We start from the raw sequence: 72,089 nt of genomic DNA on the forward strand, positions 1-72,089 counted from the left end.
TAAATGTCTATGTAGGGCCCTTTATCTGGCAGGACTATTATGAACGAATGAAAGTGACGAAAGACATTTTCAGGTCAAGACTTCAACCACCTCTAAAATACGTGCTTTGGCAAGAAGAGGTGGGACGGGAGAATTAAAACAGATGATATGCTGGTGAATCTACATAAGCATTAACTTTCAAAAACACTGATTTTGGAGAGTTTTAAAAATTAAGTGGATTATCCTGCAGACACATACATGAAAATATGTGACAAGGTTATTCACTGCTGCACTGTTTGAAACAGCACAAATTAGAAACAAGTTCAGTATTCATCAATAGGGGAAATGATTAAATAGATTGCATTATATCCCCACATTAAAATATTATTTGGTTAAAAAGAAGGAAATACACTTTTGAGTATAATCTAGAATAATATATTTGTGTATGAGTCAGATTTTTCTGCATTAACAACTACAACATCTCAGTGGGTTATAACGATGAACATGGATTTCTCAGACGCACCGTCTACAGGGAAGGAGGAGTGAGTAATTACAAACATTAAAACGCTTTCGCAATTGCTCAGTGAAAAAAGCAGAGTGCAGAACACTGTGTACAGTGTCCTACCATTTGGGTAAAATAAATTAAGACAAAAGAATCCATCACATAATTGTTTTATATACAAGACCTCTGGGAGGATACTCTTGAAACTGGCAAAGGGGTTGCCTTCATGCATCGAAACCGGGTGGCTTTGAATAAGGGTAGACGAGAGACAGTTCACTCTCTATATATCCTTTCGTACCTTTTGAATTTTCTACCATTGGAATATTTTATCTAAGCAAAAATTAAATTTCATGTATTGTTTGCGTGGAGACTAGACATATTAACTTTAAACCTGACTGAGGAAACTTACATGTTAAGATTTTAAGAGTAACCACAAAAAGAATAGGAAATAGCACAGGAAACAAAGAGGGGTAAAAAAAATGATCTTAAGCACTTAACAAAATATGTCTAAAAGCCATTTGTGTTTCCTTTTCTGTGAACTGTCTTTCTGTAGCATTTGCCCCTTTTTTTCTTGGGCCGTTGATCTTTTTTGTTACTGATATTGAGGGGCTCTTTGCACATTAGGGGGTAAGCCCTTTGAGATACAAATTGCTAATATTTTTCCCCAGTTTGTCACAGATTTTATTTCATGTGGGTCAATTTATCAGTCCTTCTTTATAACTTGAGTGGTAGTTAGAAAGTTAGAACTCTTTCCCACTCTAAGATTACAAAAGAATTAATCCCAAATTTTCTTCTAATACTGCTAGGTCTTGTGTCAGTCTTGTTTCTCCACGCAAACTTTTATCTCCTTTGGCAGGAACAATAATGAGTACATCTGCCTGTCATCCATGGGGCCTAATGTCCTATGAGGCTTTTCCCTAATAGTTAGTAAGTTTCTACTGATGGTCTAAAATTTCTCCCTAACCGCCGTTTAGCGTCCTCCATGATCCAAGGCAATTGACAAATGTCTTCACAAACGATTTTGAAAAAATGATTTGATTTCATCCCCATTACAGATAAGGAAATTGAGGTTTAGAGATGTTAAAAAACTTGTCCAAAATCACACAGTTGGAATTGAAACTCAGATAGTCTGGTTACAGAGCCCACACAGCCTTAACCCTGACAGGTTATAATGGTCACAACCTAAAAATATTGATTTCTTTTTCTTTTTAAGAATTACTGTGAACATCTGGGAAATAAGGGCAGTAAAAAATACTGGTGTTCTAAAACAGAGATGCAAACACTAAATGGGTGGATTATGAGACATAATTTATGTCTAATTTGTTCATTTATCTGACAATAGTAATACTTCGTGTCATTCTTTCAACAAGAAGATATTTTAGCTGTTAAAATAGCATTTGTCCTATATACTGGAATGGGAGGGATAATGATGTATATGCAATATTATTTGCTGCTATGTTATATCTGAAAAGCGGATGCAGAACAGTGTGCTACCATTTGTGAGCAAATGCGTAATATTTCAACTTATCCAGCCTTTTGAGTTTTCTAAATTCTGAAAATTGCCTATTCAATAGCTCTTTCAAAATTGTGATTGTCAAGATTCTCCCGAAGTGTGCATATCTTGCCACAAGCTCAGGATCCGTTTCATCTGCAAGGTCAATCCATTCAACTGGAACTAACTTCATTCTTTTAGGTTTCCGCTCATCAGCCAGCCTCTGGCTTGTGCTGCTAACTGGTGATTCTTGAACTCTCAGATCTTTTTCTTATCATGATAGAAATGATATTCATGATAGAAAATACCACTGACCAAACTTTGTGTGACTTCTTTCAAAATCTTTTCCTATGTCTTACTTTGTGAAATTGATCCAGCCTGTTGCTTGCCACAGAAATGCATACTCCAGGGCAAATTTCATGGCCACGACACAATGTCACAGCTTTCTGTCAGCATCCTTTCCACAGAAGGTGCTAAATGCGTACTCTCTGATGAGACGTAGGATGTAGATCTCAAGTGAGACTATCCTTCTTGAGAAACAGCACAAACTCATCCTCATTTAAGTCTGGTATCTTATCAACAAAGATTGTGGTTCCAGTTCTGGTTTGCACCCTGTATGAAGGAAGATCGTCATATTTCCTCTGACTTGTGGTTACAGCCACCGCGTTGCTGGGCCACTCAAGCAAAGACTTTGTCAGATCTCTCTGTGGATTCTTGCACCTGCTTCACATTGCTCCCTTTGTTTATTGGTCTTTATAACTCAACACAAAAATGTAATTTTGGTCTAGAACAGGCGAGGAATCCCTAAGAGCCTGCAGGTGTGACAAATCACTTTCTTTTAACTGTTGGAGCCCAAGAGAGTTCTCTGAGGGCATCAAGCACGCTTTCATCAAGGTTGACATAAACTAATAATCCTGTCTGAAATTGTCCATCAACTCCTCCCACCCTCTTCTTGCAGTATTCTGAGTGAGAGACCCTGGATACATCGATTCATTCCTCTTTTTGAGTGAACCCCACTGCCATTTGCCTGATCACCCTCTTATTCTGCAGGGCAGAGCAGGAGTGGGCAACTGGCTGGTGGTAACTAACCCATAGCACCTGGAAAGCAACTAGGGATGTGAGCGCCACCCCTCCCCAACTCATATCACATATTCTTGCCAAAAAAACAAACTTGAATCAGATCATGCTTCTCGATCTTCTATATATCACTTTACAAGAAATGTAAGCACAGAGAAACACACGTCCATGAGGAAGCAATTAGCAAAATCCAAAATCTGAGAAATCGTACAGGACAAATGATTCGGTAGTGTGGAATAAATTACAAAAAATGAAAAAAAAGAAAAAATAGATGAATTTATAGATTAAAAGAGATTTAAGAGACCTATCAACCAAATGCAACAAGTGGATGCCATTTGAAAACTGATTCAAGCAAAGTGTAAATAACATGTATGAGACAAATGGGGAAATTGGCCCACTGACTGGATAATTGGTGATGTTAAGGAATTGTCAACATTTCTAGGTGGTAAAATGGTAGTATGGTTGTGAGTGTGTGTAAATCCTATCTTTTACAGACACATACTGAAATTTTTTTTTTAAAGATTGGCACCTGAGCTAGCAACTGTTGCCAATCTTTTTTTTTCCCTGCTTTTTCTCTCCAAATCCCCCCAGCACATAGTTGTATATTTTATTTTATTTTATTTATTTATTTTTTAAAGATTTTATTTTTTTCCTTTTTCTCCCCAAAGCCCCCCGGTACATAGTTGTATATTCTTCGTTGTGGGTCCTTCTAGTTATGGCATGGGGGACGCTGCCTCAGCGTGGTCTGATGAGCAGTGCCATGTCCGTGCCCAGGATTCGAACCAATGAAACACTGGGCCGCCTGCAGCGGAGCACGAGAACTTAACCACTCGGCCACAGGGCCAGACCCCATAGTTGTATATTTTAGTTGTGGGTCCTTCTAGTTGTGACATGTGGGATGCCACCTCAGCATGGCCTGATGAGTGGTGCCATGTCCGCGCCCAGGATCCAAACCAGCGAAACGGTGGGCCACCAAAGCAGAGCATGTGAACTTAACCACTTGGCCACTGGGCCGGCCCCCATTCTGAAATATTGACAGATGCAGTGACAGGTCTGGGACTTGCTTCCGAATTGTCGCGTAGCAAGATGGGGAGTGAGTGGGATTTAAATTAAGGAGATTGGCCATGAATGGAGGATTTGCTACAGCTGGGTGAAGGGTACGTGGAGGTCCATTGTACTATTCTTTGTATATGTTTGAAATTTTCCATATAAGTTTTACAAGAAAAAGACAGGTGAAAGACCACTGAAGTCACTGAAGGTTCTGGGCAGCTGTTTTGAAGGGGCGGTGTGCAGTCAGTTGGAGGGAGGGCAGCTGGGGAATTGAGTGGGAAAACTGATTTGGGGCTGGGCTGCACTGAATGCCATTTGAGGACATCTGAGTAAGAAAGTCCAAGTGGATGGGTGGTAATACAGGATGGGAACGTGGGAGAGAAGTCAGCTGTCCTGCACTTAGGACAGTGACAGCCATGAGCATAAAGCTTTCGGGGGCAGAGAATCATTGATTATACCTCATGGAATAAACGACTTAGTAGGGTTCACAGAGAAAAAAAGGAACCCTGCTGAATCAGCAAAGCACATAATGGGCCCGAGCCTCCACCTCCAGTTTGCTTTTGTTTCATTGAATGATGGAACTCTCAGCGAGATGGAGCTACATTTCACTCCTGCCACCTGGAGATTTTTTAAAAGCTTTTTTCCAGTTAAGGTGAAATAGTTCAGAACAATGTATTTTAAGGACACAATCAGGCTCGTCATCTCTGTCAACTGCAACCCTAACTTCCGTTTGGAAGTTGCACAAGGCTATTTTGAAATGGTTTCAAAAGCTATTTAGACCTGGAGCTGGCTCTTAGGTCTGTGTGCTCAACTCCATTTTGCACCAGGTTTGGGCCAAACACCAAAGTGGCTTTAACTGGACCTGAGTGGAAGGTGTGACAGCTGTTTCTCAAGTTTATTTTCAAGGACCTACGCAAGGGAGGCAGGTCAATAGAGGCCAGATTCTCCAACGCTGCTCTTCATCCTGGTGATCACGCGCTCTTGTCAGAGGGCCTCCCCTCTCCAGACAGTTGTCTTTCTCCTGCAGTTAATCTGAGTCGTCATTGCACTCTGCTTACATGGAGAAGTCTCAGGAAGAAGTGATGTTATTTTAAACTTTGATTCTCATCTGCCTAGGAGTGTGACATCTTGCTTTCAACAGTTGAGTTAATCTACACAAATGCTTGTGGCCAAGAATGGAACCAAACGATGGTGCAGGAAAATGATATGCAAATAGCCCCCCAGAGCCAAACTGTTTTGAACAGAAATGTACGGAATTTCAACTTGATAATCTTGAAAAAGGTGGTCCAAAAGGGGGCGTTACTGAACTGCTTGCCCACAGCTCAAATACTTTCATCTTGCAATGCAGCACACTACATTGCAATTATCTGCGTACGTGCGTGTTTTCCAAGCTGGGCTAACTTTGAGATTAGGATGCATGTTTATTACCAGTATGCAGAAAAGTCCCTGGCTCACAGCAGGATTCAACCATGACTCAATCAGTGAACATACGAATGAAGCCACAAATAGCTCTGAGGATTTGGTCTTTTAGGATGTAGAAATTACAAATATGACTTAGATGCCATCCTTTCAAAATCCCTTCAAAGTAGGACATACACATTTGTTCCATCACTTAAAGCATTTATTGAAACCATGGGTTTCCAAAGTCATGAAATAACAATACTTTCTCTCGATAGCATGAGCATTAAGGTAAATTGATGAGATAAATGAGAGGCACTCCCAACGTTTCTTACAGGAAAGAGGAACAGCTGTTATTTCACTGAGAGACCCACAAAGAGAAAAAAAAAAACAGTTGGCCTGCATTTTCTCCTGCAAGTCAGTCTCTCAGACTTCACTTGGGATTTGTTCTTTCCAGGAACCGAAAGAAAATGGGCTGTCACCTCTACACTCAAATTGGACAGCATTCCCCCAGCAGGTTTAGCTGTTAGCACGCAGAGGGACTGCCGTGCCTGCGCTCACTCCTCATCACGCCTTACTCCCCTGCAAAACATCTTCCTGGCATCTGCAGGCCACGTGGTTCTGCCCTGCTTGCCCCTAGTTTCAGCACACACCCCTTTCAGGCTGCAAGACAAGGCGCGCTATGAACACAAGGCTGCCCCTCTTTGGTACAAAGTGTTTTTCTTCCTATCTCAGATCTTAGGTCTTCTAAGAGGGCTGGTTGAGCATTCTGCCCAAGAGAATCGCCAATGATTTATTGTTGCGGATAGTGCCCTTTATGGATTTCCACATAATTTAAAGACCTGCAGCATGAAATGAACTCTGAGACCATTTAGTGACATTTCTTCATTTTAAAAATAACAAAATTATCACCCAAAGTCCACAGTTTACATTAGGGTTCACTCTTGGTGTTGTATGTTCTATAAATTTGGACAAATGTTTAAAAACACGTATTCACTATTACAGTATCATACGCAGTATTTTCACTGCCCTGAAAATCCTCTGTTCCGCCTATTTAGCCCTCCTTACCCCCTTAACCCTGACAAACAATGACCTTTTACTGTCTCCACAGTTTGGGTGATAATAATGTATCAATGCAGGTTCATCACTTTTAACAAATGTACCACTCAAGGGGGATGTTGGCAATGGGGGAGGCTGTGCGTGTGTGGGGCCAGGGGACATATGGGAAATCTCTGCACCTTCCTCTCAATTGTACTGTGAACCTACAACTGAGGTAAAAAACTCTTTGTAGAGAGGACACAGTGCTAACATTTTTTTCAGAGTACAGTTTGAGACTAGAAAACAGTATAAAGCAAAAATAAACATAGCTTCTACAATGAAGCAGCTGCTAGAATCTATCGAATATTGCAGGTTTAAGAGTTCTGGTAGGGCACAAACTATGTATCACTAAGATATAAAAACCTTTTTTCCTTTACTTTAGAAAACATTATCAATCGTATTGTCATTTTTCATTGTTCTGAAACTGTTAATAACCATTTAGGTTAAGAAGAAGAAGAAGAATAATCGGTAATCATTTGCTTTAAAAATAGAAAATCATATAAAATATATAAAGTATATAAAGAACAGCTTGGTCCTAGCTCAGGGGTACTCAATGGCAGTCATTCTGGAAGGTTATAAGGCCATCGGTTATGAGGAGGGCAGAAGGCACAGATTAAATAATAAACCTGGAAAAGGATATCTATTATAATAAAGTCCGGTTTTAGATTTTAATCACGTAGAAGCAAGGCAAAAACATTACAGTCAGGTAAATAGTTATTGCCTCTAGTCCCTGCTGCCTCACGACCAAGAATTACATTAAATTGCGCTACAGCAAAGACTGGACAAAAAGTACTTTGCAAGTTTCCAACAGCCAATTGTTTGATTCAGGATTTAAAGAGATAAAATGAATGTTAACACATTGAACAAAGATGGTTAAGCTGTTTTTTCCTAGCATATATACAATGTATAACAGTGTATTATTAGAACCAGAAAGTTTTAGGTCAAAAAACGCTTATTTTTTTAAAGTATCTTTTGCTCCACTTTACAGGTTCCTGTGAATTGTATTTCCCCTAAACATGAACACAACATCTGATCTGTTCATTTATTTTACTTTATAAGCAATTGATAGAAAGGTAAACAAATGTAAATATATATATACCCAAGAAGTGGCTATCCTACACATGACAGCCCAGAATTTGGTAACTGTATACGTTTTCTGGCTATTTCAATAATTCATAAAAACAATTATGGAGAAGCCATATTTGTTATTTATTCTAATTAAAGCGTATTAATTATAATATATTTTTGAAAGTTAGTTATCTTTAAAATCTTCATTTTTTAATTCAGATAATACCCAGGCTCAACCTTTTAATAGGAATCTTGGTTTTTTAGGTCTTGGCCATCTTTTCTTTATTCACTTTAAAGATCAAACACAGAACAATGAGGAATGTAGGTCTATTAAAAAACATATAAATACTTGTAGTGATAGCTTCAATCATTTGGCCCTCAAAAACATTGCTTAACAAATCAAGTTCAGCTCAATTGTATGTAACTGGAATTACGCCCAAGGCTGGAATATTTCACTCTGCCTTTGGCTGCAGGTTATACTTCTGTGGCTGGAAAAAACATTCTTCAATAGCACTGACTAGTTCATTTAGTTCTTTCTTCAGCTGCTCAGGATCACTGGAAAATAAGGGGAAGAAAATTCCAGATGAGTGGATTATTCCAAAGCATATTTTAACTCCCCACATTGATCAAGTAACACTAAAATTTAACCTTAAGAGGAGGGCTAAATCAGACAAAACAGAACTCCAGCGACTTCAGCAGGGGAACGCATCTGTTAACTGGGACAAAAACTCCCGTGAGACAATATCCATTATTTTCCCCAAAAGTTTTCCCCAAGTTTCTACTATAAACTAAATTATCCCTTTGCACTTTTCATAAGAGTTTTAAAGAAACGCAACGTTTGGCCTAGCACCCATACAAGAGCTACAACGTTGGTACTTAGTGCAGAGAAAACTTTCAGGACTCCCGCTGTTACTACATCTTGCTGAACTTTTACAAACGACGTCTCTAAGTCTCCGGTCTCCCAGGATACGAATGTTCCTGATCTTGTTTGCCCTCAACTACTGGAAGCCAAGCTGCAGCCTCATCTGAAAGGCTTCCTAGAATGGACGGAGACCGGGAGCCGCCTACTGGGCCCGCTAGTCACACCCCTGAAACTCACAGGCCTCGGGTTTATCTTTTTTATTCTACCTCCGGAACAAAAGGGTCACAACTAAAGTATAAACAAGAACCTGGGGAACCAGATCCCTTTAAGGAAATCAAGTTTTCAAGCACGTGGAAAATACTAATTTATATGCAAACAATTAGAAGGTTGATAATAGATAAAACATAATTGTAATTAGACAGGTTTCCAGCAGCTTCTATGTTGGGCTACTAACAGAATGTGAATTACTCTAAGTACTTAAAGACAAAAAAGCTGAATTAAAAAAACTAAATCCTTCAATTCCAACTTTCATTACTTCATACTTGACCATCTTTAATATATGCAAACTTTATTTTAATGAAAATTGCAATCCTTGCAATTTAGTTAAGATCATTTTTACATTGTAATAGCTAGCCAGTACAACTAAAACAATCCATTTTATTACAGACATTAATTCTGGCTCTTCTACTTACTAGCTGTGTGCCCTTGGGCAAATAGCCTCTTGAAGGCCCAGATTCCTCATTTATAAAATTGGGATAAAGACTTCATCTTCTCAAGAGAGTTGTACAGATTGAGATAAATTATATAAAGCAATTAGCACAGAACCTGGCCCAAAAACCTCAATAAATGTAGCTACCATTATAATTATTTTTATCCCCACTGGTAACATATAAGGTAATTATGCTTCATAAGCACATATGAATCACACAGTTCTTTTTTTCCTTCCCCATAAATGTGCTTTGATGAAAATAACAGTTCTCAGGAAGGCACATAACTATTGTTTTGTTTTGTTTTTACAATATACCTAAAACTAAAACTCATCAGTGAATTTTCTATACATCTACGTATGTGTGTACATATATCTCCTACCAGTTTGTTTCTCTGTTAGAACTCTGTCTAATTATTATCTAAACCTTGAGATCGTAAAAGAATGTCCTTGTTCTTAGGAGATGCATACTGAGGTCCATGGCTTTCTTTCAAATGGCTCAGAAGAAAAAAAAAAAACCCAAATAAAATATATATGGAGAGAGAGAGCAAAAATCACAAGATACTGCTGAGTCTAGGCTGGGGTAGGCAAACTACAGATTGTGGCCTGTTTTTGCAAATAAAGTTTTATTAGAACATAGCCACACCCACTCCTTTATATATACGGCTGTTTTCCCTGCTATAACAACAGAGCTGAGGAGTTGTAACACAGATCATACGATCTGTAAACCCTAAAATATCTACTATGTGGCTCTTTACTGAAAGTTTGCCAATCCCTGGTCCAAGTAAAGGGTATGTGGGTATTTGCTTCGCTATTATTTCAACATTTCTGTAGGTTTGAAATTTTTCAAAATAAAAAGTTGGAGAAAACTAAAGACATTTACCCCAACAAAAATATTTTTTAAAAGCAAGACTTATACTTGAAAGGATTTTCCATTCTAAAGGATTAGTAAGTTGTGGAATTCTATGAATCAATGATGTTCATGATATAAAATATATTAATAATATTTAAGGTTATCCGAAAATAAGGAAAGCTCAGCCAGGGCTTTATTGCCGCTGTGCGTTAGCTGTGCTGACTTGCCTGAGCACAGACAGCAGATCCACTGACTGGCCTGCTACCCAAGGTCCCATTTAATAAATGCAAGCAGCATTTCAGTGAATATAATAAAAGGACAATTTTTCAAACTATTTTCAGCAATTTATGAATTAATATTTGAATTCAAGTCCACTCAATAAGCCACATGAAAAATGTAAATACTGTAAGTCCTTAAACATTAAATAGTATTGTTATTATAAAGGAAAGTTTTCTGAAATATTAGATACATTTTCACAAGATAATGAAAAAGAAAAGACAAATATGTAGAGAAAACATCTTTAAATTGGACTAATGTCCACTCGTTTTCAAAAGAATGAGATGTAGAAATATGAAAGTACTAAGGAGAATTACCGAAAACATCAATGAAAAACCATACTCAATATAGTAACAAATAGCTTATTATGTAACACAGATGGAAAGATTGATACATGCACAATATTACAATAAAATGTTCGTAATACAGAACATGTAGAAAAATGAGCTATTTTATGTGTTTGTTGAAGTTGCTTAATAGTTGAGTTTTTGCCTTTGAGCACAAAAAGGTTTTAAATGGGAATCCATAGCAAAATTTCTTCCACAGTGCCATGATTTCTTCAATATGTTTGAAGATCGTGAGGTCTGAGGGCCACCGTCATGACTTTGACAGTTGGCCTGGTGCTCTTATTCAGAAGAACCAGGGCCCATTTGGGTGTGGAACGCCATGGCCCCATGATAAACTGGCGGAAGGGTGAACATAAGGAGTCCTTGTATCCATGTTTTATAGTTTTGTTTTGCTCTAACATTTCTTCCTTTGCTACCAGGACTCCCTTCTGTCTGCCTAAGAAAAGCCTACCTGTAACAATTCTTTCCTTACTGCTCTAATTTGCTACATTTAATCTGCCTGTTGGCTTGCCGATTTAAGAAGCTCAAAAATTTTCCTCTGCTTTTATTTCCACATGGTGCAAATTTGATTCACAAGGTCAGAAAAACTCCTCTGTGAGCAGAGCTTTGGTTTATGTATGTTCTAACAACTACCTAGACCCGTGCTGTCTTCTGCAGTAGCCATTAGCCACCTGCAGCTATGGAGCGCTTGAAATGTGGAGTGCAACTGAGGAACTGAATTTTTAATTTAATAAAAGTTTACTTAGTTAAAATTCAAATTTAAAACTAACGTTTGATTCAGTTATTGGAAAACAGGTACTTTTGGAGCAACCTAGGTATTAAAATCTGCTTTTTCAAGTGTAAATTTAATGAACTCTAAATACAGATCAAGTATTTCTGAAAAAATTTAGCATTTGAATTGAGATATGTGGTAAGTATAAAATAAAGACACTGTGGAAAAAAGTGAAAGATCTCATTAATAATTTTTATGTGGATTATATGTTGTAATGATAATATTTTAATATTCTAAGTTATAAAACATATTATTAAAATTAATTTTATGGGGCCACCCAGTGGCATAGTGGTTAAATTTACACACTCTGCTTCTGTGGCCTGGGGTTCACTGGTTCGAATCCTGGGCACAGACCCACACATCATTCATCAAGCCATGCTGTGTGGCAGCATCTCATATACAAAATAGAGGAAGATTGGTACAGATGTTAGCTCAGGGCCAGTCTTCCTCACCAAACGAAAATAATAATAATAATAATAATTTTACCTATTTCTTTTCATTACAGTCACGTGTCACTTCACGACAGGGATATGTTCTGAGAAATGAGTCATCAGGCAATTCGGTCATCGTGTGCACATCATAGAGTGTACTTACACAAACCTAGATCGCACAGCCTACTACACACCTAGGCTGTATGGTTCTAATCTTATGGGACCACTGTCACATATGTGGTCTGTCATTGACCAAAACATTGTTATGCAGCACATGACTCTATTTAAAAATGTGTCTAGCAGAAAATTTCCAATTGCCTACGTGGCTTACATTTTATTTCTACTGAACTGTCTTGACTTAATTCACCTTTAAAAAAAATACTACCTCATTCTTAACTGCCTTCTGAATAGGGAGTGCTAGTTAACTGAGTGTTAAATAGGTATGCAAAACCATATTTACACGTGCTAACTACACGTGTTACGGTTGTTGGAAAATGACCAACTCCAACCCAAGATCACAAAAACATGATTCTGAAGCTACCAGACCATCAGTTCTTTGGTGGCAAGGACTCTTTTTGATAGGGCTCTTTATCCCCACCAGGACCCAGCACAGACTTATGCACAATAGGTGCTCAGAGATATTTGCTGAATGCGTGTGCAATGGATTTTAATTTATTGTGTCAGAGATATGGAGAAAAAGAGAAAAACGCATTGGTCCTAGCTTCAAATAAAAAGTACTAGAAAAAGGAAATTTTGTTACTATGACTGAAATTAGAAATCAAATTTTTCCATACAAAGGAAGTTAGAAAAGAAATAAGTAATTAAGTAGGAAGCAAGCACTCTTGTCCCCGAACACTCCAACCAGCTCTTACGATCACGATATTGCTGCAGGTCCTGCAACAAGCTTCCTAATTGAACTACGTATCGGAAAGATGAAATGTTTTACTTAGCATTTGAATTGAACCAATTAGGACGTTGGAGACTAAAAATGACAGCAGCTGCCACACACATCATACCTATTTCCAGGGGGGGCACACAGCTCTGAATAGTACTTGATTTTGGGCTCTGTCCCACTGGTCCGCATGGTGGCCACGCCTCCATTAGCAAAGGTAAAGGTGATCATTTGGCTGCTTTTACTAGTAGGGAGGACCTAGGAATTAATTTACAAACGTTATAAAGTTAAATAGGAACATAAACTGTTCTAGTCTAACTATTTTCCCCTGGATAAGCATGAAAAGAAATGCCAAACACATTGGTTAGAAAAGAACATTTTTGAGGAAATCAAAAAATGTACTCCATATGAATGAAATACTAAATAATTATAATAAGGCGATTTGTAAAAAATTAAGTAACTTTATATATTAGTTTTTTACTTCCCTGGTTCTACTAATTAAAGCTACTAAAGTTTTACTAGAATTCATAAGAAAATGATTTGAATGATTAATAATACATTACAAAAAAAACCCCCCACAACACTAGACCTTATTTCACTTTGCAAAAAAAAAAGTCTATGGAGAGAATCTCTCCATAGACTTTTTTTTGTGTAAGATAAAGCTTCTGGAGGATGTATTCATAGCTAATTGCTCCCCCAACTCCACTAAAATGATAGAAGTAAAAAAAAAAACACAAGGGCAAAGAAGAAAATAGGAAACAGCAGTTGATGGGGTTGCCAACTAATGCTAGAAGCCAGAAAACAGATGGAGGAGCAGAACTGATCTGATGGAATGAGGACAATGACAGCTGAGCATCTGCAGGAGACAGACAAGAACCGGTCAAGGTGCTCGGCAGAACTCTGGCAAAGCTCACTACCTGGAGGCAGCAGGGACTGCAAAGGGCAGGGGCGAGACAAAGGTAGGATTTGAATGGAGGTATGAGGCCTGCCTAGATCCTCACCCTCTGCCCACGCAGTCACCAAACCACCTCATCAGGGGATGGTTTAAATCTCTAGTATAACTGAACCAGAAAGGCTCAGGAGCTGGGGACAGGAGGCATCGTGGAGGGCAGAGTATGGTGAAGACAGAGAGTAAGCCAGAGTCCACACTGAAGGCTAGCACTCCTCCGCCATGCCCCCGCACCTCTCCACTGCTTCTGGGGCCTCAGCAGCCCAACTTACAGCCCTCAGGTGGGAGATGAGGGTGAGAGTCAGGCCTCCCCAGATGGAAGCCCCCATATAAACGTTAATTTGATACCCAGTCTCCATAGAGTGAAGTATGCAGTTGACAAGGATTGTGCTTGTACACAGAGCTTCCAACCAGCTTTTTAGTGCCCAAAGAACAATTAAGGATCACTAGACGCTGGGGAAAAGACATGAGATACACGACAAATTCCAAAACAAACAAACAAAAAACTTGGAGGAAATAAAGACAATACAGAGGAAAAAAGATCTACATTTTTAAAAAGCTATAATTAATATCCTCAAAAGAACTGAGATATTATCTACATGAAATAAGAATAGGATGTTTTATTTTTAATAAACTAGAGAATAAGAACTGAAATAAATACTCAACAGAAGCACTGAAAGTTAATGTTGAGAAAATCTCCCCAAAAGTAGGACAAGAAGATACAGACGGACAATAGGAAAGAAAGAAACATGGAAAGCAGAGTATTGGTCCTGGAGAGCCAGCATCTAACTAAGAAGTTGTCAGGAAAGGCAGAGCAGGAAATGCAGACGATGGAGAAGAGGGAATGGAGAAGAGAAAATGCAGGTGAAAACTGCCCAGCCTCCTTCTTTGACACAAAATCAAGAAAATTTCTCAGAACTGAAAGAACTGATTCTACAGATCAACAAAGACCCACCAACCGTCTAGAAAAATGAACGAAAAGAGACCCATACTAAAGTACATCACTAAAATTACAGAACCCAAAGTTTAGTGGAAAGTTCCTAAAACCTTCCCATAGAGAAATAAACAAGTTGCAAGGAAAGGACTGAGTAAGTACGACATCAACATCCTTGGATGCTGCACACTGTAGGCTCACTAGGTCCTGAATGAATGAATGACTGCTCAACAGCCACCCTGGAAACTAAACAATAATGAGTGATGCTTTTAAACCTGGGAGTCAATAAAGTGTGAGGGTAGAATACGACATCTTTAGACCTAAAGGCCTCCAAAAATTTACCTCCCATTCACTTTTTCTTAGGATGCTACTAGAGGGTGTGATTTAGGAAAATAAATATAAAAAAGAGGAAGTCATGGGGTCCAGGAGCAAAGGCCTCAACCCCAGTGAGTGGAGAAGAGCATTTCCAGAATGACACTGTGCACCCAACCCAGAGAGGAGCTGGCCTTGCTGGATGGAGGGACCGGGGGGAGGTCACTGAAACAAAATGGAACCGATAGAATAGCTGAATTATTGGACCATGTGGAAAACCCTACTGAAAGGTATTTGAAGGACGTGGGAAGAACTGGCGACAGTTAGAGAAATCGAGCCAAAAGAAAGAGCAAAGCAGGGCCAGCCCCGTGGCCGAGTGGTTAAGTTCGCTCGCTCTGCTTCGGTGGCCCAGGGTTTCACCTGTTTGGATCCTGGGTGTGGACATGGCACCGCTCATCAAGCCATGCTGAGGTGGCATCCCACATAGCACAACCAGAAGGACCTACGACTAGAATATACAACTACGTACTGGGGGGCTTTGGGGAGAGTAAAGAAAAAAAGAAGATTGGCAACAGATGTTAGCTCAGGTGCCAATCTTTAAAAAAAAAAGAACAAAGCAACTATTAATGCTAGGAAAAATAATTTTTTATACAAATCAGGGGAACCCAATCAAAGTACACTACTTAACTAAGCAGGAAACAATAGCTACTAATTATAATCATACAAGCACGGGATCTGATGTCACCAAAAGTTGTGGTATAAATGCATTTTGAGGTTAGGGGAGAAGGGGGAATAGTGGATGTGGGTCGTGTAAGAACTAAATCCTTAACTTTATAATAGAAAATTAATAAAGCCCAACACTGATAAGTCCACACGTTACCATATGAGCACATTATTTAGAAATTTGGTGGTAAATACCAGGAGAGACAACTGAGGGGCACAGTGGCTGCCTCGGCACATGGCAATGAGATGGTAGGGATTACAACTGCCATGGTTTCATCACAGCCCTTTTAATACTATTTGTCTTTTCAACTATATTGTGAGCAGTTGAAAATAAAAACATATAAGAAGGTAAATATCAAAGAAAATGTCTAACATTGAGATTCTTACTCTCCTTCCCTTCCCCCTGCCATGGTTAATGATACTCTTCTGCCATATTTGAGCCTTCTTGTGACTCCAGTGGGGAATCCACATGTTGTGAAGAACACAAACTCATGCTTTACAGCTAACAGCTGCCATACATTCAGACAGTCGCATAAAACTAGCGGGAAAGCAAACTGTGGTTTTCCAAGTGTGGACCAGTAGCCTCAGCACCAGCTGGAACTTGTCAGAAAGGCAAATTCTTGCCCCCCCCCCCCCCCCCGATCTACTCAATCAGAAACGCCAGGGGTGGGCTGCGGCACTTGGTCTTTTAACCAGGCAGCCAGGTGATTCTGATGCTTGCTGAAGTTCAATAACTGCTGAGAGAGAGGAAAAGCTGGATCCGGAGTCAGAAGACCCAGTTTCTACCCAGACCATCACCAACTAGCTGTGTGACTGCAGGCAGATCCTGCACTTCTGAGTGTTTATTTCCTAGTGTGTTAAATGACAGTGTTGCCTTAGATGACTAGTGACAATGCTTTTAGTTCTAACGCAAGATTTTTAACTTTCTATGTATTTTTTTTTTTTAAAGATTTTATTATTTCCTTTTTCTCCCCAACACCCCCCGGCACATAGTTGTATATTCTTCGTTGTGGATTCCTCTAGTTGTGGTATGTGGGACGCTGCCTCAGCGTGGTTTGATGAGCAGTGCCATGTCCGCGCCCAGGATTCGAACCAACGAAACACTGGGCCGCCTGCAGCGGAGCGCACGAACCCAACCACTCGGCCACGGGGCCAGCCCCAACTTTTTATGTATTTTTATAGCTAATTTAAAGTAATGCCTACATGCCTAAAATCAGCTTCAATTAATTATATGATTAAATAAGTTAGCTATTCAGAGTATAATAGAAGGTAAAGAGAAGAGTTTGACAAAAGTAGACATTACTTACAGCTTTTTTATCAGGCTGGCTATCATCATAGCCAGTTGTAAGGTCCCTAACGCCAGAAATTTCAAATCTGCCACAAGTTTTTGGATAATTATTCTTCCCATCGTAGTTTCTAAGGTTTTCAAACAATTTTTTAATGGTGTCTTGATCATAGCAGATAAAATATGAAGCTTTGGTAATATGGTAGCCATACCTTTCGAAACAAAATAATAAAATGGGTCATGAGGATATAATACACAGCACGGTGACTAGAATTAATAATACTGTATTGTATATTTGAAGGTTGCTAAGAGAATAGACCTTAAAAGTTCTCATCACAAGAAAAAAATTTATAACTATGTGTGGTGATGGATGTTAACTAGTCTTATGGTGGTGATCAATCTGCAATATATACAATTATCAAATAATTACACTGTACACCTGAAGCTAATATAATGTTCTATGTTAATTATATCTCAACAAAAGAAGAAATGCAAAATGGGAAAAAATAATTCCACATGGTGTACATACACTATGTATTAACCATTATATTCTAAACTAAATGAAATAACCATGACTAACTTCAAAGGGATAATTTAACATTAAAAAAAGGTACAATAATCTCCCCCAGGGATTGCCAAACTGCTGCCTGGCCTTCGGCCTGTATTTTTAAGTAAAAGATCTACTGGAACACAGCCACCCCACACCCATTACATTATGTATTGTCCCTGGCTGTTTCTGCACTACAAAGGCAGAGCTGAGCAATGAAGTTAAAGACTAAATAGATGTTTCATGAACACATTTAATCTTTTTTGACCTCAGACACTGAAAATTACATTCTTCACTTCACCATTTCCGTGACTAATGTTCTCATTTGTTAAGGATTAATGCAATCACAAAGGGTAATACTACTAAGTGGTTAAGTATCGAAAGGAAAAAGTGATCTCTTACTTAGTTTTCATAAGGAACAATTCATAGCTAAAGTAAGAGCATTCAAAAGAATATTACTGTTTCATGCAAAAGAACATAAAACATTTAAAAAGAGCCCTATGTCGGTGATACAGGTTAGCCAGACTTATTGTGGCGATCATTTCAAAATATATACATACATTGAATCATTATGTTGTACATTTGAAACTAATAAAAAAAATTACCTCAGTTAAAGAGAGTTAATAGAAACTTACTCAACATAGATGGCCTTTAGCTGCTGAGACAAAGACAAATTCTTGGTTGCTAGAAAGCTAGCCAACTCTGCGCTTATGACAGCGGCACTGACTCCATCTTTGTCCAGAACAAAAGGGCAGCACATATATCCTGCAGAAACACGTGTCGCACATACACCCTTAGAACGGGGCTCCTTTACAACACTGTGCGTGCACATATCTAAATGCATCCTGCCTATCGCATAGGAGGTTGTACAGTACGAGAGTGTGGCTGCTTCTCATTGCCCACCATTACGTTTAAGACTCTAGCCCAGTGCCTAGCGCATAGCAGGCCTTCAAGAAGTACTTGTTGAATAACCTGTAAGGAGATTCTCCCTCTTCGACAAATCATGCTCATTCTCTAGGTCCAGCGCAAAGCCCTCCAGCTCACATTAAACTGTTTCCAATTGTTCTAGTCAATGTTTATTCTGTCTTCTCTGAATCCCCTTAGTTCTTGTGAGTTCATTTTTCATCTTGACACCTGGCCTATAATCTTTTGTGTGGTTCCTTAACTAGATCTATACAAACTGCTGTAGGCTAAGGTCAGTCTCATCCATCTCTTTCAGAGTCTAAGTAATTGCTATGCAATAAATATTTGGTAAACAGACATTAGAAAAAATTATTTTAAATAAAAAGCTATAGAAAGACAAGACTGCCAATTTTGACAACAAAAGCTGAGCTATTTACTTCAATGAATTAGTTAAATGATGTGCATGTGTCTGTGCTGCAGGGCATATACGGGTGAACCAGAAGAATGTATATATATAATAAGCATAATGTATCATAGCTCCTATTGAACTAATAACTAAAATATTCCTAGCACAAGCATCTGAACTTCATAGAACTATGAATCTAGTTTTCATAGCTAGCTCTCCTTCTTTCTGCTAATTTCTATTGATAATTTAAGACAAGCGTTTTTAGTCATTCTGGCTGGACGTGAGGTCGTCCTTGCAGGTGACAATCACTTTGACGAAAGCACCACAACTGTGCCTTCTCCTATCCCCTGGATGGACCTACACACAGCACTTTTGATGGGAGTATGTATATCATATTAGGCCTGTATATCAACACCACAGTTGAGAAAATATCAAAATATGTGGATTCCTAAGCTACTAGCAGCCATGTGTGGAACACCACTGTTTTCAGTCATCTGGGGAGAGGATCCAGTTGCTTAAATTAATGGCTTGGTTATTTGTGAGAAATTCTTTTTAGCTGAAAAACATCTGAGATGCCAATTTTGGGGTAGGACGGTTCAGTGCTCTTTAAGCATCCCAGAAGCAAAGCAAACTGTGTGCCCCTGTTGCACTGTTCATCTTTTGGACTCAAATCCAATTCCAAATCTTTTCCCATTTATTTGCATTCTATGTACTAACTGATTCCATGATCATCATTATCCCTTCTTACCGATGGCTTCTTCAAATGCAAATAAGACATTTTTCCCTTGGTCTATTAGCTGTTTGGCTCGGTTTCCCATCCACTTAAAGCCAGTTAATGTTTCCTAAAGAGATAATCCATAAGAGAAAGAAATGCCTTAGACTTTCTACAGAGCGAAAGAAAGGGAAAAGAGCACGTGCCGCCAACACCTTACCTCGAAGTGAAAACCCTCCTTTAAGGCAATGGCCCTCAAGATTTTGGAGGAGACTGTGCTGGACAACATGTATGTGTCTTTGAGGGCACTGGGATCTTGGTTCTTTTCTTTCCAAGAAGTAAAGAGCCACCAGCCCAAGAGGGCCCCCAACTCATTGCCTGAAAACACTCTCCATTCACCACTGAAAGAAAAAAACAACCTATGCATTGCTGCGATCTTAAGAAAGACACTGGAAGACACTGGGACAGGACGATTAAGCCAAAGAAGCCTCACAGTAGTTTCTGCAAGACTGTTCTTATTCTTGCTTAAATAATGGGCCAGAAAGCTGACCGCCACTTCACAAACATCTAAGCAGCTACCATGTCTCAGCCAGTTTGTCCAGACAAACATCCTATCTTTGAAGAGCATATAAAATAAGTATGTCAGTGAGGACACATAATGCTTTTATCTTAGTCTGAAACATAACAGAAATATGCTGGCAAGAGCCCCCTAGTATAATAGTTTGTGTAGCTTGATTTTTGGTCTGGTCAGTATTGCTGATCCTGAGAGGGCAGTACGTGGCTTTCTTTAAGATCGAGCTTGGTGCTAAAACAGTGAGGACACCAGAGAACAGGTGTGTGATTAGGTTCCTCTCTGTAACCCAGGTGGCTAGAAGTACATCTCCCATTTCAGCGAGTATCACCCTAGCTTACTTTTCTAAAAACGCATATAGAATCGAACCTGTTTTATCATAATCTAAAACCCTAACCCTTTGGCAGCACCTCACTGCCCCAAAACATCACATATACCATTTGACACCCCAAAACTGCCTGGACCCTGCTCACCTTTCAACTCCCTCCGCCCCTCCTAACTTACCACTACTCTTCTGTAAAAACTCCGCGGTCAAACTTGTCTTAAACACTGTGTCAGCACCCCGCAGGTATTTCTCTCTGGCCTGCTCAACCTAAATCCGACATTTCCTTGAAGGTCCAGCTCCTTACCAAACCCTTCAGCAAATACTGAACTGCAAAGTCAGCACCAAGCAAAGTACTTTGCCCTCACAGGCATTGAGTCATTAATTATAATGAAATCAGTGATAAAATAAGAGAAGATAACAAATAGGAATTTCAGTTCCAAACACATACTAGGCTGCTTGACTCTGTGATATGCCTGCCCATCATGCGGCCCCCACGGCAGCCCCGTTGCGTTATGTTAGCGGTTCAGTGAGAGGATCATTTTCAAAACAAATGGGAAATATCTCCAACTAGGTCCAGTCTCCCCAGGAACATTTTACTGCCCAAGATGTCACCCTTTATATTTTCTATTAGATAGATAACCACAATTAATTGTACCTGTCTTGTTTCTCTGCCACAGCAAGTCTATCAGCATCTGGGTCGTTGGCTAAAATGATTTTGGCCTTCGTTTTGTCAGCCAAAGCAAAAGATAAAGTCTGAAAAAGAGTAGGAAAAGAAAAGACTACTTCAATCAAGAATTGACGGGGTTGGCCCGGTGGTGCAGCAGTTAAGTGCGCACATTCTGCTTCAGCAGCCCGGAGTGCGCTGATTCGGATCCCAGGTGCGGACATGGCACCGCTTGGCAAGCCATGTTGTGGTAGGTGTCCTACATATAAAGTAGAGGAAGATGGGCATGGATGTTAACTAAGGGCCAGTCTCTTCCTCAGCAAAAAAAACTAACATCTTCCTCAGCAGATGTTAGTTCATGGCTAAGCTTCCTCAAAAAACAACAACAAAAAAAAGAATTGAGCACATTGCAATCTTTAAAAATGGCAATATTCAGTTATTTAAGACCTAAAGGAGGACTTTCCTTAAACTAAGGCTGAGTTTTGTTCCTGGAGCTGGTCTTGGCTAATCACGTATTACCTCCTAAGCCAGAGGTCAGATAATGGGAGCATCAACATGTGACCCACACAGGCCCAGGGGATTTGCCCCTCATCTGACAGCGTGTGTGTGGCTGCACTGGTATTTCTAGGCTTTGCCTTGTGATCAACCCACAAACAAACCAAAATAAACCAACTCTCTGAATATCATGGTTACCCTAACCTTTAAAAAGGTTAAAGGGACCATAATTTAAAGAGCACATCTTCATATCAAAAAAATGACAACTGAGGAATGAAAATCATGTGGTAAACCTCCATTCTGTTACTGTTTCTTTTTGGCATTAAGGAAGCACAGTAAATTGAAACCGAAATTAAATTAAATTGATTAAATTTAAAACGTCATTTAGATTTCAGCTCTCACATCCTGAGGCTGAGACATCTAAGTTGAAAGTTCCGTCAAAAAATGGATGACTAATAAATATTTCCAATGATGAAATTATTTTTTGGTTCAGCACAATGAAAACACATAAAAACTTATTTTACTTCATAGTAGTTTTTGAATTAATTTTTGAATGAGATTCAGTTTTGAATATAAAAAGTAAATTTTATAATAAAAACAATTAGGTTACCAAGACTCCTTCACCCTCTTCGGGATTCGGGTATTTCACGGTTGGGAACTCGGGGTCGGGATCCTTCTGTTCGGGGACAGCCGCGGGGGGAACGAAGTCAAAGGCTCTAAACGCAGACTGCACGAAGTTGTGACCCACACCGTGGACAGCCGTGTGCACAAACTTCAGCTTGGTCTCCCTGTTCACACTCCTAGAATGAGACCCATCACGGAAAATGACAAAATAGACAAATGCGGCTCTTGAAACTGGAAGATTTCAAAAATATCAAGGGAGCAGATTCCTAAGAATGTAAGAAATCAATGGAATAAGAATGTTTGAGACGACTGAGTATTTTTCTAATTACATTTAAAAAAATGAAACAAAACTTACCTATACTCTCAACATACACCCCTTCCCCACCCTATTCAAGTTTAAAAGTTTACTCTGTAGTTATTTTCAGCAAAGCTGATTACTTTTAGATTTTGTTTTATGCTACAGCTTTCTCACCTAGAGAGGGATAAAAGAAAGAACCTCGGGCTCAGATTCTAGAAGAGACTCACAGCCAGCCCAGGGGATACCCGCCCATGGCAGTGCCAGCTCCAGGGCTCCAAATCCTCTTTACTAGCCTCAGAAATGATTTTCAAAATGTCCATTTTAACAAAATGTGATGGAACATCGCATACATTGATGTGTGTATATATATATATATATATATATATATATAAATTTTCTTTATCAAGTAACAATCCTGTTCAGCCAAGTGCCCTGATCTAGGAACTTAACACAGAATAACAACAGACATCAAAATTAACAATAGCAGTTACAGAAAGGTAAACGTAGGCTTTAAAAAATTCCAGTGCTCTGACTGCTAGAATCTTAGGTTATTGGCCATTTTCTTTTGGAAATGAATAAGTGAACAGGGTCTTCTCTAAGAGAACAGTGGTTTAAAACAAGCATATCCTTCAAATAAAATGCATCTGGAAAAATAAATGTGCAAGCTTAGTGAGAACAAAGCTGGAGACAAAGCTCTCAGATAGTAAAATGAATTATAAAGCTATGGCAATTAGAATAGTTTGGTACGAGATATAAAAAGATAGAGAAAAGGAACAGAATGGAGAGTCCAGAAGCTGATCTGATTTGAAATGGGAAATATCTATGAAAAGCATAAGTCTTCATGGTTAACATGATTTGGAGACAGACTCTGAATTTAAACCCTAGAGCTCTGCCACTTACAAGCTGTGTGACTGCTGGTTATTTCCGTAACCTCTCTGTGTCGCAGTATTCTCATCTATAAAATGCCAATATACCAGAATTTACCCTGAGTGTTACTGTGAGGATTAAAATGAGATTAAATTAACTAGTACAAGTGAAGGGCCAACAGCAGTTATCTGATCTATGATAAGCACTCAATTAGTGTTAGAAATTGTGTGATAAAGGTGACATTACCAATTAGTTAAAGAAAGACAGATTCTTCATTTTAATGTGTTGGTACAACTGCAAACCATTTAGAAAAAAAACCTAATCTGCTTACAAAATTAAAAATCACCACTGACTCAAAAGATTTAAATACTACAAAATGCAAACATGCCAGTCCTGGGAAAAAACAAGAGGGATTAAAAAAAAATCTTGGTGTAAAGAAAGTCTCCTTAAGTATGACCCAAAACCCAGAAGTTCTAAATTAAAAAACTCATAAACATTATCAAATTTTTACAAAAGTTCAGCAAAAAGATTCAATGAAAAAGTCCAAAGGTAACAATAGAAGGGAAAATAATATTTGAAATAAATGAAGACTGGTCTTCTATATAAGCAAAGAGGTTTTACAAGTGCACAAGATGAACAAATACATAAAAAATGGGATAAATATGCAATATAGGCTATTTATAATTAAAGAATGCAAATGAAGTGAGACACTACTTCATCTAGCAAATTGGGAAAAATGAGAAATTTGATAATCCTCAGTGTAGCTAAGAATATGTGGATCATAAACTGTTGGTGGGAGCATCAACTAGGGTACCATTTTTAGAGGGCCATTTGTTAACCATTATCAACTTTGTAAATGCTTATACAATTCTTTTTTTTTTTTTAATTTTATTTTTCCCTTTTCTCCCCAGAGCCCCCAGGTACATAGTTGCATATTTTTTAGTTGTGGGTCCTTCCAGTTGTGACATGTGGGATGCCGCCTCAGCATGGCTTGATGAGCAGTGCCATGTTCACGCCCAGGATCCGAACCGGTGAAACCCTGGGCAGCCTAAGCGAAGCGCCCGAACCCAACCACTTGGCCACAGGGTCGGCCTGCTTATACAATTCTGATGCTGATGCTGGAGATGTACCTGAGGATGCACATGAGCACGTGTATACACACACAAGGACTCGAGGACCTGTGCTCAAGGATGTTGATACCAGTGCTCCTTGGAGTAGTAAACTGGAACCTCCCCCCGTCTTTGTGAAGTTCAATCAGAGGGAAAGAGGGAAGGTTCCAAGATATGCTTTGTTTGGATTATACACCATTTAAAAAATGGTCCCCCACGTTTAAAACTTAAGAGATATCACATAGACTATTTAGGTTTCTAGTGTCTCTCAGGGAGAAAAAAATCAGATGATTTGGCAACTCTGTCCCTACATTTGCACATGGTAACTAACACCCAGCTGGCATGGCCGCTCCCTTCAGATGGGCCTGGGTTTCCACATTCTACACAGGAGCCTCCACTCCCAGGTGGTCCAACAAATACAATATTAGCGACAACCTAGAAATTCCGCTCCTTTAAAATCACTGGTTTCTTGATGGGGACAATCGAGCACGGTGGGACCTGGAGCACACTAGGGAAGGATAACACTGTCACTGAGCTAATCTGCCTCTAACCTGACTGCATCGAGTCTGCGTCACTGGGTTAAATAAATGGGTACAGCAGCCATTAAATGATCAGGACGAATAGGGGCTAACACAGAAGGGACCCATGATGGACTAAGTCGGGGAGAAGGGCATAGAACAAGGTACACACACACTATAGTCCTATGTACGGTTTTCGAATATATTATGCATGTGTGTTTGCATATGCACAGAAAATTTCTGGAAAGACAAAAAATGTCAGTGCTACCTATTCACCACCTCTCAGCAAGGTTTTTTACACATCTATAGACACACACACACATAAACAAATACACATACAGAAATATATGAACCTACCACAGAGGTCAGCAATCTATGGCCTGTGGGCCAACCATTTGCTTTTATAAATAAAACTTTTTTCCTTTTTTAAGAAAACCTTTTTTGAACACAGCTACGTTTGCACTCAGTCATTTCCCTATCATCTATGGCTGCTTTCCTACTGCAGCGGCAGAGTTGAGCAGCTGAGAAGTAGTTTGTACAGTTCTCAAAGCCAAAAATATTTATTACCTGCCTTTTTAAGAAAAGTTGCCAACCCCTGATCCACAGCCTCTAAAATCAGATGCAGCTACAGTATGTACCAATTGAAGAGGAAAATTTAATGGAAACTGATAGAATTCGGCTGAAGCACATTAATTTAACTCACTTGGAGTGAGTTTACAATCCACTTACCTGTGAAAGCAGTATTTTTTAAGGTCTTCAAAGTAGTCCTTATTGATGGAGGCACTTGGGTCGTGAAGGAGTGGGCTGCCATTAATTACAGAGTCATCCCAGGCTTGAGGCCACGGCTCTAGATTGTCCTCAATAGCCTGAGAAATCTCTTGATCATGGGGAGAGATGATCTGAGCTCCATTCTCCCAATAGACCTGGAGAACGTGGGAACATATCGAGAGGGTTTAGGGCTAACAGAAAGCATCCGTTCCCTAGGCTCCCAACCCGTAAAGGGGCAGGATTCTTACAGAAGGACATATATGTGGACAGAAAAACACAAGTACCTTATAACCATTGTCCTCCTTCGGATTGTGAGAGGCGGTTATCATGATTCCAGCACAAAGTTTCAAATGTGACACTGTGTAGGGCTGTAACATAGCAGGAAACAAGAACAGTTCCAAACAAAAAATTAGATATACTAAAATGTCTGTTGTATATTGTTTGTACCAACTTGTTCTCTTTTAAGGAACATAATATAGAAATAGCATAAAGTGTCATTTGATATTTTTGTGCCACACCCAAGCAGTATACTCTGATGACCATTAGAACGAACTCACTGCTCAAATCTCTGGGATGTGTTCCCTAATAAGAAAGGTGAGTATTTTCCGAGGTGCCTTCTTTGTATTCTCCCTTCTACTGGGAAAGCTAGAAAACTCTCCAAACCAAGAGACGGTCTAATCCTCCATTTCACATTCTTTGAAGCCTCTGCTTGGCACGAGAGTTTATGGATTCAGTTTACTCCCTCCCACTGCTTCCTTTTCTCCTTATTTGCTTTTAAAGAGAAGGTTGAAGGAAACGTTGAAGAAATGGAGAGTGCTCTTACAGCTTGCTCATTCATCTCCCACTCCAGGATGAACAGCACTCTCTTGTATTTCTCCTTAGCTCCCATCTTTACAAGACGACTTCCCAAAATGAGGAGAGGGTAGGCCTATCCCCCATATGGCTGCATTTGAGATTTATCTACAAGGCAACCTGAGATTCTGTCCCCCTCTACTCTCCTGCCAAGAATCACTGTGGTGATTTGTCCTCTTAGGAATCATCTCACATCCCTCAGGTGTCCTGGAGCAAAGACAAGGGGAGAAGCACTCCACAGTGAGGGAAAATGATCATGGGACACTCATGTAATTCAAGTCTGATATAAAAATAATAGCTGGCATCATCTATATAGAAGACCATGGATGTTCGAACTCACTGCAATTTTTCCATCAAACAATGCAAGTTGAACTACATTTAGATGTGACGTTGGGTGTCTACTGGGTTATTTACAGTCTAGGAGGCGATGCATCTACCTATCAGTGCACCAGAGACAGTAAACACAAAGCTGGCAGCACTTCCCTCGCCTGTATTCATACACTCCCACTTCTCCGTGATGGAAGGAACTGCATTCGAATCACGTTTTTCACTTAATTGCTAAAAACATATATTCTTAGCATCTGGCCTCACCCTTCAAAGTTCTATCTACTTAAAAGCAACAGCTGTCACGGTCTCTATTTTCCTTTTCAGGTTCTGTTACATAAAGGACTTGATAAAAATCTTACCAAAAGATGCCAAGCACGCTTCTTGCTGTGGCTACAAATAGTATTCAGAATGAAACATTTGTATAAAAAGCTGGTGCACCAACTTGTCAAAAATATTCATGATAAGACATGGTTGGAGGTGAATTCAGGTTTAGACCCAAGAAGTTTCCTAATTGTGATAGCTGGGAAAAAGAACTACAAACCAAATTAAAAAACAAACAAAAGACATTTTTTGCTAACCAGCTAAAATTTCCTTTGCATGCAAGCAAAAGGAAAACTATAATTAAAAAAGTAAATTCTGATGAATCAAAAGTTGAATATCAAAGAAACTTTAGTAGGATGTGGGAGAAACAATCCTAGTGGAGAGGAGAGAGAATGCCCGCTGACCTGACGCCAAGGAGCTCTTCTGTCATGTGAACGCCTGGATCGCAACAGCACTAACGACTGTAAAATTCAGCCACATCCCAGCCCCAATCCCGTGACAGGAAATTATAAAGGGAAACAGCTACTTACCACAAATGGGGTTGGGGTTATATCAGAAAAGAGGTACACAGGAATCCCCTGACTGATAAACGTGGTTGCAGCAAGTCGGGCAAATCTGGAAATGCAACATGACGGGGAGAAAAGGAGAGAAGAGTTGTCAGGATTGCAGGTGACAGTAAAGAAGGACATGAACGCCTGACTTCTTTTTAAAAAAATTTTATTGAGGTCATATTGGCTTGTGATATTGTATAAATTTCAGGTGTATATTATTATATTTCAGTTTCTGTATAGACCGTATCGTGTTCACCACCACAGTCCAGTTTTTATCCGTCATCATATATGTGCCCCTTTACCCCTTTAGCCCTCCTTCCACCCCCTGCCCCTCTGGTAACCACTAATCTATTGTCTTTATCCACATGTTTGTTTATCTTCCACATATGAGTGAAATCATGCAGTATTCGTCTTTCTCTGTCTGACTTATTTCACTTAGCATAATACCCCTAAAGTCCATCCATGTTGTCAGAAATGGCACAATTTTGTCTTTTTTTTTTACCAGCTGAGTAATACCATTGCATATATACACCACATCTTCTTTATCCATTCCAACTACTTGTTTAGGTTGAATATAGCAGCCTGATCAAGAAAAATGTTTATTATATTTCCATCAGCATAGAACATTAAAGCTGGATGAACCTTAGGAGTCGTCTCATTCCATGTCTTTGTTTTACAGAAATGTTTTAAAGTCAAGAAAGGCCGGACAACTTGTTCCATGTCCAACAGCCACTTAGCAGCTGAGCCAGGCCGGCACCTAAGTCTTTCAAGCCCCTGTCTATCTCAGTGATTCTCAGCTGAGGGTGATTCTGCCCCCATGGGGCATCTGAAATGTCAGGAGACATTTTTGGATGTCATTGGGGGTAGGGATAGGGGACTACCGCCAGCTAGTGGGTAGAGGTCAGGGATGCTGGTAAACACCCTACAATGCACAGGGCAGTCCCCCACAACAAAGAATTATCAGGCCCACTATGAAGTCACATGTCAAGAGCACAGAGATGAGAAACCCTAGTCCAAAGCTATCACAATCCAGTATATACCATGAAGCCTAGCATTTGAGTGAATGTTGTCTTATATGAAACATGTAAGATATGCACATTGGCATGTGTATGTGTGTGTGACTGTGATATATATATGACATATATATGTATATGACATATATACATCTTGGCTCTCTTCAGTCCTTAAAAGATGACTTAAATCTTTGACACTTTGACATTTTTCTCAATTTCCACAGCAACTGGCTTTGGGTAGGACACAGAACATGGCATCACGTCTCTCTTCATGCTTGGAGTAAAATACTTTACCACAATAAATGAGCAATTTACTTCCAATGAACAACATCACACCACTACAGGATTAAATAAACGGATCATTCATTCTCCCCTCAAATATTCCTCGAGTACGAGCTTCAACAAACACTATTCCAGGAGCTGGCTGGGGCACAAAGAGATCTCTGCACTTTAACAACTCAAGCATTAAAATTCCTAGGATCAGTAGTAATACAAGAATGATTCTGACAGTAAAAAAAAAAAAATGTCTCTACATAGGGGCAAGTCATAAAAATAACAAAATTCAGCAAAAACAATTTTAAGAAGAATCTGAATTAAATCCACACTGCATTCACCAGAAGTCATCAAGCCACTTTTGCTCTCATGAAATGTTTATTGTGTGTTCAGGCCGACTTTAAAGACACTTTCTGGGGCTGGCCTGGTGGCAGACTGGTTAAGTTTGCACGCTCCGTTTTGCGGCCGGGGGTTCGCCAGTTTGGATCCTGGGCACGGACCTACACATTGCTCATCAAGCCACACTATGGGGGCATCCCACATAGAAGAACTAGAAGGACTTACAACTAGGATATACCACTATGTACTGGGTCTTTGAGGAGAAAAAATTTAAAAAAAGAGGAAGATTGGCAACAGATGTTAGCTCAGGCAGGACCAATCTTCCTCAAAAAAAAAAAAAGTTACTTTCTTAAAGTTGGCAAAGGACACACTCAGCATACATATGATATATATGAACTAAGTTACAAATGTGCACAAAAAAGATTCAGTGTGTTCTCTGCATATGCTTAACAGTTATCACTTATGTTCTCCACCAGATATTTAAAATTGGAAGATTGGAGAACTAATCAACATTTCCTTAGGTAAACTTCTGAGACTGTAATAGTTTCCAACTCTTTAAGAAGATTCCATTTACTCATCAGGAATGTTTCACCATATATTAGTTTAATATTTATTTTACGATTTCTAAATGTCTTGTATGTTGTAGGTGACAGAGAGCAACCCTGAGCTCCGATCCGTCCCATTCCATCAAACGCTCAGACGTGAACCATTAAGTCAGGCGGAACCAGTAACATCAGCCACTTTAAGGAAATGATAGGGCTCCAAGGCAGAGCAAGAAATACCTGTACCTTAAGTGACAATGTTAACATGGCTGAAGGATGCGTCAACCAGAAGCAGGGCAGTCAGCCTAAAATGAAGACATTTGAGGAGCTAAACAGGCAGAGTTACCCTTATATACGTACCGTGCATGCTCTGGCCGGTGGATCTGCCTCACCCCTGGGGCTGGTAAAGCATGCGTATGATCTAATTCTAAACTTAAATTCACTAACTGAAAACTGACAAACGGATATTCTGGTTTATACTACATCTTTCTCTTGTGAATACAGTGCATGCGCATCTATCCCTGAGAGTTACAGCTTCTCTCTTGCTTTGTTGACAAAAACCACATTTTTGAGCCTGCAGCTGAAAACCAAACATCTTATATCATCCTGAGTTCAATCTAGGGGCAGCTGTCATCTAGTCTTTCACTCTGGACATGCTCCTTTCCTCGTAGCCACACATTTGTTCCCATCAGTGCTTTTCTCTTAGATTAAAAGCCCTTGACAGGCAAAGGTTAGGACTCTATGAACTCAGCCAGCTCTGTAAAGTTAACGAGACTTTCCATTAATATTAAATACTTGTATGTTCCTCCAACCTAATCAACTACTTATACTTATACACCGGAGGAATAAAAAATTCATCATAATAGAGGAAATGTTCAAATATAAAAGAGGGTCACGTAACATGATTAAGAACAGGGGTTGGCAAACTACAGCCCATTGTGTAAATAAAGTTTTATTGGAACACTGCCATGTCCATTCAGTTACGTATTGTCTATGGCTGTTTTTGTGCTCCAGGGCAGAGTTGAGGAGTTGTGACAGAGACTGTATGGTTCACAACGTGTATGATGTTTCCTATTTGCCCTTTAGAGAAAAAGTTTGCTGAACCCTGGTGCCAGCCTCTTTATGCTTACATTGTGGCTCCTTCTCTCACTTCATAATCTTAGGGCACAGAGATGAAAGCACATACCTTACAGGTGGTTGTGAGGATTAAATGAGTAAATACCTAAGTGCCTAGTTCATATTCAGCGCTCAAGTGACTGCTGCTATTACTATCACTGTCGTCGTTGTCATCACCACCATCACCATCATCATCATCACCATCTGCCTATAGCTACATGAGGGCCCCACTGGTTTGGGAATATTACAAGAATGCAACTTGAAATGGGGTTCAAGAACGGGAAGGAGGGCTCGCCCGGTGGCACAGCGGTTAAGTGCGCACGTTCCGCTTCCGCGGCCCGGGGTTTGCTGGTTCAGATCCCGGGTACAGACATGGCACCACTTGGCAAGCCATGCTGTGGTAGGCGTCACACATATAAAGTAGAGGAAGATGGGTGTGGATGTTAGCTCAGGGCCAGTCTTCCTCATCAAAAAGAGGAGGATCGGCAGCAGATGTTAGCTCAGGGCTGATCTTCCTCAAAAAAAAAAAAAACATTAAAAAGGAAAGAATGGGAAGAAGCTCATGAGACTTACAAAGAGTGGAAGAAAAAAATTAGATAAACAGAAGAAAGTGAGAGGGAGAAATTATAATGCCATTTAAAAAAATTTATTTCATTTAGATAGATATTAAATTCTAGATTGTCTAAATAATTTCATTTTCTGAAGCCAAATGTAAAACCAGAATTCTTAAAAGTTACAGAGTTTACCCATCATTTTTAGAGTTAAGCAGTGTAGCTAACAAATGTATTTGAAGTCAAGCTATTGAAATGGTGATAAAAATAAAACCACAGAATACACTACAAGGAAACAGTTTCCTAAAAATGTTTCAATACCTTCTGCTACTGCCTCCACTTGTGGGATGAGCTCGAGCATCGAAGCTGATCACGACCCCTCTTTGCTTCAGGTCAGTGAACTGTTTTTCCAGGTATCTGCAAAACCCCTAAAAAACATACCATGGATTAAAAGAGCACATATGCTTTAACACATCAAAACTTGGCCAAAAATTGGTCAAGTTTTCTCTACTTCCACATGACAAAACTGTAGCAGAGGGGGGAAATCTCTCTGTAATTAAACAAACTGAACAATAAGAAAATAGCAGCTTTATTCATTGTCTATCTATACGTATCAAGTACTGTGCTGGACACTTAATGTCTATTATCTCTAACCCCAGATCAACTTTGCCAAGGAATCCCATTTTACAGATGGGTAAACTAAGGCTCGGAAAGGCTCAGTGACTTGCCGGTTTCAGATACACAAGGAGCAGAGCCTGGATTTGGGCTCAGGTCTGGTTAGAGGTGGTTCGGGGCTAGCAGGAAAGCTCACAGAATCTGGGTTTGTCCTCCACTCCACCACCTATAAGCAAATGACAAGTTCCTTACCTCTCAGTATCTGTCTCCTCTTCTGTAAAACAGGAATAACAGTACCTACCTTAAAGGGCTGTCTAAGGATTAAACGACTTAACACACGGCAAGTGCTGAGAATCCAGCCCCAAGGAATTGCTACATGTTTGCATTACGAGCATTATCTTTGTTGTGATTTTCCTTCAAAGCCTGTGCTCCTTCCTTGACACTAGTTCCACAATGACAGAGGACAGGCAGGTGTTTCAGACATTTCTCTCTGCTCTGTAACATCATCAGTAGGTCAAAGAAACACAGTACATTTACAAAATTTTGACAATTCACTAATCTAAACCCATTCTGCTTGTTCGTTTGTGATACTGCTTTCCAGCAGGCAGAGGTCTTAAGAAGACCTTATCAGCCCAATTACAAGGCATAGCCAATTACACACACAAAGATTGTGCAGAGTCTGGGCTATTACCCATGCCTAGAAACGATGGCGCACGCAAGTCCTGTATGTCAGTGGGTGCAATAACACCACATCAATCTGAAATAGGGAAGATTAGAGAACAGTGAACTTTGAATTCAATAGGTTTAGACTGCTGGATAAAATAGGTTTTATTACAGAACACAGAGAACTCTGGCTGATTGGGTAACAATGATGGTTCATATTACTTATGTTATTTAGGCTGAAGGAAGTCTTGTTAAAAAATAATTATAACTCATTTTTGATTGGGGGATACTTTAGTTCTTCTGCCAGACCAGTGCCAATTTAGAATGCCTTTAGTTTTTCCTGGACAAAAGTATTACACTGGGCATATCTTCTGAGGTTGCGTGATACAAGGAAATAAGGACATGTGTATTGGTTTTGTGGGTTCCCTAAAAGGTACCCGGATGCTTCACTCTCTGAGGATGACAACAGCGACAGCACCCTTTCCCTGTCCCTAGTTGACACACATTGGGTGGCCCCAATGTTCAAGGCGGCAAAATGCATTCAGCCTGAGTCCAAAATCCTCAGACGTCCAAATTACCTCTGGGGCCTGCTGAAGCTGAGCCCTGAGAGAATGGCTAAGGGAAGAGGGAATCCTTATTCCATGGAAAAAACTCAGGGCGGGATGAGGGAGGTTTTCAGAATTGAAATGTTATTATAAGACACAAGAAATAAACTTTGTATGGCTTCAAAAGGTCACACTATGACCAATACGTAAAAGCTACGGAAAGACAGATTTTGGCTCAAAATAACGAAACCATTTTTTAATGAGAACAATCCAAAGACAGAAGGGCTATGCCAGAAGACAGTGAGTCCCTGAATTGATGTGTCGTGGCTCAGTCAAGTAATCTAGGAGGAAATTATAATTTCTATCAATGAGGCGAACAATACAAAAATTCCCCTCTTGTCTCTATCCTGTATCCCTTTGGGACGTTCTTGACTCACAGACATCTGCTTCTTAAATCTAACCAGATGAATCTGGAAGCCCCATTAGGACGAGAGTCCACACCAGAGACCAGCAGGCAGGGTGCTGGGCCACAGTGAAGGCCAGCACATTCCGCCAGGTCACACTACCCAAGGTTGGGGTGGAAGCCCGGGTAGTTTATCCTGGGAATCCTTTTCTTCAATTTTGAAACTACTCCTAAGATTTTAAAAATGCTCTTATAGGGGCCGGCCCAGTGGCGCAGTGGTTAAGTGCGCACATTCCACTTCTCAGTGGCCCAGGGTTCACCGGTTCAGATCCCGGGTGCGGACATGACACCGCTTGGCACACCATGCTGTGGTAGGCGTCCCATGTATAAAGTAGAGGAAGATGGGTACGGTTGTTAGCTCAGGGCCAGTCTTCCTCAGCAAAAAGAGGAGGATTGGCAGCAGATGTTAGCTCAGGGCTAATCTTCCTCAAAAAAAAAAAGCTCTTATAAAATTGTCTTAATTTTTAACATGCTTGTCTCCTATTGTAAGTGTTTCAGTATAGGCTGGATGATCAATTTGGAGGAGAGAATTGTGGAGCAAATTATCCCAACAAGTGGCTGGTTGACTCAGATGACCTTTAAAGGATCTACTCATCTCAGTTTTGTAGGATTTTTAGCTATCACAGGGTCTACCCCCAGAAGAGACCAGTTTCCCTAGGGAAGAGGATGTGTGTGGCAGGTCCCAAGACCTTTCTGGGGATAGATTTCATCACTCCTAGAAACTAGATCTAGATGAACACAGAAGAAAAGACTCTTATTTCATCTAGAACCCCTTAAAATCCCCTAACAATTAGGCCTAAAAGGAGGTGTGACCAACTGGATTTTCCAAAGATGGCCACGCCAATACATCCCATCCCACATGCTCCTCTAGTGTGACACTGATGTTCCTCCATTGAGAGATGGGCGTCAACATGCCTTCACCTTGAATATGAGCAGCTTTACTGACTCACTTTTAACAGAAGATGGTAGAAGTGGTTTTGTGTGACTTTCAAGGCTAAGTCATAAAGTCAATACAGCTTCCATCTGGTGCACACAAACTCTCTCTGGATGCTTTCCCAGGCATCATGTTATAAGGAAGCCCAGGCCACATGCAGCGTTCCAGCCCAGATAACATCTTAGTCAAGAGCCAGCAATAACTGCAGACATGTGAGTGAGGGAGCTTTCAGATGATTCCAGGATCCAAGCTAGCCCAGGTGATGCCAAGTGCAACAGACATGAGCTGTCTCCACTAAACTCTACCCACATTACAGATTTGTGAGCAAAATAAATGTGATTGCTGTTTAAAACCATCATGTTTTGGGTGATTTGTTACGCAGCCCTTAACTGGAGCAGAGGGTGACCTTACCAGCACCACAATTCCATGTTATCCATAAACTAGAACAGGATTTCCAGGCTCACTCCATTGCAAGCCTTCCCTCCAAAGAGACCTCAGGGAGCCCTACTGCTTAACAGGGATTTGTGGCCAGGTGTTACCATGGCAACTCTGTACCGTTATACAAGATTTCCTTATTAGGGTTTTGCTTAAACAGGCCCAATTGTGCCTTTTCTGCTGGGAGGTACATGTAAGAGACACATAATCATCAGTAGTTAATTTTTCCAGCCTTTTCTTCCCCAGAATTAAAGTGATCTTCATTTTTAACATCTACGTAGTTGAAGAAACAGAATAATCTGTTCTACTCCATTTCCTCCATAATCAGATCTCTCGATATTCAGTGGCAGCTTCTCTGTTTTGTCAAAGGCTTCATCTCTATTCCTGAAAGCTGGGTCTGGACTCTGACAGCGAAATTCACAAACTAAGGCAAGGGAATACAGCAATCATTGCCACCTATACTATAAATTAAAACTAGATAGAATTGGCTCTTGGTTATTCTGGCAGTTAGAAAAGCTCTTGAACGCTTGCCCCTGTACAACCGTAACAAGAACCGTAAGACCGTAAAAGTCAGTCAGCTTTGCTGGTGGATTTGCACTGGAATGAAAGCTCCATGAGGGAATCCGTCTGTTTTAGTCATTATTATATCCCCAATGCCTGGCACATAGTAGGCACTCAATACATCTCTGCGAAATGAATGAATGAGTGAATGGATGGCTATATGAGTTTTGAAACATGTACTGGTTCAAACAACTGCACAAGCCTTACTTTTGGGAGTAAATGTGTGACTCCCTGTGTCTAGGCAAACCCACAAGACACGGCCATAATTAAAACAAATTATGTCTGTCAAATACGAAAGGAACCTGGGGTTAAATTAATCAAACAAAGGGGCCACTGGACTGGGGTGGCTTTAATACTTTAGTAGCCTATGAAAGCAAACCAAAACCTAAGCCTGTAAATGCCTCAAGGTCAAGAAATCAAAACCTAAGGATACCCAATCACAAACAGCCAACGAGGCTTTTCCAAATAAGACAGCTGCTTAAGCTATAGCCAATCAAATCATTTCCTTGCTTTGTTTCCTGCTCTTCTCTGTAAGTCTTTCCCCTGGTTCCTGTCAGTGGAGTGTTCCTAAGCACTTCTGGTTTGGTAATGTCCAATTTGAATAGATTTTTGCTCAAATAAACTCTTACTTTTTTTCTTTTTTTGTGTGTGAGGACGATTGGCCCTGAGGTAACATCTGTTGCCAATCTTCCTCTTTTTGCTTGAGGAAGATTGTTGCTGAGCTAACATCTGTGCCAATCTTCCTCTATTTTATGTGGGACACCGCCACAGCATGGCTTGACGAGAAGTGCTAGGTCCGTGCCTGGGATCTGAACCTGCGGACCCTGGGCCCCTGAGGCAGAGTGTGCAAACTTAACCACTATGCCACCGTGCCAGCCCCACTCTAAAATTTTTAATATGCCTCCGTTCATTTGTTAAGACTGGGGATATGTTAAGAATAACTAAGAGTTATGAAAATGCGGTACCTGTGTAGTCTGGATGATAGTCAAGTCATTCATATGAGAAACTCCCACTCCCATGGCAGATCGAAGGCCAGCTGTCCCAAACTCCATTCGAGCCCCAAAACATTTCTGTAGTTCTTCTTTATTACCTTCTGCAATTAGTTGTTTCACTGACTGTAAAGTTAAAGAATTCTGCAAAACAGATATACACCAGATACAGCCAGGTAAATAAGAGAATGAAAAATCTGAAAAATAAAAAAACCCACAGTGATTCTAACCTATGAAATATAATATATATATATATATATATATATATATACGCTTTTCAATTTTCTGACGCTTTTGAAATATGAAGTTGGTGTTTTGGAATTATAATGCGCGATATTGTGATACAATAAGAAATAGATGTTTGGTTTTTGTTCCTGGTTTCCGGCCCAGGGCTGCTAAAGCCCTTGGAATTTCCTGAGTGATTAGGGTGAGAGGAGCATCTTTTTATTCATAAGAAGCCTCTTTTCAGGCATACGTGAGTTTACGCTAATGAGGTAACTGTTGGAGGACAGGGAGCTGGTTACCAGGGAACCAACCATGTGACTAGAGGGTTAGAACTTACAGCCTCTGATGTCCAGGGACGGGAGAGGGGCTGGAGATGAAGCTCAGTCACCGAAGGCCAACGATTTACTCAACCATCCCTAAGCAATGGAAGCTCCATGAAAACCCTAAACAACGGGGCACGGAGAGCTTCCGGGCTGGTGAAGACATCAAGGTGCTGGTGCACCAGGAGGGTGACTTGGAAGGTCTGCGCCCCTCCCCCATACCCTGCCCTGTGCATCTCTTCCACTGGCTGCTCTTGAGTTGTGTCCTTTATAATAAAACTGATAATCGTATGTAAACTGCTCTCCTGAGTTCTGGGAGCCATTCTAGGAAATTATCAGCCCCAAGAAGGGGGTCATGGGAACCCTTGATTTACTGCTGGTTGGTCAGAAGTACAGGTGACAACCTGGGACTTTTGACTGACATCTGAAGTGGCCACAGTCTTGTGGGACTGAGCCCTTAATCTGGAGGGGGTCTCAGCTAACTCCAAGTAGCTAGTGTCTGAATTGAGTTAAATTGTAGGACACCCAGTTGGTGTACACACAGAACTGGAAAATTGGTTGGTGTGGAAAACCCACACATTCGGTGTCAGGAGTGTTGTGAGTAGAAGGAAATAGTTTTTTCCTTTATAATGTAAATATTATTTTCTTTCCTAATAAGGCAAGCGCTTTTGGAGAAATGGAATGAACATATAGGTTTTGGGTTCTAACACCCAGAATGGAATCCCAACCACACCATCACTTACCAATTCTATACACTTGGGCAGATTACATCGCTTCTTCAATTCTCAGCTTCCTCATCTATAAAATGGGAACAGTCTAGAACCTCCCTTGGAAGGTGGTTTCCATTAAATTAATGTAAAACTTCTTTCTCTGCCTGGTACTTAGTTGTAATCAAATGTTCATTTTCTTCCCTAATGTCTTCAAATTTTCCCAGAGAGTGATGATTACACAATTTAACTCAAAACCTTACTTTTGCAGTGTTTTATAAATTGTACAATGCTTTCACATACCTGGTCAAATTTGAATCTTGCAGTAACTGCAAAAAGCATGCAAATAACAAAAACCCCACTTTACAGAGGAGGAAGTCTCAGAGATTAAGTGAATTACTTAAACTGCATGATAATCATGAACTTAGTGGCTTTTCTGCTTTAAATAGACACACAAGTCATTTCAGTTCATTTTACACTGCCATAGTTTCTTTGTTTAATAGTTGCAGAAAATGATAAGAATGGAGAAAAATGACAATCACGTTAATTCCACATCAGACTTTTAAATTAAGAATTCAGAGGAATAACAGAGTAAGGACTTTATTTCTATCTTACAGTCAGCATCCAACAAGATAAACATGCACGCAAGATGTGGCCACATCATTAAACTTTGAAATGCTCTTGCAATAAAACCTTGGCTTTCTGGCATTAAGCCCACATTTCCAGATTGTTCCAGATTCAAGAGGAATCAAGTAAAAGCCCACTTTTTTGATTAAAAGCAACAAACACTGATCACAGAGCACAATCTACCAATCAGACTGTCAGGTGCCCCCAAGGAGGGGTTCAGATCTGGAACCTAAAGAGGTTCAATAAATATTTGCTGAGTGAATGAGAAAATGGAGACTTCAAGGCCACACCCAATATCCAGCGATTCTCTCATCCACAGTGTAGATTTGGAAAATCCTAACTGGCCTTTGATATCTATAAAAGACCAAATAGCCTGAGAGAAACCCAAGGAGGCAGAGAGAGAGAATGAAAAGTCAATATGGCAGGAGAGATCAGAATCAGACGTGGGAGTGACCGAAGGTGACAGCAGCGAAAGGCACAGGGATGCAGGCACAGTGGGAACGTGGGAGGGCACCTGCCAGGCTCCTTGCTGACCCTTGGGGGCGTCAGACCAGAGGACTGCAGTGCTTTTAGCTGGCGGGAAGTCCCCATTTGGTGCCTGTCTTGAACCAAAGAAGAAACTGAGAGAGGAAAGAACCAAAGGAGTGGTAGGAATTAAAAAATAAAAAAGACGACGTCCCCTCACCTCTATCAGGGAGGTACTATCTCTATACAAAGACAACATTTTGTGCAAATGAGACTTCGATTTCTCCAAAGGGAAAGTTTAATGGAACAATTCGTTACCAACTATAACTTTAAAAGATTTCTACACACTATAAGTTACCAGAAATGGAAAACTTTTTCTTCCCAAAAGAATCACAAGGCTCTTTGCAGGAAAAGCAAAAACACCCAAGGAGTTGCCAATAGCAACCGGAAACAGGATGTGCTGACATTTCATGGACAGGGGACACAGGGAAAAGGGGAAGACCTGGCCCCTGCTGACAGGCCTTGCAGTCCCGTTCCTTTATTCAACAAATTATTTTAGGTATCTACCGTGAGTAGTGCACTGTGTCAGGGCCTATAAACCATGGAAGATAGCGAGGGAGCCGACAGGGCCGGTTACAGAATATCTGGGGCCCAGTGCAGAGTGAAAATGTGGGACCTCTTGTTCAACAGTCTTTAAGAATTTCAAGACAGGACAGCAGAGTATTAAACCAAGTGCTGAGCCCTCCTAAAAAACAGGTCTTGTGCCCCAGAACAGCTCTCCTGCCTTTGAAGTCAGCCCTGAGGGCGCACATTAAACAAAGAAACCTACAAACAAGTTTTTGTTTTGTTTTTTGACCAACCGCAGTCAGAGCTGCGAAGGAAAAGAACAGGAACAGAGGGAGAATTAGGGAGAAGACCTCTCTACATGAGCCACATTTAAGTTCACACCCAAAACATGAGTAACAACATGAGAAACACGTTCAGCAGAAGAGCGCAGAGAGGAACATTCCGGGAAAACAAAGAGCATGCCAGAAGGAAGGAACATGTGGGAAGGAGGAACTCAAGTTAGAAAGGAGGGAGGAAGCGATGTCCGGAGCTGGGGCCCTGATTCTTTCTTTGCTCCAGCATCTAAGAGAGTGAAGTGAAGAGGAGAAAAGCCAGCGGTGCTGTGCCCAAGGGGTTTCCTCTCATCTTCTCAGCAAAGTCAGAGACCTGAGAAGACGCCTGAAGCCAGAGCCCAATCGGGAGGACGCACGTTTGTAACCAAGCGCCAGGGAGAGGTGGATGGAATGCTACTTGCAGAGTTACCAGGAGCAAAAGAAATAGGCGGGACGGGACCGTTGTGTGTCAGTGGGAGATGCACAGCCGCTTGCTGAAGACAAGCCGGCGGTCTGAGCGACGGGAAAGCATGCCTGCCTCAATTAGAGGAGACTCCAGAGCCAGGCGGCGTTCAGATCAGCCCCGGCTCGCTCCCCGCCTCTCGGACTTGCAGCCCCGGCCGGTCGGAGGGCTAGTTTTGTCCCGGGACTTCCTTTCTCCGACAAACTCCGAGTCTGCCGCATGCCGAGGCGGCCCGGGGAGGCCTGGCGGCCGCCACGTCGTCCTCCACCGTCTTCTGGGGGAGCCGTGGGGCCCCGCGGGCGGGGAGGGGAGGGGAGGGGAGGGAGGAAGCGCGGCAGGCTGTGCGGCGCCTGCGGAGCGGGCAGGGGACCCCGCACCTCCTCCGGGAGCTCCCCGCTCCCCGCCGCCCCTCACCTTGTCCCACTGCAGCCACCGGGCCGTCTCCTGGTCCAGCCGGGGGTCCATGCCAGCGCCGCTGCCTCCCGGAGCCGCTGTCGCCGCCGCCGCCGCCACCATCTCCGCGCTGCCACCGCCCAGTTCAGGGGGAGGCGCGATCGGCCTTCCGCCAGGCGGGGACACAAGGCGGCTGGGGCGGGGAGAAGAGGCGCGGGCGCCCGCTGGTCCCGGGAAGAGGACACGCTCCGCCCCGGGCACGCCTCCTTGCAGTTCCCCGGCGCGCCGCTGGGGGCAGCAAGGTGGACGAGTGGAGTCGGGGGTGCTGAGCCTTTACCATCATCTCTGAAAGGTCCTGAGGTCAACCCCCTTCATGCAACAGGTATCCACTGAGTTCCTACCGTGCTCCAGGCACCGTGTCAGGTGCTGGCACCCAAGGATGTGTAAACTCAGATTGGAGCCTAAAAATTATGAAGAAATTCTGAGGGTCAAGAATAACGGAAAAAATCTGGAAAAAGAAGAACGAAGTGGAATGATTAAGTTAAATAGACCGTGCAACAGAATGGAGAGTCTAGAAAGAAAACTGCGCGTGTACAGTTTATTTATTTCGGAGGTGGCACTGCACAGCAAGGGGAAAGGACTTATTTTCAATTAATGGTGCTAGGTCAATTGGGCATCCACGTAGAAAAAGAAAAAAATTTGAGCCCCTACCTCACATCACATCATGTACAAATATGCATTCCAGGTCAGTTGTAGATTTGTGTGTGAAAGGTAAAATGAAACTTCTAGAAACTAAGATAGAAGTACACCTTCATGACCTTGGGATCGCTAAGCCATAAAGGAGATGCATGCAGTAAGCGTGAAAAGGCGTGTACAAGAATGTTTCTAGCAGCATAGTTTGTAATAGCCCCAAACTGGAAACAACCCAAATGTCCATCAACAATACAATGGATAAATACATACAATGATATAAACAAATTATGGTATTGGCATACAGCAATGAAAATGAACTATTATATACAACGTCATGGATACACCTCACAAACATGTTGAGTGAAAGAAGCTAGTCCTTGTCATCATTTCTGTGCTGAGTCTCTCTCCCAATACTGGACCATTCCAAGGACATGAAATTCTAGAATATGTAAAAATATAGGGAAAGAAAACATCAGTGGTTTCCAAGAACTGGGCATGGGGAGGGGGGTTGAATACGAAGCCCACAAGGGAATTTTGGGGGTGATGGAACTGTTCTGTATCCTGACTGAGGCCGTGATAAACAGAATGCTACATGTTTATCAAAGCTCACAGAACTGCACACGCTAAAGGATAAATTTCACTGTGTGTAAATTATATATCAAATTTTAAAAGTCTTAAGATTTAAAACTTTAAAAAGGGGACAAAGCTAATCTATGAACATGGGGAGAGTAGTTACTTCAGGAAGGAGAAGGCTGCCTTCTGGGAGACTGGAGTTCTATTTCTTGACCTGGGTAGTGATTGTTCAAGTGTGTTCACTTTGTAATAATTCACTGAGCTGCACTTACGAATTGTGCATTTTTGTGTATTCTATTTCAATTTTTAAAAGAAAACAATCTATACCCAGGATCTATGATATCTGTTTAAGTGTAATGAGAGAGGCATGTTAATCATATAATCACATCAGTTAATACACAATCACAAATTGATAAAAATGTTGGAGAGAAAGCAAGGAGATTCCATGAGGGTGCGTAGTGGGGGGTGTCCTAGTCTGGGAAGCCTCCCTCAGCACTTGAAGCCTCTGTGGAGATGTGAGGGAAGGATGCAGTTAGTGTTGTGGGGGACAGCCTGGAAAACGCTTTCCAGATAGAGAGAACCACTGTGTGTCCTTCCTCTGAGTGAAAGGCCGAGAGACTGCAGCACGGGGGAAGAAGAAGAGACGGATGAGCAGCCCTAGTCTCCCCGTTGCTGTCTGCGGGTCTGCCACCCTCAGGGCTGTCTCCTTTCTCTGCCCCACACCAACCTTCTTTTCAGTCACTCTAGGACAGAAATTGCAGGACATAGAGTCAGAGACCAGGCGGGTCTCACTTGCCCTCGTTTCCCTCTCAAATGCCAGAGCTCTCCTAGGTGGGTCTGTGTGGCTTCCAGCCTTCTGCCAGGAGTGGGGTGGGGCGGGGATAGGGAGGCGGCACTGAGAGAGGGGAGGAGGGGGCGGTTCTGGGCCTGCGTCCTATCCTCCCTCCATGATGGGAGTGCTTGCAGCTGAGTCTCTGGTATAGTTCAAAAGGTGTGGGGGGTGGTGTGGTAAGGGGATATTTTGACTCTTTTTATTATTTTCCTCAGTGCAGAAATTGTGGGTCCCTAGTGACATCCACTCAGAACTATTGTACCTCCATTTGGGACAGCAAGGGGCAGGTTTCTCAATATTCAACATAGAGGAAAGAAAGCAGGTAGGATTTTCAATCTGAGAGGAACTTTTCACAAGAAAGTTGCCAAGCCGTAAGTAGATTCTCCTCCCTCAACCTGTGAAGAGCACCAAGATCTCAGGTACCGTCTGACACAGTGCGCCGTGCTCTCATCTCACCCTCCCCTCTGCCCCCCGGGTGAAGTAGAGAACAGTCCAAGGTTGCATCAGGGGGGTCTCTATGTGCAGGAGATTTTCCCAGGGTCTCCTGTAACTAAGATGCCGGCACTGGAGGTCTTTTTGGTTCTGATGATGCTACAGTGACCTGAAGCAGCAGGCTCCCACACATGACCCCCACTAACGTTTCTTGTCTGTGGAAGCCCGTGGAGAAAAATAGAATGTTGGAGCAGGAAGGGGTCTTTGGAAACAGTTCAGACCTCCTTATTTTGTAGATGAGGGAATGGAGACACAGAAAATTTCAGAGCCCTTCTCCAAGACACACAGCTGGTCAATGAGAGAGCCAAGATTTGCGTGCCCAGTCTCCTGATACTCTAATCCAACGTTCAGTCTCCTGTTCCACTCTGCCCAGTGCTACACATGTCCACAGAAGGAAGTTCCGTGAACTCTGGTAACCTATTTCCACGTGAATAGTAACCAGATCTTGACGAAAAGCAAATATTAACCACTTCTGGCATCGATAACGTTAGGTGATGCTCAAAATAATCTGATTTGTGTGTGTGTGCTCCCCTGCTGCCTGAGAAGTGTTTCACACATGGATGTCCCATTTTCCTTGGAAGTCTTCTCAATTTCCCCAAACACCTTGTCAGCAATTCCACCAGATCCTTTGTATCCAGCCCAGGAACAGTTTCTAGTTTGGAAAGTTTTAAATATTTACTAAAATTGATCCCCATGTAACCGTCACCCAGGTCAACTCTGATCATCCATGGCCAATCTTGTCTTATCTACCCGCTTCCCTCTCCTGTATACTTTGAAGAATATTCCAGACATCATGTCATCTCATTTGTAAATATTTGAGCGTGTATCTCTAAAAGGTAAGGACACTTTAAGAATAACCACAAAACCATTATATCACCTAAATTTTTTAAAGTTGAAATTAATAATTCCCTAATATCATTAAATGTCCATTTAGCATTCAAATTTTCAACTGTCTAGTAAGTGTCTTCATTTTTTGTTTGTTTGTTTATAGGTTGCTTGAATCAAGAGCCAAATACTCTTGCCATTGGTTGATAAGTCTTCTAGAATCTCTTTTAATCTGTAGGTTCTGCCTCAGTTCCCTCACAATTTATTTGTTGCAGAACCTGGGTTGTTTGTCCTATAGGTTTTCCCACTGTCTGGACTTTGCTGATTGCATTCCCATGGTGTCTGTTAGCCTGTTTCTCTGTCTCTTGTATTGCCTATGAACGCATTTCATCATAGTTTTCTCTTCACGGTCTCTCCCTCACTAGACTGTGAGTTCGTTGAGGACAGGATGGTGTTTTATTGATCTTTGCCTACTCAGAGCTTAGTACTGTAAGTGCCCGATAAGTGGGTGAAGAAATGAGTGACGTTGGGAGGGTGTTTTCTTTCCTCATGTAGGAAAAAGGAAGGCTCTAGAGTAAGGGCTGGACCTTGGCCCCCGCCCCCCCCCGCCTTTGTTCTCTGGCGGACTCTGAGCAAGTCACTTATTCTCTCTTGAACTTAGTTCCTTGTTTCTAAAATGGAAGCAGTAATAGTGTCCAGCTCATAGGGGTGATGTGGGGCTTAAATAAGAAACACATGTAAAATGCTTGGCGGAGTGCCTGGCAGAGAGTAAGCACTCAATAAATGTTAGCCATTATGATCAAAGTTCTACTATTGTGACATCCTGTGTTAGTCAGGATAGGCTAGGTCAAGCTGAAGTAATAAATTAATCCCTAAATCTCAGGACTTAATGAAACAAATATATATATTTTTTCTTGCTCGTGTTACCTGCCCAGGGTAAGTCAGTGGATGCTATACTCCACACAGTCACTCAGGGATCAGACTGCTTCCGTCTTGTGGCTCCTCCATCTCAAGATGTGGCCTCTACCATCACCATGAAAGAGCAAGAGAAAAGTGTGAGGTCACACAATGGCTCTTAAATGCTTCTGCCTGGGAGTGGCATGGATCACTTCCACTCACATTTCATTAGCTAGAACTCATCATACAAACCCACTTCACTGCAAGAGTGTGGCAAGTGTAGACTACCCGTGTATCCTGGAAGGAGAAGAGAAGTGGATAGGGATGAGCCCTCAGACAGTCACAACTATACTTTCTATGTCGTCTGTGATTAAATGTTAGGATGGTTGCAAATATCGATGGCTCTGGTGTATTTCTAACAAGCAAGGAGTAATTCTTAGATATCACTCCATGAAATTTCGAACCACCACCTGAGAGAACAATCTGTTCTCCTCCATACAATAGAGTGATTCTTTGTAATAGAAGTCAGATGGTCCCTCTCCTGTTTTCAGTTCTCCCATGGCTTCATAATATACTTAGAATATAAACTATCTTTTACCATGGGCTTCAAAGTTCTTCTTAAACTGTCCCCTGCCCTGATTTCCAGCTACTTTTCTCACTCATCACCATCAACCAGGCTGTTCTCTGTGCTGATCCTTGAACATGTCAAGCTAGTGCTGGTCTGAGGCCTGTGCCTGCATTGCTCTCCCCTAGATATCCCAGGGACAAATGTCCACATTTAATTCAGGTTTCTGCTCAAATATCACCTCATCAGAAAGACTCTCTTCTATAAAGTGCCAATAAATGTTTAACAACTAATTCTCTGGGATAAAAAAACAAACATGATTTGTAGTATTTGCAGTTTCCGTGGTGTAAATACATTCATTCACCTTGGCTGGTTTCAAGTCCCCAGTGTGACATCACTGAAGACGGAGCTGGGAAGAGATGCAGAGTAGCACACCATTGTGTGATGTTTCCAACACAGAGATACAGTAGATGTAAATAACTTAAAGAGCATAGATAATAGGGACAAATGGTAAAATAAATAGAAAATGGTGAATTTTGAGTATTTTTTACCTTTGTTTTTATTATAATGTATTTACTTGTACGTTTATATAACTTAACTTGTAATAATGGCTGTGTTTAATATCTGGCTAGCAAAATCCCTAAAAATTTAAGTCAGTTCTGATGACACTGGTATGAGCCGTCACCAACACACCGTTGCCTCTCCTCAAATGGGACCTGCCCCACTCTCTTATCCTACTTTATTTTTCTTCAAAGTGTTAATCAGTTCCTGCCATGATATATTATGATTTTTTTTTTAAATATTGTCTGTCTACCCTGCTATAATGTAAACTCTTTTGTTTTTTCTGACTGAGTCCCCAGTACCTAGAACAGTGCTTGGTTCATATTAGATGTTCAGTAAGTACTCATTGAAGAATGAATCCTTGGGTCCCCTTACGCTCATGAAGAAAACAGAAAATGGAATGTAACAATATAAGACACAGATGTAATACCTATACAAACCTTTTCTCTAAAACAAGCTAGCATTTCTGAATTTAACCAGAAAAAGTGGACTGCTTGTCGCTAGTCTCTAGAGCGCCAATTTCAAGGCTGATGAGAGAATGAGTAAATAAGGTGTCAATCAACTTTATCAGTATACTTATTACTGACCATGAACCCAAAGCACACCAACAGCAAACGTTTCTGCAGACCAACTGGAGTTTAATGGTCTTTCTCAGTGAAAAAATATTTAAATATCTATTGTTTATGCCTATTTTCATCAAATAAATTAGTGAAATTGGCGAGTTTTCAATCATTACTCATGTTAATAACCTTTCACTTGAACTCCCACTAAGGCTTCTGGTCATTAAAAATTGAACACCGGGGCTGGTTTGTGTTCCCTCCCCTGGCTTCCTCATTCCGCTTCTCTTTTTCCTTTACATGGTGTCCAGTTCTCAAGCACACGTTCCCCCACCCCCACGCCTGACCTGTCACAACCAAACCTCAGGGAATGAGTCATTCATTCTCATTAGACGGTTGGTGACCACTTAAGCATTGCTGGGTCCTTTCCTGAGGTATGTGGGCCTTTGGCCAGGCACTGACGAGCTGGGGAACTTAGGGGAGCGCTGTCAGTGAACTGCTCTGTGCCTTGGTGAGACAAAGTGTGCCCTGACCACATCGTCAGAATATGTGAGGATAAAGCCCTCTAAAAGGTTCATGTTTGAAAACTTCAACACCCTCTAAAGGGACAGTATGCTCCTTCCAGCTTGGAACTAAGCCTTACACTAAAAAATGCATCTCTACCAAGTATTGAATTTAAGAAACTTAGTAGGAAGGGAATTTTTTTTTCTAAGCCCCACATAATTCCTGATGTTTCTGAAACACCACTGTTTTGGCAACTGAATAGTCAGCCTTACTTACAGTATCTGTTTGTGCAGCCACTGGGTAAATTATTTAGCTCCAAGTGAAGCTGCCTGGTACATCGTGTTTTTCTTGTTCATCAAGATTATTTTGGTCTACCACCCTCTTACCCCAGTCATTTCTAGTTCTCACTGCATTAATTTAGAATTTAGTTTGTACTTCTTTTTTTTTTTTGAGGAAGATTAGGCCTGAGCTAACATCGTGCCCGTCTTCCTCTACTTTATATGTGGGATGCTGCCACAGCATGGCTTGATAAGTGGTGCACAGGGCCACACCTGGGATCTGAACTGGCAAACCCCAGGCTGCTGAAGTGGAGCACACAAACTTAACCGCTGTGCCACCAGGCCAGCCCTCTTTTTTTTTTTTTTTTTTTTTTGGTGAGGAAGATTGACCCTGAGCTAATGTCTGTTGCTAATCTTCCTCTTTTTGCCTGAGGAACATTGTCACTGAGCTAACATCCTTGCTAATCTTTCCTATTTTGTATGTGGGATGCTACCAAAGCATGGCTTTATGAACGGTAGTAGGTCTGCACCCTGGATCCAAACCCACAAACCCCGGGCTGCCAAAGTGGAGCGTGCGAACTTAACCTCTATGCCCCTAGGCCAGCCCTAGTTTGTACTTTTTGAAGTAAATAATAATAGAAAGGAGACCTAGAGTGTAGTACTAAAAGAAATACTGGTCCCAAATAAAATTATATTGCAAAGATAATAGACAAATCATAATTTAAGGTGGATAATCCAGCCTTAAATTCCTTAAAGTACCATTGTGTTTAATTCAAGAAAAAAAGTTAAACCTGTAAACTTTCCCACACTAAGCATTGTTCAATTTCTCTAATCCCGTTTTCTTTCTTCAGTGATTTAAGCACTCTCTCTCTCTCTGTCTCTCTCTGTGTCTGTTCTACCTGTAGAGAGTATATGTGGCTTTTTGATGAGGCATGCATCCCTTTCTTTATAGGAGGATTATGCATTCACCCTTTGCATGCAACATGCAAGGACTTCCTGTTGGAGGAGTAATTTCCCCTTCTCATCAGTGTGGGACTTGGCCGTGTGACTTGCTTTGCTCAGTGGAATGTGAGGACATGAGACCTGGGTCCCATCTGAAGAACAATTTTAATAGGCACCACCTCTTTTGGGCAGCTCTCCTTCCCTCTGCCACCTGGCAGCACGTCCCACAGGGTGCTGCCATTCGGCTCCGTCTGGGAATGAGAAGACACAAGCAGCAAGTTGTAGCACCTGACCCAGAGCCACCTCCATGCAATGTGGCGAGGAAAGAAGTAGCTGCTATTTCAAATCCCTGGGATTTAGGAGGTCCTTTATTACTGCAGCAAAGCAGGCTAACCCATACTGGAATGGCTTGTATCTGCTTTGAGGATGGCTGGGATTAAGGAACATTTGGATTTTAAAAGTCAGCTCTTTGAATTTTTCCTTTACTGTATGAAGACAAAAGTGTTTAGAGAAAGTTCCCAGATAGTATCCGACATTTCCTCCTGGGTCACAGCTGGATGAGGGACAATCAGGTCTTTCAGTCCCCTCTCAATGGTAAAAAAAAAAAACCCAATAGTTTCTCAGCAAGCTCCAGGCACCATGTACCTTAAATAATGGAAAGGTTTTTACTATTAAATTGTTCATGTTTTGCTTTTCAAAATATCCTCTCACTAGCACACAGATAGACTTCTGCAAAAAGCGCAAAGGAAAGATTCCCACAGTTCTGGCATACTGGTAATTATCACGTTCTGAAAAATACTATGTCATAGTTTGACTTGATGAAATCTTATTAAAATGTGGTTTGACAACTATAATTTACTCTAGACAGGCTCCTTTTCAAATTAATGGCCTAGATGATTATATAGTTGGACATCTAAATAATTAAAGGTTTTCCATGAAATTTATCATTTCTGTGTGTCAGATATCTCATTGCCTAGCTTTATGTCTTAATGTTCATGTACATTTTTCTGTTCCTATATATGTATATACAGTAGTTTCCCCCTTATCTGCTGTTTCGCTTTCCTCGGTTTCAGTTACCCACGGTCAGCTGTGGTCCAAAAATTTAAATGGAAAATTCCAGAAATAAACAATTTGTAGGTTTTAAATTGAGTGCCGTTCTGTGTAGGGTGATGAAATCTCCTGCCGTCCTGTGCAGTCCCACCCAGGATGTGAATCGTCCCTCTGTCCAGCAGACCCACACTATATTCTACTCGCCGGTCAGTCGCTTAGTAGCTCTCTCGGTTATCAGATCGACCATCATGGTACCACAGTGCTTGTGTTCAAGTAACTCTTATTTTACTTACTGATGGCCCCAAAGAGCAAGAGTAGTGATGCTGGCAGTTCGGATATGCCAAAGAGAAGCTGTGAAGTGCTTCCTTTAAGGAAAAGGTGAAAATTCTTGACTTAATAGGAAAGAAAACAGATTGTATGCTGAGGTTGCTAAGATCTACAGTAACTTTTATTACAGAATATTGTCATAATTGTTCTACTTTATTATTAATTATTGTTGTTAATCTCTTACTGTGCCTAACTTATAAATTAAACTTTATCATATGTATGTATGTATAGGAAAAAACGGTATAGATAGGGTTTGGTGCTATCCATGGTTTCAAGCATCCACTGGGGGTTTTGGAACATATCCTCTGTGGATGGGAGGTTACTGCTGTAGTAGTTTTTAGTTTTAGTAATGGAGAAAAAAATTCTATGCTCAACCATAAAATTAGCTTTTAAAAACGTATTGTTTTTCACAAGGCTGAGGTTTAATTGTATGTAACATTGATGGTTGATATCTAATACATGCAAATGTAGATGCAGGAGGTATTAAGATGAACAAGAAATACAGAATAAAAAAAGGCTCAGAAAGGTAAACAAGCAACCTCACATCAGAGACTCAGTCTGACAGAGAAACATTAAAATATTCATTTTATTAATGGTGAGACCTGGATTGAGGCTTTGCACCGACAGTAGCACGTGGGCCATGTACATTTGCTCCACCTCTTCTAAAAGTACACCAAGATGGAAATAAAGGGACATTTTAGGAAGATACAAGAACAGAGGGAATGGCGAGAGGTGGAAACAGCCACAAATTTTGGAGGCTGGAAGGCAGTTGGAAGAATGTAACTGGCATAGCAGCCTTGAGAGGGAGTTGAATCCTAAACTAGTGGATGCAGCCAGGAACAACCCAGTTCACAGGCAGAACCTCCGAAGACTCGGGAATTGGTAGACCCAGCTACTTCTGGAAGTAAAAGTAAAGGTAGGGGTAAAATCAAAAAGATTGGTTGAGAGTCTAAGAAGTAGTTAGATCTCTAGACTTCTTGCCCTCCATGCCAAAGACGATTGCTCCATCACTACACACACCAGCAGAGGGCTGGAGCTTTATTCTCTCGAGGGTCTCTTGACTGAGGAACCTCAGAAATAGGTTAGATTAGGATACCAAAGTGAAGATAGGATGAATAAGTAAAAATTTATATGCTGAATATTGATACCACCTCAGGCTTCTTGCCAATCTATTTTCCAGAATGAGGTAGAATCTTACCTGGAAAATATAACCAGCTCAAGAAGAAAGAAGCCCAGTGGAATGGGCAGCTGTCACCTAACAGTGAAGCCGCATAGCACATAGACCTTCCAATAAGTTTTTTACGTCCTCTCTTAAATATGAGAAGACAGCCAAAAATCACCAGATTTGAGCAAATCCTCCCATAGGAACACAGAGACCAAAATAAATGAACAAGAGAAAGGAAACAACCTACATGAAAGAGATTATGTGTAGGAAAGAGAATGTGAAAAAAATGCAAAATTAATATCTTGAGAAAGATAAGGAAAAACTGCATTTATGAAGTAATAACAGGATGACTAAAAGTAAGAGAAGATATAGCACTAGAAAATAGCTAATGGTAATTTAAAACATAATAGTAGAAATAAAAATATCCCAAAGTATGGTCAGAAGAAAAAGTTAAGGAAATCTTCCCCAAAGTAGAACAAAAACAAAGAGAAGGAAAAAGAAAAAAATTTTAAAGGAAACCCTGGAAAGACAATGTCTTTTCTTTTTCTTTTTTTTTCTGAGGAAGATTCACCCTGAGCTATTATCTGTTGCCAATCTTTCCTCTTTCTGTATGTGAGCTGCTGCCACAGCATGGCCACTAATAGATGAGTGGTGTAGGTCTGTGCCTGGGAACAAACCCGGGCTGCCAGAGCAGAGTGCATTGAACTTAACCACTAGCCCATGGGGCTGGCCCAGAAAAAATTTTTAAATGAGAAATTAGAGAAGTATTTTAGGAATTCCAAAAAAAAGAGAGCAGAGAAAATGGAGGAAAAAAAATAATCAAAGAAATAATTCAAGAAAATTTCCCAGACCTGAGGTTCCAGATTGAAAGGGCTCACTGAGTACCTGATAAAGTACATCTAAGAGACCCACATTAAGACACAGCATAGTGAAATTTCAGAACTCTCTGCCCAAATGAGGGCATGAACCTATTTAGAGGAAGACATGGGGTCTGAGAAACAGATGATCTATGAGAAAAAAATGAAAGATAACTCTAGGATGATATTGAAGGAAGATATCAGAATGACCTCTGTGCAATTGGCCTAGATGTCAGTCCATCCAGACAGAAGCAGGTCAGAATGTAGAGATGGCTTCAAAAAATTGAAAGTATATGGACTGGGGGTATGTGGGAAATCTCTGTACCTCCCTCTCAATTTTTTTGTAAACATAAAACTGCTCTAAAAAAGTCTTAAAAAAGTTGAAAATGATCAAATACCTGATATATTTCAAAGCGCTGAGAGTAAATTTACTCAACTGGAGGAAAAATTGGGAATAAAGCAGTAATAAGTACTTAGAAATTTAAGCAAAATTTTAAAAGGCAAGTATAAACTCTAAGGAAATAAGTTGTACAGAAAAGAAAAATTAATAATACGTGAATTAGCTGTCAACAGTGTTTGCATTCTACATAGCTATAAAATGGAAACTCTAAATATTGATCTAACCAAATTTACAACATATTGGAAGGGCAGAATATTGAGAGAAGTGTGTGTGTCTGTGTGTTTAAAAAGACGTGAAATCACCATCTCCCTGGTGAGAGATCAGTAAATAATGTTTAAAAGTAAAATTAAAAAGTGTCTATGTAAGCATGTTATTTAGAAATATGGAGGGAAATACAAAAGAACCCATTAAAAAGAGTTAAAGGAAGTTGCATTGTTGGAAACGGTGGTAGTTGTAGAGGCTTCTGCTTTTCATAACAAGCCTTTTAGAATTATGTACAAATCTTTAAACTATAGACATTTATAACTTTGATAAAAATATAAAATAAATTAAACAAAAAATCCATAGTTAAGAAGAGGCTTTGAGGTGAAGCCAAATGGGCTGTGTGTGAACTTTGCCCCCTTGGGTTCCGTCCAAGGACTAAGTTCTGGGGCACCCCAATCTTCAGGGACACCTGAGAACCCACAGCCAGCACGGTGGGAGGACAACCAAGGAGAGTGTGTCCTCGGAGCTGAGGAGGCAGGTGTTTTTGGGGGAATGGTGAGTTTTCTCAAATGCTGAGAAGAAAGAAGGAAAGCTCAGAAATTGCACTGGAATAAAGAATACACAAATTCCAGGTCTTTGCTTGCGATTTCCAGCTGACAGAAGAAAGAAGCCATGGGCCTCTTGGTTCAGTGATTGCCAACCCGAAATCACTTGGGGATCTTAAAAGAGCTCTCTCGTTCACACACATTTACACTCACACACTCGAAACCTGAATGGTTGGACCATTGGATTTTATGGGGTGGGGCTTAGGACTTTGCATTTCAGGAAGTTGCAGTTCTGATTCTGGTCGTCAGCAAGGCTTGGGGAGCATGGGTCTGGCTAGACTTTATCCAGAGCAATAGCTGATAGCTGGGCATTGGCCACACCTGCAAACCCTGCCTCTTCTTAAACTTCAGATATTCTGTCCTCAACAAAATTCTCATGTCTGAAGCCTGCATTAGTATTGGCTTCATATCTAGCATGTTTTTGAACATCTTGTTTTGAAATATTCATTTTGCCTTAATGAAAGTCAATGGACTGTGCTTGGTAAGGGATTTTTCTTCTAGAGTTTCGCATTCTTACAGGTGACGTCTATTCTTATGTATAAGCACACTTATTCACATATTGAAGGCAATTTGTTTCTTTTTATTTTTAAAGATTGGCACCTGAGCTAACATCTGTTGCCAATCTTCTTTTTTGTTTCTTCTTCTTCTCCCCAAAGCCCTCCAGTACATAGTTGTGTGTTCTAGTTGTAGGTCCTTCTGGTTGTGCTGTGTGGGACACCGCCTTAGCGTGGCTTGATGAGCGGTACTAGGTCTGTGCCCAGGATCCAAACCAGCAAAACCCTGGGCCCCTGAAGTGGAGCATGCAAACTTAACCACTCCACCACAAGGCTGACCCCAATTTGTTTCTTTTTAATAAAAGTGTTAGACAGGCATTGAGACAAAGAGGCAAAACTGCTCTTTCAATGGCTTTTGTAAAGAAAACCCAAACAGCAAACAAAACAGCTTATGATTCAATTAGCAATCCTGCAGCCATCTGTCAAGCCATAAAGATTTCCTGGAATAGTAAAAATAAATAATGATTTTTCTTGCATTAATGGTTATTTATTTCTACTATACAACCTAATAATACTATTCTCTTCTCTGAAAGTGAAAATAACTATTAAAAACAGCTCTTTTTTATTGTGGTAAAATATACATAATATTATTTGCCATTTTAACCATTTTTAGTCACACGGTTCTGTGGCGTTAAGTACATTCACGTTACTTTGCTACTGTCATCACCATCCATCTCCAGAACTAAAACAGCTCTTTTTAAAATGTCTGAAGGTAGTTGTTTTATATGCTTAACATAGATTAAAAAATTTTGTTGGCCAAGCTAGTACAAATATTAAAGTGAATATTAATAAAATAACTTACAAGTATCTTGAAATATCTCATTTTCCTCTTTTTTCTTACTATGTTAGTTTTCTATTACTGGATAATAAATTACCTGAGTTTAACAGCTAAAAACAACTAATATTTTATATTCTTTTTATCATATTAAGTCTTTGAAATCTGATGAGCATATTACACTGACATTACTTCTCAGTTTGGGCTAGCCTCATTTCAAGTGGTCAGTAGCCACATGTTAACGTACTTGCTGCATGAAGACACACCAGTTATGATGAGGATGTCCTGGACCTGAGCACTTTACAGCTTATTCTAGATCTCACAAGCAGATTGCAGCATAAACGCGCAAGCACATGGCATTTGTGCCAAGTATGCTCAACTCACGTTGTACCATCCTGGTTTTGTAGGAGGCCCGTGAATAGTCTTAGCCAGATGAAACCCTCTAGACGGACGAGCTGGGAACCCTAGGGCATGGTCTTGGTCAAGGCACGATGGGAAGATGTGGTCTAGAAAATATCACTATTCCAGGATCTTGTCTACTGACAGTCTTAAACTAAGGAAGACTATTCAAGGTTAGCCAACATACTGTCAAAATTATTATTAATAGCTTATTGCAATTACAGCAAAAGGGTTGAAAATTACTACCACAACTCATACAGAAAAGTAGCTTCTGTATGTCTATAGCCTATCTATTTTTCCCGTCCCCACCACGAGAATGTTAATGCTCATACACTGGTGGTGGGAGTGCATATTGGCAGAGTCACCTTGGAAACAAGTGAAATTGAAAGTGTACATACTCTATGCTTCAGCACTTCCATCTTAGGTATATAACCTACAGCAGGAGTCTGCAAACTGTTTCTGTAAAGATCCAGATAGTAAATACTTGGGCTTCGTGGGCCAGAAGATCTCTGTCACAGCTACTCAACTCTGCTGCTGTAGTTGGAAATCAGCCACAGACAATATGGAACTGAAGGGGTGTGTCTATGTTTTATAAATAAAACTTTATTGGTAGACACTGAAATTTGAATTTCATGTAATTTTCACATGTCACAAAATACTCTTTTCTTTCTTTTTCTTTTTTCAACTATTTAAAATGTAAAAATCATTCCCAGCCTGCGGACTGTACAAAAACAAACAGCGGGCTGGATTTATCCCGTAGGTTGCAGTTGGTTAACTCCTGTCCCGGAGGAAATGTTGCACGTGTGTGGTGAGAGGCCCATGTAAGGAACGTCCAACAGTGTTACGTCTAATAGCAACAAAATAAAAAGCCCATCCCAGTAGCATAGTCAATAAGAAATAATTTGTGATATATTGATAGGATGGAACACTACACAGCACTGAAAATGCCTGCATTTTATTTACATGTATCACCATGGGTGAATCTTAAACACTTACTATTGACCAAAACAGCAAGTCACAGAAGAATTCATACGGTACAATAGTTATATCAAGGGTAAAAAAAGAAAAAAACGTGCTGAATTAAACAATATGTAGGTGATAAAACTATAAAGAAAGGCAAGGAAATTATAAACACATAATTCAAGAAAGTTGTTCCCTTAGGGAGGAGGAGAGATGAAGATATGTTGGGAGAAGCACCCAGGAGCTTCCAAGGTACAGGAATTTTTCTATTTCCTATATTTTATGCTGGGCATGCAGGAGTTCCTTTCCTTCATGTGCTTTAAATTGCATATTTATAAATAATATATACTTATGGACATGCATCTTACTAAAAATATTTAAACTGCATATATAAAAATAATATATACTTATGAACATATATCTTACTAAAAATATAATCTAATTTTTAGAGAAGCATTGCTACTGACAATTTGAAGTTGACACAGTACTTTGTTTCACATACTTGTTTACATATCAGGGGTTTAGCCAACGGACTTGGTTTTGTTGGAAAGGGTGCCCTCTTCTGGCAGTATGTCCAATTGTTAAGGAATTTGAATTGACAATATAGACTTTTAAAAATACCAGAAACTCACAGAATCACAAACATGAAGAGGCACTTTGTGAGGTGTTATGTCTATTCTTAACCAGTCCGAAGGATTTTATTTTTAGAAATCTCTGGAGAAGCATTGTTTTCCTATTTTAATTCAATAATATGACTTTAGTTAGTTTTAAAAATTCTCGTTTCCTTTATATCTTAATTTCTATTTCTTATCGATAGGCGAAATCCCTTAGACCCCTTTCGTGGAACATTTAAGAGACAACTATGGAAGCACTTATCCTGAACTGCGTCCCTGGACCTGGAATAACCCAGGAGCTGGGCAAGGCTGAGTTTCTTGTCACTGGCAATAGCTTGTATATTCTTGCAAGGATTTCAGAATTCTGTTTCTATTCAGAGGGAGACTCTGTCCAGATCTAGGGTCTTGTAGGGACTACTCTGGTTTGCCCCAATATCTAACATAGGTCTCCATTGAACATGAATATTACACTACAGTTTGTGAAAAGAATCTAAACAAAAAGTACCATTTATTCAGTTATTACTAAAAATATAGTTGAAGTTGTAGCATTAGTGGCTTGTAATTAATAAATCTAGTTTTTTGACCCAGCCATTACAGTTTAGTTAAATAAAACTCCTTTCTTTGTTAATTCACTGAACTTACAGTTATTATTATTATAACTTTAAGTCAAACATAGAATTTATGCTCCCAGATCACCTTATACCACCACTGTATTAAAAATAATCTTTTTTTAAGTTGAGGTATAGTTGACATATAACATTATATTAGTTTCAGGTGTACAACATAGTGATTTGATATTTGTATACACTGTGAAATGATCACCACAATAAGTGTAGTTACCATCTGTCACCATAGAAAGTTACAAAATTTTTTTTCTTGTGCTGAGAACTTTTAAGATTTGCTCTCTTAGTTCCTTTCAAATGTGCAATACAATATTATTAACTGTAGTCACCATTCTGTGTGTTACGTCCCCGTTACTTATTTATTTTCTAGCTGGGAGTTTGTACCTCTTGACCTCCTTCCCCCATTTCTCCTATTCCCCAACCCTCCCTCCCCTCTGGCAATGACCATTCTGTTCTCTGTATCTATCAGTTTAGGTTTGTTTGTTCGTTTGTTTTGTTTTTTTAGATTCCATATGTGAGTGAAATCATAGGGTATTTGTCTTTCTCTGTCTGACTTATTTCACTTAGCATAATACCCTCAAGATCCATCTGTGGTGTCGAAAATGTCAAGATTTCATTTTTTATGGCTGAGCAGCATTCCATTATATATATGTATATATACACACACCACATCTTCTTTGTCCATTCATTCATTGATGGACGCTTATGTTGTTTCCACAGCTTGGCTATTGTAAATAATGTTGCAATGAATGTAGGAATGCATATATCTTTTTGAATTAGTTTTCTTTGAATTTTATTTTCTTCAGATAAATACCGGCAAGTAGAACTGCTGGATTATATGGTAGTTCTATTTTTAATTTTTTGAGGAAGCTCCATCCTGTTTTCCATAGTGGTTGCACCAATTTACATAAAAGTAATCTTTTTAAAAATGCCTTTTTTAAACATTATACGTTAGTATGAAAATTTTGTATTTTATTTGTATAAATACAAAATATTTATTAATTTATTATTTTCCTTTTCTTTCATGGCTACAGTAAACTTAATTTCTATGAAGGATTTTATTAGCCCTAAATTGTTTTATAGAAAAATGTGTTAATTGCACTAAAGTGGGTTGCACTGCTTTAAAAAATTTGTACTATTTTTATTACGCGTGAAAGAATGAAAAGTGGACAGCAGAAATGAAAATCCTAGACTTTTAAAACTGGAAGAGATTTCAGAGATCATCTTGCATGTTGCCCCCTACCATGGGAACTGCCCTCAGCTGAGTACACTGTGTTCTAAAGTGGTCACTTGATTTGTTCCAAATAGTGCAATTTTAGTAATTGGGATAACTCTTTTAACCAGTTTCAAGTGAACTTAAGTAGCAGCTTGGTTTTTATCTTAATGGAGTGAGCTCTTTAGTGGGCACTTGGCATGCCCAGGCTTTTATCATTGGGTAGCTGGGAGGCAGTGTTGTATAGAGGGAAAAAGCTTTCAAGTCACAGAAATAGAGCTGGGAGCTGGCTCCCGCCGCTTGGTGGCAGATCCTGGGCAAATTACTAAGGATGCAAATGGGAATAATAATACATACCCTGTAAGGTTGCTGTGGACTTCAAAGAGATGCATAGCTCTTGCAACATAATAGACCTTCAGTTAATAGTTGCAACCATTATTACTGGCTGTATACTTTTATCAGCTGTTTATTTATTATTATTATTAGCTATATATTTTTATTAGTGGTATTTTTAATGCTTATATGCATTTTTCATCTGAAATCCATCTCTTTAGTTTCTTATTAATCAAATTAATTAATGCTATTATATATTTATATATTACATATATATTAATTTTTATAATTATAAGTAATAATTAATTCATGCCTTAATTCTATATATTTTCCCACTGTCCTTAGAACAGTGACTTGCACCATCTTTAATTCATTTGTGCCTCAGTTTCCTCATTTGTGTTAGAGGGAGAGGTTGAACCAAATAATTTAAAAATCCCTTTTGGCCCTGACTTCCCACATGCTCACCAGTTGGTTTTTTGAAAACCCAATTCCTGCTTCTCACAGGGTTTTCAGGCCTGAATTATCTTCCTACAATAATTCATACCTCTGACTGCATGGTGAAAAATATTGGATTGAAAATCTTTGTCAGGAGTTAAAAAGAAATGATGATAATGGGAGTAGGGGATAAATCACTGTTTAATAAATGTGGTCAAACAAGCAAGAATAGTAGGGAGAAAAGTTAACTTGGGTGTGTACTTCATATTATTTATTTAAGTAAACTTCAAATGGGTCAAAGAGTTAAATATTTAATACCAATCTATTAAAGAAAAAAATCTTTGGAAAAATGGAATGCCAAATTTAATCCAGCTGTGGAAAAGAGATAAATTTTGATGCTTGATAAGCATAGGTTATGACCATAGATGCGATACATATGATTGAATAGGTGAAGTCAAACTAAAATTTGTGTACACACAGTGTATTGAAATTAATATTGAAAGAAATTAACAGGGTAAAGGAGACAAATGCGACAAAGACATCTCATAAAAGCTTTACTATTCAAATATAGTAAGCACATCAGTGTAAAAATTAACAAGTAGAATTCATTTAGTAGCCCTTTAAGGTGATCCAGAACAAGAGATAGCACATTGTCTCATGGAAAGAGTCTATGAGCCAATAGAAAGATGGAATAGAAAACAAGGTAGAAAAAATAAAAATTATAATGTCCAATGGAGCCAGGGCTGCGTGGCCACCGTGGGAAAACAAAATGTGCTTTCTCACTGCAGGAGGGTTGCATCTTTCTGGGGAATGATTTTCCAACATGTAGCAGGCTCTTTAAAAACTATTCATACCCTTTAACCCACTAATTCTATTTTGGAAATATACCCTAAGGAAATAAACCTAAAGGAAACAACATCAGTTGTAGAAGAACAAATATAGCTGCTCCACTTATAACACAAAATAAATAAATGGAAAAGGAAAGGGTTTATTTCAAGAAAAAGAAACAATGTGGGACTCACATACACACATATGTGTATATATGTATATATGCGTGTATGTGTGTGTACATATATACACACACACACAATACACACACATTGGCACATTCTCTAGGCGGAAAAAGTTTATGTGGTCTGTTTAAAGACTTGGAATTGTTTTTATGAAAATAATCTTAAGATGAAAAAGACAAGCAAAAGATAGTAGTTATACACTTATTATAGCTGTAACCTTTCATGTAATGATTATTCAATTGAGTTTATGTCTCATGGTCTCTATTTTCTGAAGCAGATGACTAAATTATTTGTTGAAAGTACTGGGGAATGAGGAGGGCAAGAGATGATGGAGGGGGAACTTGAGAAAAATGTCTAAGAAGTGAAGTAGTTGCTTTGGGGAATGGGATAAAGAGCCAAGTATTCTTAGAAGGCCTATAGCTGAGGCCTCAGATCATGAATTTTTTCCAGTCTAAAGAGTGATTTTTTTCCTGACACTGATCCAAAGTCAGAATGTGGGAGCAAAAAATGGAGATAGAGTCAATAAGCAAAAGTTAGAGTTTTAGAGAGGTGAAAAGAATGACAAAGGAACAAATGAGATGAATCATTGGTAAATCTATCAGTCATTTGGTTGAAAGTAGCAGAAATGAACCATTAACTTTAGTCAATAATGAATAGCTCATAGATCAAAGAGAAGTTTAGAGGATCACGCTTAAAAAGCAGATGGGAACCAAGGGAGATCAGACAGCCAACACAGGAATGAATGACCAGGACACCCTCCTGGAATGGCTGGCATTGTTGCCAAAGGGGACCCACTCCCACCAGACCTCCCTCCCACTACCTCTAGACACGCCTTGCCTGGATTCTGCAGCCATGAACACAGGCTAAGCTATCTGTTTGTCCCTAGTGGTCAAGAGTTGAGGTGTCAGGCAGGAGCATCCAATTGGCTAATCTTTGTTTATGTGTCCAATCTCTACTTCCAGGAGGAAGGGAGAAGTACCTGGCCCCATCAGCTTCCATACTGGAAATGAGTCCCTACCTCCCAGCAGACTCTTACTGTAGGGATTTCCCCCAATTAGGGAGGGGGTTCAGACACTGAATTAGGAAAACAAACAAACAACAAAAACCTGTTATTCACTGAAGTAAGAGAGTGGTTGAGTGTTGGACCATTGGTTCTGTGATTATAGGAAAAGATGTGGGAAAAGACAGTAGTTGACAAGTTTGGAGAAAAGGGCGGGATAATGGGAAGTTTTGATGCATTATTAAATGTCAAGAATGAGAATGCTGGAAAGATAGAAGACTGTCACAGTAGGACATTAGAGTTTAAGATTTCAAAGTTGGAGCACACAAGATTTCTAGGCATCGATACAGTTATAAATCAAAGACAGCTAGAAAAAACTGGAAAGACAGCAATGGGAAAGAGGGAATGTTTGATGTTTTAGACCTATCCCAGCTCATAGCAGAGAGCCTGGCACTAAAAGGATAAGCGAATGAATGTTGAATAGGCTCTTTCCTTTTGTGGAGTTTTCTACATTTCTGATTTACATATATAAAAAAAGCAGAAAGTTGTATTTAATATTTGTCCTGATAATGACTTAATCTGATTTTCTGCTTAACTTTGAGATATGGTATAGCAGAGCCATCAAGGACTAAAAAATCCAGGCTTATTAGCTTTTTGCTCCATTAATCAGGTATTCACGTTGCTTTATTTGTATAGATATAAGCTAAACAATTTTGGTAAATCTGTTTGCTATTAAGTTTAAAGGGTAAGTTTGGAGAGGTTAGATATTATTGCTGGATGCTTGCTTGTTTGCTGTTAGACTTATTCTCTGCCCTCTCTCTACTCTGCTCTGTGTTGCGGGAACCTACATATCTCAGGCTCCCTTGTCAACTGGCTTCCTGATAAGTTCAGCTGGAGAGAGGCACTAAAAGAAGATTTGGGGCAAGGAGCAGGAGAGAAGCCAAAGTATTTCTCTCTGTGTGTCTGTGCATCCCTCCCTTCCTCCTTCTCCCCTTCCTTCCCTCCCTCTGTGTGTCTTCCTCTCAATCTCTCTCTCTCTCCGTCTCTGGTATAGTGTTCTGTGGCAGTTGTGTCTCCACCTCCTGCCCAACAGCCCCTCTCCTGGTCTCCCATTGGAAAGCCCCAACTTCAGGCCCTGGTAACACCCTCTCATGCCATTGACCTTCTCGTCCTGGGGGTGGTAGTGGCTTCCTACATCTCTAATCTCTGCGTAGTCTTACTGTCCCCTACTTGGCCTCTCAAGTCCTTTTATACATTCATTGTATTAAAGTCACATTGTACGAAAGACCTAAACTGTTTTCTCTTCTCCCAACAGGATCTTGACTGATCTTATATCCACAGCAAAGACTAAATATTGTGGAATTCACTTGATCTTCAACTGCATTCTAAAGTCATCAGACTCGTACAGAGCTTCCTATACCTGGGAACACTTTATTCAAATGGGAAGTTATAACGGGAAGCAAAGTGCTCCTAGCCATCCATCAAATCCTTTTGCTCTCCTCCCAGACACTCAGCCAGACTCCATTTCCCAGCTGTACGATGGATTGCTGGCAAACAGAAAATGGATAGAATTTATACCTGGTATTTCCAGGCCTGATCATAAAAATGTTCCTTCTCTCTCTTCCCCTTTCTGCTGACTGGACTTCAACATTCAGGGCAACTCTGGAGGTAGATGTTGAAGATGTCAGAGCCTCCATCTGCCTGGGTCCTTGACTGTCTCCGTGGAGGAGACTCTTCTCACACAAAGCACTACAACTGGATTTGAGATGAGCTGGAGATAAACTTCTATCATGGATAATTGCTGAGATTTCGGAGTTTGTCTCATAGCATTTATTGCTACCTTAACTAATATATGACCCGAGGTTATTTTTATTAGGGAGCGCGGTGGTGAAGAATGGAGGTAGACAGGCTTGGAATCTCTGCTCTGCCACTTACTAGCTGTCTGACTTGAGTGAGTCACTAACTGTCACCAAGCCTCAGTTTCCTCTGTTGTAAAATAGGAACGATAATACTACTATTCCATGGCGATGTGGTAAGGAATTACTATACATAGTGTCTACATGCATAATTCCCTACATAATTACTATATTATATTATACTACATCGTATGTAATTAGTGAGAACTCAGTAACCGTTAGCCATTTTTGTTATTAATCAACTAGAAAGTAGATTAGATCTTAAAAATAGTTTCCCTAGCTCTACGTGTATCTCACATGACCTTAAGACACATCGATGTAAGTTAAGGAAAGTACCACTTTCAGATAAATGGACCTTCATTATAAAGTCAATCTCATGGCCATTGAATTTTCTTCCTGGTGTTGTCATTAGATTTTTCCACTGCAGTTGCTGGAAAACAACGTCTTCCTAGGGAAACTGCACTGTGCAATTGGAAGGGTCAAGAGGAACAGGACTTTATAAACCACAGCCTCACCTGACCTCCCCATTAGGATTGAGGACTCCTTCCTTTGAGCCCTTACTGCACATTCCACACTCTAGGACGTTTACATGCTGCCAGCTTGCCTCCCTGTACCAGCACACAGGAAAGAAATGAAAGCAAGTTTAATGACTGGACACTTACAGGTCAAGGAGAACCAAAAGAGGGTAATGAAGCACTCCCAGGCTACAACAGCGCAGCTTCTATCGGCACTGGGCCTGAAGGAGCAATGGGAAGGGATGGTTACGGGAATCTGGCTCCACCCGTGGCTCTGGGAGAAGGCCACTCCTCAGTCACTGTGGCTACAGGGAAATGCAGCCAGTGTCAAGCCTTAGCAGGGCAGGGAGGGACCCAGGGCTACAGAAAGCTTCACCTTTCTCTCTTCCTGCCCTTCACCTCCTGCTATACCTCCGCTTGACTTAGCTCAATCCGAAGCCAGAGGGAGCCCACTTGATGCTGTCCATAAAAGTCAGCCTCCGGGGCACTGGGCAGGGTGGAGAAAGGTGGAGTGTGGATCTAGAGGGGCAAAGGAGAATATCCATATCCTGCCCCTGTGGAAACGTGAGCTTCTCACGAGTTGAGTCTTTGTCTTATTGCCTTTGCATCCTCAGAGCTCAGCAAAGGACCATTAATGGATGTTGGTTGAACAAATGAATATGGAGAACAAAGAGGCTTGCATTTAAATTTGAAGAAATATATATAATGTCCCCATAGCCTTAATTTGCCCTGGGGACAACGAAACTCCGTCCTGGAAATGACGGCTCAAACTGAATCGGGGCAATCAGTGCTTCATGAACCCCCAGCATCCCAGTCCTCGAGATCCATCCTTCCTCAGGCATTGGCAATTGCCTTCTCCCCTGAGCTCACTCCTTGCCTTTGGCCACTGTGTCCTCCAGTGTAGGTCAGCCTTGCAGGCTCCAGGGCTGTTTCTGAAGCCCTTCACGAAGTCAAAGGGCTTCCACCAATGCCCAATTGCCTGTTCCTCCTCATCCTAGATTTCCTTGACCTTTTCCTTGCTAGCTCTTGTGCTGCACTAAAATGACATCTCAACATTCAGGCTGATAGTGTTCCTTTTACTGCAGGGCCAGCACTACCAATTGCTTAAGGTTTGTCAGCCAATGGATAAAAACTGATTGCTAGTCATGGCAAAAGAGAGGGCACAAGAGAGGAGCAATGCCTGTTCCAGAACATCTTCCCCAGGGCAGGCCAGGAGCTCTCGTTGGTCGCAGTACTGTAGAGTCTGCCGTACTTCTTCCGTAACAGCGTACTGCTCCACCGGATGTTTTTTTCATTTTGGGTTCAGAAAAATATCTTAGAGATGAATAGCATCTAATAAATCGGCACTAACCCAGGGCTGCAGTAAATAAGAGATGCATTTCCTGACAAAAAAGAAACTTCTTCTGAAAGTTGTACAAACTCACACCATGTGAATAGTTGACATACTTTTATTACGAAACTTCATAGAAATGAGGTTTCCTTGTATTGTGAATCAATATATTTTGGGACAAGTCTTTTGTCTGAGGGTCAAGAATGTGTCTAAAAGGAAAGCGGACAATAGGTATCTGGAAAATGTGTTTCCTGTCGCTTTTCTGGTTGGCTTAGTTGCTCTATTTGCTCTCAAGACTGTGGGAAGAAAACATTAGAGACAGAAATTTGGTCAGAAGGGTATCACCGATCACCTCCAGGGATGTGCAGCCTTAGTATTCCCATAAACAGGTTTTTAAAAAGATTTAATTGTTAACCACCATCACTGATTATTAAGTCCATTCACATTTTCTACATTGAACTTGTCACTGAAGGTGACGGATCAAGTTTCTTTTTGGTTATGACTTAGTTTTGTGAACTTGGCCAAGCTTACCTGTGACTTTTATCATAGATTTTCTCAGGGGGAGAAGATGCTTTTCCTTTAGCTTATGACAGCCAAATTAGGAGCCTGAGAACATAAAATAGTATGTCCATGTTGTCTTAAGCATATACACTCATGATCTCTATTTTATTCACGAATTCACTGTTTATTCAATGGCTTTTTGTTCAGGCCCTATATCTGGTACTCCAGGGACTTCATGAAATGTGAGACATGGTCCCTGCCCAAAAGAGCATCGCTAGCTGGGGAGAAGATAAATGTTTAGCAACTATGCAGACCAAAATGCAGGAGCCATGACAAGGTATATTTGATCAAGTACCATTTGAGCGTCAGAGAGAATATACATTTAGAATCCTAGAGGGAGAGAGCTGACTGAAGACAATTCAGAGAAGCTTCCAAAGAGGAAAAGGAGATGAGATTGGTAGAATTTGAGATAATACGGGGCAGTGGAGGAAACGATGTGAGTGAAGGTTCCTGGAGATTTGTTATTTACCCCTCGAGCTTGTTTTCTCTGTCAAGCATGGAATCAGCAAATATGTAAGCCTCAAGGAAATAGTTTCATTGTAGCCACACAGTGGTAGGTCATCTAACTGTTGTGGACCAAACAATTGTGTGCACCTATTAACGTGTCTATAATCTTTCCTAGGTACAATGCTCAGATTGTGATGGAGGGAAAAAAAACATAAATGATTCTACTTTAGGAAGGATATTAAGGGATTGTTTTGCTTCAATACTAAAAAATTGTGATACAAAAGAAGGTAGGCAAGCAAATCAATATTGGCAAGTGATTATAAATATCCAGTTACGGTCACTGGATTATAAAAACATTTTTAGTATATTATGTTACAATAGATTTATCTACAATAGACAGATGTCAACTAGACTTATTGCGGGGATCATTTTGCATTATATATGTATATTAAATCATTACATTGTATACCTGAAACTAATGTAATGTTATCTGTCAATTACCTCTCAATAAAAAAAGAAAGTAGGCAAGAAAATCAATATTGGCAAGTGATTATTAATATCCAGTTACTGTCACTTAAAGAATCTATTTATAATATTTTGATACAATAGATGCAATCAGAGGCACTGACAACAAATGAGAAAGCAAATAAATTAAAAGTCCATCAATACATTTAAGAATTAAACATGACTCTAAGAAGACTCAAAGGGCACTCTCGCTCTCTCTCTCCCTCGTAATTTTTACCAGTCCATGAGTTTGATTGGGTTTCTCCACCTCAGCACTATTGGTATTTTAGGCAGGATAACCCTTTGATTTGGCGGGTTGTCCTTTGCCCTGTAGAATCCTTAGTAGCATCCCTGTGCTTTACCCACTAGATGCCAGTAGCATCCTTCTCCACCCCTTAATTGTGACAACCGAAAATGTCTGCAGACATCTGCCAAATGTCCCCTGGGGGGCAAAAATTGCTGTTATTGAGAACACTGGTTTAGACAAATAAATGTATTTTTTTAAAAAAAAATAAGTCCTGAACAGCTTTAACAGAGATCACATATGTAGGAGTAGAGTGTGGGGTTGGCACAGAAAGAAGGGGGCGGGGAAGAACTTTTTAAACACTCATGCAAGGAAGCACACTCTCATTTATTCCTAGTAGTCTCAATTATTTCTGGTAGAGAACATACGAAATAATATTTCTGAAAAAACTACCAGCTGTCTTGAGCTCTCTGAACCAAGGCTCGGGTGTTCTTGGCAGCTGACCTCTGCTGGCCAAGCATAGGAACTTTCTGAGCCTGGTGCAGACTCTCAGTGTTTTTATATGTGAGCATTCTGTGACGGATCAACCTCAGGGCAGGGTCTTAGGTGAAGGTGTTTGAGGCAGGCGGTCTTTCCCCAAGGTTTACAATGTCATCTCAGAGTAGATGTGCAAGATATTGGGAACATGCTCAGTTGACTAAGCTCCGTGGAAATGACCTTCCCTCTCTGGAAAGAGCAAGTCAAATTGCTCAGCTTTGCATGGGCAGTGCTCTCCACTCAGATGGAGTCACCACCCAGATCCATTCTCATTGCTATGCAGAATTACCTCATCAATACTGGCAACATCGTTCTCTTCTCAATCTCTAGGGCTGTAAGCATTGGTATCCATTTAAGAAATGCATTATATTTTATGCATGAAAGTAGAGGATATTTTTATCAGAACATCTGGCACCAGAATTCCTTTTAGGGAGAGAGTGGATTTTATTGGAAAAAAATATTTGGTGAATAATTGGAATGGAGGAAGAGATGTTTAAGTCACCCATAAGTGAAAAAGGTCATCATGATTATAAATGCTTGATGTGAAACAAAGGGATAATTCTGCTTTGCCTTTTGGAGGAGATTGAAATGAAAGTGGGAAAGGGGAAGAGAGAAATAGAGAGGATGAGGGATAAACAAGATGAAAAAAGGTTGTGTAATTTCCACCCTCCCCGAGACCCCCAAAATATCACAGCAAAATCTTCTTTATCTGTTAGGGATGTATTAAGCTGCAAGTAATTTACTTAAGTTACCAGACTCCTGGCTTAAATAAATGGGAGTTTATCTGAAATTAGAGACATGTAGTTGTTGGTGTGGATTCAGCTGTTCAATGATGCCATCAGAGACCCAGGCACTTTCTTTATTTCCACATTATCATCCCTATTTTGTTGGCTATTATGCTCATGCTTGCCACATTATGGTCTCAGGTAGCTACTGTGGGCTCACACATGAAGTTCATATTTGAGGCAGGAAGAAGGAAAAAGAGGGAAAAGCTACTAGGGATGGCCTTCTTCTTCTTCTTCTTGTTTTTTGGTGAGGAAGATTGGCCCTGAGCTAACATCTGTTGCCAATCTTCCTCTTTTGGCTTGAGGAAGATTGTCACTGAGCCAACATCTGTGCCAATCTTCCTTTATTTTGCATGGGGGACACTTTCACAGCATGGCTTGATGAGCACTCTGTAGTTCTGTGCCTGGGATCCAAACCTGTGAATCCCAGAGTGTATGAAGCCAACCACTACGCCACTGTACTGGCCTCCATGTTCTTCTTTTAAGAAAGTAAAACGTTTCCCAGAAGCACTCCCAGCAAGTTCCTACTTAAATCACATGGCCTCCCTGAACTCAGGGGGTGAAAGGAAACAATTAGCTTCTATATCCTCTTTACTAGAGGCTGCAAGGGGGAAGGCATGGTACTGAGTCAGCCAGCCTACACAATCTGCCACATCTGCTGCACTCGTAAATGTTGGCTGTGTGTGAGCTGGTTTGGGAAATGAAAGAGGGTGATGAGTTTCATATTGGGAATTGATCTGGTGTGGGCAGAAGCTGTTCATGGGAAAGTCAAAGGTCATAGAGCAGGGAAAACCAGGTGAATGCAGCCCTCCAGGAGGAGCAGAAATCACGGTGAGAACTTTGAGCCTCCACAGGCTGTGGATTTGAGAGGTGGGGCAATCAGGACAAGTAGATCGTATGACTGATGTCTGGGTTGTATTAACCTCTAGTTAATCACCAATTCCTGCTAGTTATTCTTCTCCATGGTCTTCAGATTTGCCACTTTCCCACAATTCCTTCTTTAACTTCCCTGCTGGTATCTTCCACGCCATTCCTGAATTTTCCATCACTGCCTTGTTTCTCTGCCTTCAGTTTTTTCTCCTTCTGGTCCAGCCTGATTTAGTTTGTTGGTGTCTAGCTGCTGTCTCATAGTCAAAAAGCTTCAAAATTTCTTTCAGGGAAAAATAACATAATGAATAAATGGCTAGAATATGGAATGTGGTAAGAAGTTAACAACAGAAGTATTCATCCCGATGCTGGGGTCGAGCTGTCCCCTCTTTCGCTCCTGCGAGCTCACTCCTCAAACACAGAGGTCCCGAAGCCTCAGTTCTTCAGTCCTTGCCACAGCAGCATAGAGTTGCTTTGGATTCCCAGGCCCACACTAGTGATTGCGTGCAAATTATTTGTAAAGTTCAAATAGATACGTTTCATCTCTCCATAAGAAGCAACAGAAATATAATTGCGCTAAAACAAGTTGAACAATAATCATAAATAGAAAATGTGTTGTAGAATATTTGATTATCATGGGAAAATGCTTAAAACATCTTCCTAAGTGGAAGAAATAGGATCCAAAATAGCATGTGTTAGCTGAGTTTTTTTCAGATACACAACGAGAGAGAGAGAGCGCGCGCGAGAGAAAGATGCATTGCATCGTATGTGCATCTTAGGGACCGATTTTAGAATTTAACCTTCAATAAAGTGAGGCTGCATTATCTTGTTTAACCCACAAAATAAACTATTAATATGTATCAAGGTTGCAGTTGCTTAATGTTATAATGTGACAGAGTAGATGCTGCCAGTAAGCATGATGACTTTAGAATTCTCCACCCCCATCCCTAGGTTATTTTAAATTATTACTTCTGTTTCTTCTTTTAGTCCAGCTGAGCAGTTCCCAAACCTTAGTAGCTTGAGAAGCACTTTCCGGGGTTCTGAACATACAACCATGTGGACTGTACCTAGGAGTGATTTGAGCACAGTTCAGGGATAGTTTGCAAGGTTTTCCCCCTTGTTATCTGGCTTTAGAATTAAACCTGGAATCACTTGCTGCTTCACCATATTTACATTTTAAGAAAAAGATTCAAATGGATAGAACGTATATGAGAAAGTTGATAGTATTTATTTTTGATAATGGGATTGGGAGAAAAACTCTTACTTTATTCTCATCTCTATTTTCTTATTTTTCTACTATGAAGCCATAGTGCTTTTCTAAGCAGAAAAAACTTGTTTAAAAATAAATGATAAAAGATCAACAGCGATGCTCATTTCACTTTTTTCCCCAAGAGCTTCTCCGCAACTGGACGGTACAGCCTGTTAGAAATCTGCCAGGGCGATTCTAGAAGCTCAGCTCCCCTGAGTCAGCTCCAGGCCCCACAGATCTGCTCTCTTTCACTTCAAGACAGGGACCAGCAAGGGTCTTCTCACATGGTTATTTCCAGTAGGGTGACAGTGCCAGGGGTAAATCAATCCAGTAATATTTAGGGACAAACCAATCAGCTCACTAATCAAAATGGGTTACAAGGCTTCACTATAAACACCCAGACCACCTTTGTTCCATGACCCTCTTTTGGATCATAAGCTTTGTGATTTCTTTATTTGTGTATAGTCTTAGTTTTTGCTAACCACACAGTGTCGTTGCTGCCGTAGAGGAAAGAATTCTGAATTTCCTCACGCTTAATTGACTCTTCAGAGAGAGTCCTTTGTGCAATAGGAGCGTTTGGTTTAGATGGATCATGCTGAGCATTTGATAACGCAAATTAGTAATGCTGCCTTTTAAAAAGTATGTAGAAACTCAACCAGTTTGACTGCTCTGAGCTGTTCAGCTAGTGTGCAAACATGTGTTGTGTTCCCGGATTTTTTTTCTTGGACTTTTAGGGTGTGGAGTCAGGATGCCCTTTCTCTGTGCTTGCAAAGTCTTTTCATCTTTGCACACATGCTCAGAAACTGCAGGTAATATTTGAAAAGGATAAAGAAGTGTATACAAAGCATCCTCCCAAACAAACCTTTGTTGCGCTAAGTTTTATTTGAGGTTGAGAAGTCTATTTGTCTAATAGGAAACAATGAAGGATCCACGGACCACCCAGGGACACTCTCTCCCCAGGAAATTGCTGCCGTTCCCGGCTCAGCCCCTTTCTGCCCTTTACCTGTGTCTCGGCTTAGACAGCTTTGAAAGTCTAGAAGCAGCCATAAAAGGACCTCCACAGGAAGTTTCCAGACTCCACTGAGAAAGGGGACATAGTACAAAGCAGGTCACTTATTTTTATATCTTTCTTTGCCTTTGTCTCCCCTCCTTGCTTAATCTCCCCATGAACCGCCACAAAATTTGGGGGAGGAGAAAAGCTTATCCCCTTAAGATCCATCTAGAGGTGAAACGGCGGAGTGATTGAAGCTACCACTTTTCTCCTTCAGAGGAAAATAAAAGACAACAGGATAATTCAGGTATGTAAGAAATGGTGGACACACTGAAGAGACCGTAAAACTAGAGAGTTTATGTTAGTGTCTAAATTCATGAGCAACAGTGCAGATTTTTGTTCTGTTTTGTTTTAGTTCAGCCAGACAAATCGTCCTCCCTTCTCAAGTGATGTGACCACCTTTGCATGGTAGAAATCTTTCTCTGAGCAGGAGCTTGCTTTTCCATTTGTTGGGCCACGGGGGAGTCCACGAAGGACAAAGCAGTTCTTGTGGATCCAGTAGATGATGTTGATAACATGTTTCAGGAGGTTGCAAATGAAGGCCACGGAGAGCAACCACACCTTCCACCGTACCTTGAAACAACCCTCCTCCCGTATCTGAATCCCCTAATCAGGTTTCTATGAGGCTTTTATTCATCATTACGCTTCCACGCATATACTTGGAGAAAGAGGAGAACTGAAGGTCTTCTCAGGGCCTCTTTGTCTTTTCTGGCAGCAGTAATTACTCAGTTCATGCTGAGTCATTGTATTCATTTAGGCTCATTGACTTTTACATATTTTCAAATGTAAGACACCTTTTCACATGGAGGTCAGTCTTTATAAGCATTGTATTTCACTATAATTCTAGTTTTTTGCC

The 72,089-nt window shown here is 40.5% G+C and overlaps 1 protein-coding gene across 1 annotated transcript; it reads right to left on the minus strand.

Moving 5' to 3' along the window:
• Positions 1–5,699: 5,699 nt before the first annotated feature.
• Positions 5,700–41,230, minus strand: PGM2 (phosphoglucomutase 2). Its single transcript, XM_005608834.4, has 14 exons — positions 41,003–41,230; positions 36,880–37,047; positions 32,020–32,126; positions 27,844–27,928; positions 26,098–26,181; positions 25,775–25,968; positions 22,240–22,429; positions 21,126–21,223; positions 19,795–19,975; positions 19,611–19,704; positions 18,189–18,318; positions 17,029–17,218; positions 12,928–13,061; positions 5,700–8,219 (listed from the first exon to the last, which is right to left on the minus strand). Exons 1-14 carry the CDS (start codon positions 41,102–41,104, stop codon positions 8,117–8,119), a joined length of 1,860 nt encoding a protein of 619 aa, XP_005608891.2. The 5' UTR covers positions 41,105–41,230; the 3' UTR covers positions 5,700–8,116.
• Positions 41,231–72,089: the final 30,859 nt, after the last annotated feature.

The sequence above is a fragment of the Equus caballus genome, chromosome 3 (genome assembly GCF_041296265.1).
Source record: "Equus caballus isolate H_3958 breed thoroughbred chromosome 3, TB-T2T, whole genome shotgun sequence".
Classification (NCBI taxonomy): domain Eukaryota; kingdom Metazoa; phylum Chordata; class Mammalia; order Perissodactyla; family Equidae; genus Equus; species Equus caballus.

Bases quoted from the DNA above. Each gene is read 5' to 3' on its own strand.
- PGM2 (XM_005608834.4), bottom strand. From the start codon at position 41,104: ATGGTGGCGGCGGCGGCGGCGACAGCGGCTCCGGGAGGCAGCGGCGCT. The intron at 26,182-27,843 runs GTAAGTAGCTGT...GCTATGTTACAG, and splicing joins TAACCCCAACCCCATTTGTG to CCCTACACAGTGTCACATTT. The intron at 18,319-19,610 runs GTAAGAAGGGAT...GTGTTTCTGCAG, and splicing joins TGCATTTGAAGAAGCCATCG to GATATATGTGCTGCCCTTTT.